Below are 51,959 nucleotides of genomic sequence, written 5' to 3'. Positions count from 1 at the left end.
AAGCGCAAGACCCCCCCACCCCCTCTCCCTCCTTACCCCCCCCCCCGGGGGAAGCGGCGGGGCCGAGCCGCCTCCCCCCCCCCCGCCCCCCCCAGCCCCGGCGGGCGCAGGCCCGGTGCCCGCCCCGCCCCGTCCCTCCCCCGGCGGCCGGGGCCGGCCGCGGCGAGGCGCTGACATCAGAGCCGGGCCGGGAGGAGGAGGAGGGAGGAGGAAGGAAGGAAGGAAGGAAGGAGGAGTCGCCGCCGAACCGGAGCGATCGCTCTTCTCGGGGCCGGCGCGCACCGGCGGGGGGCGGCGGCGGCGACGCTGCTTCACCCCCCACCCCCCCCCCCTCCCCCCCAACCCCGCCACCGCCCGCCTCCCTCCCCGCTCCCTCCCCGTTCCCCTTCTCCCCATCCGAGAGTCCCGGAGCCCGGCCCGCCCGCCCCGCCATGCTCTCCGGGGCTCCGCCACCGCCCGCCGGCTTCCCCAGCCCGCCGCCGCCTCAGCCCCCGCCGCCCCCGCCGCCCGCCGCTCCCCCCCACGGGCCGCCGCCGCCGCCGTTCCCGGGGAAGGGAGGCCTGCAGATCCGGAAGAATGCCATCACGGACGACTACAAGGTCACCACGCAAGTGCTGGGGCTGGGCATCAACGGGAAAGTTTTGGAGATCTTCAGTAAGAAGAGCGGGGAGAAGTTCGCTCTCAAGGTGAGAAGTTGGGGGAAGGAGGTTTTTGGTTTTTTGTTTTTTTTTTGAGGGGGGGTGGTGGGCTGCCCGCCGCCGTGGAGGTGGGAACCGGGGGACCGGACGGACGGGCGGGAGGCTTCGGGCTGCCCCCGCCCCGCCGCCGGGCTGCGGAAGGGGCAGGAGGAGCGGGCAGAGCCGGCGCTGCCTGACAGTGATGGAAGATGTCTGCTGCGGGGGGGGGGGAACGGGGGGGGGGGGGGCCGGGAAAACGGGCAGCGACAGCGGGAACCGGCAGCGGCGGAGCCGGGCGGGACAATGGAGCCGGCTGCTGCCCGTCCGTCTGTCCCGCCGGGCTTTAATTTTTTTTTTTTTTTTTGTCCCCCCCCCCATTAAGAGCACCGAGACGTGGCTTTCTGGCTTTCTAATGTGAAAAGAAGAGAAATGACATCTTGGTAGCGTGTTTGGGGGGTTTGGAGCGGAGAGGAGCCCTCGGCCTGGCCGCTGTCACCCCCGTGGGGTTCATATCTCAGGATGCAGGGTCCGTGTCTCAGAACGCGGGGTCCATGTCTCAGAACGTGGGGTTCACCCAGCAGGGTCCGTGTCTCAGAACGCGGGGTCCGTGTCTCAGAACGCGGGGTTCATCCAGCAGGGTCCGTGTCTCAGAACGCGGGGTCCATGTCTCAGAACGCGGGGTTCACCCAGCGGGGTCCATGTCTCAGAACGCGGGGTCCGTGTCTCAGAACGCGGGGTTCATCCAGCAGGGTCCGTGTCTCAGAATGCAGGGTCCGTGTCTCAGAACGCGGGGTTCATCCAGCAGGGTCCGTGTCTCAGAATGCAGGGTCCGTGTCTCAGAACGCGGGGTTCATCCAGCGGGGTCCGTGTCGCAGAACGCGGGGTTCACCCAGTGGGGTCTGCATCTTGGGGCGCAGGGTCCGCGTCTCAGAACGCGGGGTCTGTGTCTCAGAACGTGGGGTCCACCCCACGGGGTCCGCATCTTGGGATGCGGGGTTTGTGTCTCAGAATGCAAGGTTCACCCCATGGGGTTTGTATCTCGGAATGCGTGGTCTGCAGGGTTCATGTCTTGGAACGTGGGGTCCACCCCGCGGGGTCCACGTCTTGGGGTGCAGGGTTCGTGTCTCAGAACACAGGGTTCACCCCATGGGGTTTGTATCTCAGAACGCACGGTCTGCATCTCCGAACACGGGGTTCATGTCTCGGAACGTGGGGTCCATCCCGCAGGGTCCACGTCTTGGGACGCGATGTTCGTGTCTCAGAACGCGGGGTTCACCCCATGGGGGTTTGCATCTTAGAACGTGGGGTCCGTGTCTTGGAACGTGGGGTTTGTGTCTCAGGATGCGGGGTTCACCCCGTGGGGTCCGCGTCTTGGAACGTGGGGTTCACGTCTCAGAACGCGGGGTTCCCTGCGCGGAGCCGCTCGTGGCACTTTGCGTAAACGCAGGCAGCTGCCCGGGTGTCCCTGTTTGACGGCAGGTCTCTCCTGGCTCCAGCCGTCCGGAGCAGCGTGTAATAGCGAGCGGCTGTCATCCCCCAGCTTCAGACAGGGAATATTTCATTGTTATTGTATTTACTCATCGCCCGTAACTTGCTTCTGTTTGAAAGACGCGTAGCTAAATAGCGGCTGCAAAGGTGTATTTTAGCACACGCTAGGTGATGCGATGGCTTCCTTGTTTTCAAATGAGCTTTTTGAGCAAAGCGGGGAGCGTGTCTCCCATGCCGGGGGGACTTGGGGAAGTTTGAATGGATTCACGACACGCCGAGCGCGGCGCTGGGTGACGCGGGTACAGGCAGTCTGCTCGGTGGGAGCGCCGTGTTCTCTAGCATCGATGCAATTTGCGCCCACGCATGAGCTGTTCAAACCCACGGCGTTACCCTGAGAACTGCGAAGGCTAAAAAAAACCCACCTAAATCCGTAACCCCCACCTCTTTTGGTTTTAGTGCTGCCCATCTGTTGGTATCTGGGATTCCTAACCTTAATGAATGAATGAACGAGGGGCTTTGGAGGCACAAGTCGCGCCGCGGGGGTGGCGGGGTCAGCAAGGGACGGTGCTGAACGCTTCTGATTAAGTGGGGGGGGGTCAGTCGAGCAATAAAAGTTTGACTTTTCCTTTGGAAACGCAGGCATTTCTCGTGAGCCGCACCACGTCGTACTCCAAGACGACATGTATTGTCACCTCGTTTGGCTGGAAATTAGTGAAAACCTCTTCTGTTTTGACAGACGGGCTCCTCCTCGCTTCTGCGGTTGACTCACGTGTTTAAAGTGCAGATTCCAGCACTTCCCTTTTGCGCCCCTGAAAGGGGAAGGATGGCACGAGGAGACCGACCGCCGGCGGTTCCCCTCTGCCCCGGCACGGGTGGGATGGTGGGGGCCTGGGGTTGGTGCCGTCACCCTGCCCGTACCAGAGCGCGGGGCAGCCGCCGGGGTCAGGATTTGGTGCCGTGAGTCGTGTCGGTTCCTTAGCCGGGGTGAAAAGCATCCTGGAGCACGGGACTTTGCGTTGTAACGTAGGAGGGTGGTGCAGGGTGTCTGTGCGGCTCTTGGCGGGGGGGTGAGGTGTATTCGATGCTGAATCGCTGTTTTGGAAAAGCGTTGGTCGTTTTCCCTGTCCCCTGTCCCGGCCTCTTCACGCATCCCTGCCGAGTTCAGCTGAGTGGTTGGACGCGTCTCTGGCTCTTCGAAGAGCGGCACAGCTGCTGCTGTGATTCCTTCCAGCACCTCGAAAACTGCTACGCTGTGAGTTTGGGCTCTTAGACAAGGCGGCGCGTACCTGGCTTGCCCTGGTGAGCGTGAGCTACAGGCTCGGGTTATTTGGTTACGGTATTTGGACTGAACTGCCGAGCCCAGACGTGTTGGGGGTGATGCCTTAGACGCGATGCGTGCTGACTTCATCCCCTCCTCTGGTACGCAGCTGGGATAACGCCTCTGTTAGAGACCTGCGGAGAGGTATTTGGATCCGAATTACTCATGGACTGCATCAGTGTGGAAAGATGACCTAAAGCAGGATCCGCAGAAGTGATTGCATCGAGTTGTCATGTTTCAGATGATGCTTAAAAGAATCCTGATGGCCCATCGCCAGAAGCCACAGCTGAAATCTCTCTGTGCTGCCTGCTTTGGTTGTGCAGCAAACCTTTCCATTTGGAACATTGCTCTTTACATTCACTATTCCAAAATCTTGTTTAATAATGCAAACCTCCACTGGAGGGAAACGGTTGTGTCTCTCCCTGACGTTAACGGTGTCTTCTGGTTACATTGTGCTTCCACTTGGATCGTGAGCAACTATTATGTTGTTAAACCTCTTTCTCCCAAACTGAGAGATGCATTTAGGTTAGGGTTTTGTTGAGAGTCACTTTGCTTAAGAGAACTTTTCAGTGCTCCAGGAGAGTTTGAGCTTGGAGACAGTGTTCCAGCAGCAGTGAAAACGTTACAGCCAATTTTCTCCTCCTTCCAGTCCGATAGTCCGTGGCAGAGACGCATCATTAAATAAAATGGTGCTGCGTGCGAGTTAATGGATGGTAGTTTTGTTTGCTGTGTAGTACCTAGGTGAAAACAGGAGATATTCCTCGCCTTTTCTTATAGATCATTATTGTTTATTTTGCAGTTGCCCACCCCCAATTTTATTTTATTTTTTGGTACCAAGCAATACCTGAAGTGTGGCATCCCTGAATTATCTAGTGGGAAGCAGGCCACCGACGGTCCCACTCACCCGTGACCTGACTCCGTTTGAAGCACGGTGATTTACTGCAGCGTGGGACCATGAAGTCCGTGGAGAGGTGATGAATGGAACTGAAATGCGAGGTTTAAGTGTTTTTTCTCACCTCTTTCTTCCTTGTGCCTTGGCGTGATTTATTATTAGGCAAAATTAGGCTTGTAATTTCTGTAAAGCCTGCTGTATGTAGGTCATGGTTGACCTGACTTGGCGTTGTTCGTTGTGGTCAGGCTGTTGGCATTAGTGACGCAGGCTGCGACAGCGGGGCTGGGAGCGAGGTCTGTCTTGCCTACTGCAAATTCCACTTTTAAGACTAATCTTTAGGCAAGATACTGGGTAGATGGCTGGCTGCCTGAATTTGATGAGGAAATCGCAGGTAAGCCAGACCGGAGAGTGGGGACTAGTAATGGCAGGTGGCGAGTTTTTCTCCGTCACACGCGTCACTCGATAGAGCTCTTTGCGGAGCAGGTTTCCCTTAAAACAAATTAACAAACCTCACTCCTAACCCCAACTTCAAAGCAGGAAATCCTCACCTGGATTGGTGAGCTTTGGAAGAGCTTCCCAGGGCGGTGGAGGCTGCTTGCGAACTTGTCCCCTCTCTGGCAGCCCTGTTTCTGGAGCATCCTCGGTGCTTTGGGGCGCATTTGCGAAACACTCTCAGTCTCGCTCTCAGCCTCATCAGATAGTCTGTGAGCGATGGTTCCTCTGATGGAGAAGGAGGAAGGAGGCCCGTACTTTTGTGGTTTATTATTCTTCTAAGATACCTGGCGTGGAAATAGGGCAGGCATCTTGTAGCTGATAACTGAGCGGCTTTGTGGATGAGCGTGTTCATGTAGCTGGTGGCCTCGTGCTCTCTCAGCCGTCATGTCTAGGGTGTTTTACAGAGATGTTTAAAAGAGCAAAGCATCCTGTTTCCCATGGCTTCCTGCAGCTTCATTTGAGACCGAATGCTTTGTCCCCCAGAACATCCAGCTGGAAAAATAACTCCTAAGTGATGGAGTAGATGAAGATCCTGGGCTCACGCTCCTGGGAAACAGCTCTCTGTGTGTCTGCTGTACTTCTGCTCCTCTCTCAGTGGGGGGATTTCTTTTTTTTTTTTTTTTTTTTTTTTTGAACTCTACCATGTATTTTATATAATCAGAAATGTCTTTGCTGTGGTGTTCTGTGCAAGCCGTGGTTGAAAAGCTGTGGAAGTGTAGTGACATCAGTGGGGCTTTTCCAAGGCAGTGGTTTATTATCTCATTGACCAAAGGAGTCTACTGACTTGGGGTTTGAGTTTGTTTAAACAATTTAGGATTTGTCATGTATTTAGGAGAGATTATGGTATGTTCTGAGCAGTCAAACCTACGACTGAGATGGACTGATAACGGCCTGGGAGCAGGGACTTGGTTTTTGCTTTGGCACGTGCTCAGCAAGTGGCGGGGCTGCTCTTAATAATAATCTGATGCTATCAGCCATAGGTCTTGGAAAAGAAGATCAGTATTTCCCACATTTTCAGAGGTGGGGAACTGAGATGCAGTGATTTACTGAAGGTCTTGCAGCCCATCAGAAGTGGTACCGGGCTTAGGAGCTGAGCTACTTGCTCCGGGATGAATCCTTCACGGGCAGCAGGACAAAAATACAGCCCCCGCGTGTGTGATTTCACAGCTGAGTGCAGCCAGGTAAAACGATTATTTTATCATTCACACTGAGCTCTCGCTGGTCTTCGGCGAGGTTTCTGCCATCTGCCAGCGCACACGTCAGGAAAGCCCCACGTCTAGGACAGTGCTCGTCTGCCGGGCTGAGGGGGTGCTGGCTCTGCCTCGGGGGAGCGAGCGGTGCAGAGCAGGCGCTGAGCTTTATCAGACACGTGCTGCCTATTCCAAAGCATTTGGAGCAGAGTATAAATAATAATTTGAAGCTGTGCAGACTGAGCGCCAGGTCTTCTAGCGCATTTGCTGGGCGATGGGTAGGCACCGGTGATGAAAACTCCCAGAAAGTTCCGCCTGGGAAGCCTGAAAGAGCGGGTTGGTGACTCCTCTATTCCCAGAAACCTCCAGGATGTGGTCTGGGATCTGATGGGATGGATGAACTCCGGATGGGCGATGCCCGGATGGGCGATGCCGGGCTTGCAGGACGGTGCAGGTACATGGGAGGCATCCGGAGGAGTGGCTGGGTCGGAAGCGGCACGGAGGGCAGAGTGGCTCTGGGTTTGGCATCACCTGAGCCTTCCTGGTGGGCTCGTGTGCCCCACACCGGGGTGGTCCGAGGGTTTTGCAGCAGAAGCAGTAGCTGATGCTGTTTTAAACCCCATCCCTTCGCTGGAGTTTGCACCGTCTGCTGAGAAACGGGGAGGAAAGAGCCCTCCTTCACGAAGAACCCCTTTCCTCCTGCTACCTCCAAACGTAACCGGCTTCCCAACCTGCAGACGGCCCTCGCTCGGCCGCCCGCTGCAGAAGTCAGGCTCCTCTCCAAGCACAACTGGCCCCGCGCGTCTGGCCTCAAGTTGCAGCATTCAGGCAGCATGACCTCACCTCCTGGTTTCCAAGAATAACGTGCTGCCTCCCCTCCGCCGCGCCGGGGCTGTCTGCAGCGGGCGAGGGCGGCTGCCGCAGCCCGACACGGGCTGGTTCTTGGGACCCCGCTTTTGCCAGATGCCCCCAGGCAGCCCCATGTCTGCCCCACGCCGTTGGGCTCCTCTGCCCTTTTTGTGGGCAGGGGTGCGGGCAGCAGAGACGGGGATGGAACTGGGAGAGGGTCTTCGGGACCCGGCTGTGCGTGCCGGCTGGTTTTGGAGGAGGGAGGGTTTGAGGGAGTGGATCCGTGAGGACCAGGGCAATCCCTCCCCACCAGCTCCAGCGGCTGGTACGGGAACGCAGCTTTGCCTGATCTCTCCCCAAGAAACCTGTTTTGAGCCTGGGCAGTCACGTTGAGTCAGCGTTTCAGCGTGGTCCAGAGCTGTTGAGCAGCGTGGTCATCTCTGGTGCTGACATTGGCGTTGGGTTTTCAAAGCCCCTGAGACCTGTATCCCACTGAAAGTGGGTCTCGTCCCCTCCATGGATGCCCCTCGTCTTTCATGGCTGCAGGATGCCAAGATATATTCTTCTTTCAGCTCTGGCTGGCACAAGGACTGTGTGCGTGACCAGTGCCCGGAGGCTCATTTTTGAGAAGGTTCTCGTCTCAGCGGCCGATTCCCCTACGGAGATGGACGGGGAGCAGCGCGCGGGGGTTAGAGCAGGGCACACAAGAGCAAGTCTGAATGCAGAGAGCTCTAACAGCCTTTTAAGCTGTTGTTTCATTGTACCTCGTGGGTGAGTCATTTCAAAGATTTCAGCCTTTTAAGATCTTACCGATTTGAGGTAGGGATTATAGCGACTGGCAGGTTTAATGGTTGCATTAACTTGCTGTTTCCTTTGTGGCCTCGGGAAGGGACTAACGGCCGCGAGTCTCTGCGTGTTGGTAGATCCCCCTGACCCGAGAGGACCTGAAACACGAATTTTGCTGGGGATGCTGTGAGCCACAAAAACGTCATTTGGCTAGGGTGGTGGGACGGTACTTGCTGTCAGGAGGGGGATACAGGATGGGGTGCCAGCGTGGCTCCTCTCTGAGCGCCGCTGGGAGCACATGGAGCTCCGCTGTGTCCGTCTTTGGTCCGATGCTGCCGGGGAGGACGACGGCGTCTTCCCGTGAATTAAGGTGTTGTGTCAGCACGCTGCTTTGCTGTGACAAAGTACGCTCTCCCAGCGGAGAGGGCAGGTGAGCACGCTGGCTCAAGCGGTCTGCAGCTGGCACAGCGTTTGCCGTCATATGTAATGAGATTATTTAAGCCGTTGGCGTCAGGGCTGCATGTGATTATGTGCCTGGCTGTCCAGCGAGCTGTAGCCTAAACTAGAGATAAAGTTCAAAACGCAAACCCAGATCTGAATGTTCCTGGGGCGCCCAGCCAGGCTGGGACTTTGCAGCTCTGCCCTTGCTAGATATCCTTACCTGGTTTGGGCTATAGATTCGGGATCAGTAGAGGGATGGACTCATTTCCTTCATCATCATAATTAACTTTGCTGCCTTGCTTTGCGTGCCCCTGGCTGCAGCCACCTCCCCTGGGTGCCCCTCTTCGGTTCAACCTCTCCCTGGCCCCAGAAGAGGGGGGTAAGTCGGGCTCGGGGTCGTCATTGCCAGACGTCTCTCACGCTGGAACGGGCTAAATCTGTGTAACGGGAGGTCGGGACTCCGTGCCGTCCCTGTCCCAAGGGCTGCAGCACCTCCTGGGTTTCTGTGGGGCAGACGCGGGTGGGAGCATCTTCTGCTGAGCGTTCAGAAATGGAGCGGCCGCTCTACCCGTCTGCTGTCCTCCCGGCGTCCTCTGGCCCTGGTACGCGGCACCGAGCTAGGGCAGCCTCTCGGAAGGCTCCTTTGGACCTCCTGCCAAATGTGTGTTTTCGGGGAAATGCGGCTGGAACACAAGCTGAGGCTGCTGTGGAAATTTGGCAGCGCGTCCCGTCAGCCTGCAATTCCAGTAGCCGCAGCTCGTCGCTCCTCGCGCCCATAGGTGTGGGTGGGAGCCGGGTCCAAGTGGCACTGCCCCGGGTATGTCGGCTGGGCTGGGGGGAAAGCAGATGCAATGGATCCAAACAAACCAGAGAGTATGCGTGTTACCCTCGACCTAATTTAACAAAAATAATAAATAAAATAAAAAGCGAGGGGGAGGTGGTCTGGTAGCAGGGATATGTTTTTATTTTCAGTAGTAATGACAGCCTTATTGCATCTATCAGCTCAGCGTTGAAGAACAATTTTAACTTCTTGTCTTTCCGCTTGTTTTAGCGAAAAGTAGGGGCTGTGCTGGCTCTCAGGTGGTGCCGCTGTGGATGTCGGCAGCCTGTCATCTGCAGAGTGCTGGCTCCCGTCGCCACCGCTTTCAGATACGGCCAGGCTGCAGGAGTCATCGGCGACTGTAACAGCCTCCTCCGGCCAGCCCGGTTCCCTCCAGGCTCTGGTGTGACTCTCTCTTCCTCTTCAGCCATTTCGCAACCTCGCTGCCCATTGCACTGGGCAGATTGCTAAGAAAACCCGGGCGGCTCTTGCCTAAGTAGCTCTGCCGCGGTGCTGGGAAGGGCGGGCTTGCCAGGAAGTTTAAACCCAGGTTATCTGCTGGAAGACACGGGAGCCCGCAAATCCGGTGGTTTTGGGTGGATAGCTCCCGTGCCGTGGGCAGAGCAGCGTTGACGTGGGGGCACGGCTGTTTTGGGGAGCCTGGGGGTGTTGCAGCCCTTGGCCGGGCACCTGCCTGGGCTCCGGGAGAGGACATCTTCCTCCTTGCTGTCCCAGGAGCTTGGAAGAGGCTTGCAGAGACCTTTGCTTTTGTCCTCAGTGCTTTTCCCTGCAAGGAACAACCCCGTTGCTGGAGTGAGGGGGTCTGTGTTTGTGTTGGAGCGGGACTGCTGACATCTCCCTCTTCGTCTCCTCTCCCACCCTGCTTATTCCACTTTGGGGTTGAAACTCCCAGTATCTTTTGTTGTAAGGAAGAGTTGCTGATAAAGAACAGCTCTCTGCCGGGATGCGAGATGCTCTGCGGGTGGTGGGACTCCGCAGGGAAGCACTCCAGGTCCTTGGGGGTTTTTGGAAGTGTCCTGATGCTCCTATTCCCCAGCTCCTCGCTGCTGGAGGAGACGGCTGGCACGGCCTCGGATGTATGTCGTTAGAGATGCAAATAGTGGACTGATGAAGCCTGGGTGAGTAAGATGCTGGGGAGTTTATGAACGGATTAAAATGTGGTCTTTGCATGCTGCTGAGCAGCAGCTCCAGCGCCTGCGGGGCAGGAGGGCCGGGAGCTGGAGCTGCTCGCCGGGAGCTCCGGAGCAGGTCCATGGCTCGCGCCCTCCGCTGCCGTCTGGAAGAGTTCACAGAAGATGACGTCCTCGGTGGGCAGTGCTTTTGGCTGATGTTCCTGTTTCTGGGCTTCACCTCGAGGAACTGCAGGGCAGGGAGGGCTCCAGCCCTGTGGGGTCCAGCTAACGAGAGCAAGGAGGGTTTTCTGGCTGTTCTCGGTGTAGCCAGTTAACTCTGTTTTGCCGGGATCTGGCAGTAAGGGCAGCCTGTGCTTGGCAGGTCAAGCACCTCTGGCTTTTACCAAAACATCCTTTTCACATTTCTTTCTTCCCAAAGACCGCACTGAAACAACCAGAATGTCACTGGAAGGAGGGTTCGGCTGGGACCTGGTGGTGTTGCCTCGAGGGTTTCAGTGACTTAACTCCAAACTAGCGATGAACAGCTGGCTGTTGTACCCGCCTCGAATCCAAACCCTCCCAGCAGCCTTGGAAAGAGCCTTAAACCTCATTGCGGAAGAGGTGGGGGTAATGCAATGGGGGTGCCATCCATACAGGCTGCTGAAGACTTAATTTCTCTCTCTCCCTTAGGAAACGGAGGCTCTGGTGACTTGAGGCGTTGCTCTAGGCTTTGTGGGGCCACAGGGGCTGTGGCGATGCCAGCGCTGCTTGCTTACCAGTGTGCTCCAGTCTGCTGGAGGGATTGCACTGGGAAACGTGGGGGCTGCTGGAGCCCTCGAGTGGGCGGGCGGCCGAGCCGTACAAAGGCTGGCCTGTCTGCTCTTTGGCTCCCCCCAGTCCTAAGCCCTTTTTGTGAATAAGTGGGATTGAAAAAGCTTAAATTCATACAAAGCAGGACCCAGGAGCCCCCAGCTTCCCCCTGCCACCCTGTGCCCTGGGGCTGCCTCTGCTCCCCTGGGGGCTCTGGTTAATGCTGCCCTGGGGTGAGCTGGTGACTGTAAAGCTGTCGGGTGAGGTTTCTTTTTAAAGGCTGGGTATGGGATGCCCAAGATGAACAGCCTGGCTTGCCAGGGGAGCAGCAGTAGCTGCAGGAGTAGGGGTTTTTTTTTGTTAGTTTGTTTAAATGTCCCTGCTTTTATCCTTTTATCCACTTTCTGTTCTAATCTAACAGGCAAAATGCGTCCAAAGCGCTTGCTTTCTGCTGTACTTGGTAAGAAATCAAGGAGCCTGCTGGTGAACACTGTCTAGCAATGGGGTTCTGGGCATCCGTGGGAGGATCAGCAAACCTTTCCCAGAGCACGTGTGTGTTTGCTGTATATTGAAAAGATGCGAGAGCGTAAAAGCTCTGCTATTGACCCCTTACTCTGTGCTGTTGTCTGTTGGGCAGGACCTTTTAATGGGAGATACTGGCATTTCCCTCTTGGTAACATCAAGGGGCTGAAGGCAGATTTCTCCTCTGATGATGTTTTCGGAGACACGTGCACCCAGGCGCTTCGTGATGAGTTTTGCGCACTTGTTGGCTGAGTTGAGGTATTTTGAGGTTACGGTGCTGACCGAGACGCTGGTGGTCCGGGCTCCGTCTGGGCTTCACCAAACCTGCCGGGCTCTGGGGCTGCGCGGCTGCTGCCAACAGATGCCACAGAGGCTCTCGGGGCTGCCGAAAGCCTGGAGGGAGCTAATAATAGCCACCGTGTCCCGAGAGCTTTAACGAGGTGCCAGCAGGATGCAAAGAAGGTTGGTTTGGTTTTTTTAAAATAGAAGTGCAACTGTGTTTTCGTCCTGGTTGAAGGAGGCTCAGGATGGCTGGTGCAGAGGGAAGAGGGGCTGGTGGAAGAGGAGCACCCCGCTCGGGGTTGCGGGGTGGCAGGAGGCTCTCGGCCTTTCATTGCATTGCTTCAAGGCCCAGGATTTCCCCTAAAATACTAACTGCTGTGGTGGGTAAAGTGGGAGCGCATGACCCTAGGTCGTGTCGGGGCTCGAGTCCGGAGCGTTGCTTGGCTCTTAGCCCAGGTGGATTCATTGGAAATGGGTGGTCGCACCAGCTCCTTGGCAGGTCCCGTTACGCGCTGAGGATGCTTAACAGCCGTGTGATGGGAGGAGGAGGAGGAGGAGAGCAGCCTTTGGTGCAGGGACAGCCTCACCAGCGCAGGGCGGCTGCGGCGAGTAAGAGCCATGAGCAGCTCTGCCTGATGGCAGAGGAGAGGGTGGTGGGTGACTCGTACCCCCGAACGGCTCCTAATCACCCAACGGGGTGCAATCCTCCCCTTTCCCTCTGCCCCTTCATTAGCATCCCTTCTCGTTAATGGGTCTTGCTGTGGGTCAGCTGCAGCAGCCCCTCTCCTTGCCCCGCACGTGCCGGAGCGCCGTCTGCCCCGTGCACGCCCGGGGGTGGGCTCGTGCACCCTGCTGCATTGGAGCTGGCTGCGCTGGAGGTTTTACATCTGTTGTGCCCTGTTGGAGGTGGAGGGAGCAGCACCGGGAGGAGGGCGGTTGGTGGCTGCGGAGCCCCTGCCTTGCCAAGCACCTGCGTAGGCAAAGGCGAGTGACGAAATCCCCGTGTCGTTCCCATCCTGGCCTTCCCCTGCACGATATAAACCCCGCTGTCGACAACAGCGGTTCCAGCGGTGGCCACCCAGCGCGGGAACTGTTTTATCTCGCACAGGGAAGAGCCGCAGTCCCTGACAGCCTCCAAACGGCTTTGGATGTCGTGCCTGGTGCGGGTTCACTGTGGAGGAGCGCGATGCCAACCCCGTAGACTGGCACCGCTCGGGTGCCTCCGAGGTTTCGTGTCGTGGGTCCCGACTGCCGGGGGCTGCTCCTGTCTGCAGCCCCGCAGGGATCGCCCGGCGAAGGCAAAGCTGCTGCCTGCGGGGCACCGCGGCCGGGTTGTGCATCCCTGGCTTCATCTCAGGAAGGTATTTGCTGTGCCCTGGTGTTGACAAAGGCCGTGACGAGGGTGAAACTCTATTAAGTAAACATCTGGGGAAAGGACAGAATGACGCAAAACGTGCTGTTGTCACCGAGCTTTGAGGGCGCGTAAATGAAATCCTCCTCAGGCTTGGCGCTGGTGGACGAAATGCATCCTGAGGCCGTACAGCTTCCAGCGCCGGGGGGGGGAATGGTGCTTCCAGAGTGGTTGCCCTCGATGTGGCTTTGTGTTTTGGTTTGGGGTTTTTTTCTTATTTAAATATATATATATATATTAATAGGTACTTATTTACACGGCTCTAAGATCTGTGTTGAAAGTCAGCAGGCGGGATCGCTGGGCTGGGAGGGGGTGGCAGCCGCCGGTCTGTCCCACGGAGGGTCCTGCCCATGGCTGAGCCCTGAGAAACTTCATTTTTGTGCAGAGCATGAACCCAGGAGCTGCCAGGAAGCGGCGGGTGTTTGTGGGGCTTCTGGCAGGGCTTCACGGCTCCTCCGCTCGCAGGCGTGGGTCTGGGCGGTCTGAGCCTCTCCCCTAAATCACTTCCAGCTTAAAAGTAAGGAATGGGTGGGCATGTCTAAAAATAAAAGCAGTTCTGGGATGTAGGTGTGGAGGATCCCCTCCCGAGCTGTCCCTGGGGCCAGAGGTAATGGCGAGGCCGGGCAGGGTTGTCCCCAGGATTGCTGCGAGACTGATGGAGCAAGGGACCCAAAAAGATGCTTCGAGCGCCCAGTGCCGTCCGTGGGCTGCGTGGCGGAGGCTGAGCCGGTCCCTCTGACCTGCGAGGGAAAGCCCCCGGCCACGGTGCAGAGGGCTGGCGGACACGGCACCGTACCGTGCCTGGGAGCGAGGATTCCGGCGTGACGATAAGGGCTTTTTTCAAGCTGTGCCTGCAGGAGGGAAGTGCAAAGGACATAGGTCAGCACCGAGTTAATGGTTTACATTAGTGTTTACTCCTGTATTAATCGCGCCTGCGCATATCAACCACTTCCTATCATAAAAGCACATATGCGTGCTTTTCCGTTCACGAGCTCGCCAGCTCCGGTAGGAAATCTGGCAAGGGATGGGGTTTGGGGAGGGGTTGGGAGGAGGAGCTGACCCCGGCCCCGAAGCTTTGCGAGGAGGCAGCGATAAAGGGGTTTATGCGTGGAGCAGATCCACTGGCCGCAGCCGTGTCTCACATGAAGATACCCACTCCTCCCGGGGTTTCTTATTTTCCTTTTGCTTTGTATTGTGCGGATAAAAGGCCCCGGCGGCTGCAGCATGTCCTTGGTGGGGGCTGCAGTGGAGGTGCGGGGGGATGCGGTGGTTTATTTTGCAGAGAGGGGTCCCTGAGCATCCCCCCACCCCGGAGCAGCTGCCTCCTCTCTCCACTCAGATCTCCCAGCCCGGCATCACAGTGGCTCCCGGTGGGAAGCGACATCTCGGATGCCCGTAGGAAGGGACGGGCTGGGCTGGGGCGTTTTGGCCATGACGACCCTCTTCCTCGCTGGATTCACGAGGAGGTCCTGGCCAGGGTGATGGCTCCGTTACTCCGGCCAGGACTGCTCCTTGGGACATCCCAGGGGGTCCCCCTGTGTGACAGGACCATCACTAGTGCCTGGGCTGAGATTTTGGCTCCTCACGCCAGCCCCGGTGCCTCCTGGAGAGATGACCATCGGGTGGGTCACCAACACCCAGTGCTGCTGCTGATGTACTGGGAGAAGGATGATCCCCAAAACAAAAACCTGGGACTGAATGGGTCCCTAAATTTGCTTTTCTTGGATAAGTGAGGCTGAAACTATTTATTTCTCTTCATTAAACACCAGCTCCAGCCTGCTGCCATGAGTCAGCGGGGATGCTTCGTGCTGCCGCCTTGTTGCCATTTACCTGCTTTGACTTTTCCCATGAGTTCCGCAGCCCCCTCCCGCCCGCTGCCTCCCCGTCCCCTCCCTACGCCCTCGTCCCCGATGTCCCCACCACGCTGGTGGCCCTCGGCATCCAGGGCACCGCTCCTGGTACCTGCTTTGGAGCTTCATCTCCTTGAAATCAACGTGCCAAGAATTTTTTTTTGCTGCTGGGCAATGGGCTCTGCGAAGCGGGGCTGCCTGGGGGGCAGCGCCCCGATTGCATGGGGGGGCACGGGCCCCTGGCAGGTGGCTCTTATTTAAACCCGGGCCTCTCTTCTGCTCTTCGCCTTTGTGTGCCTGGAGAGGCTTTTGTTGCAGCCTGAAAAGGCTGAATAGCTGCAGCATCTGTCGAGGGGAAGAGCGGGGCGAAGAAAGGCTCAGCAGATGCCCTGGGGAACGGAGGGGACTGCGGGGTGGGGGGTCCCGAGCATCCCCCGGTGGGCATGGACCCCCGTGGGAGCTGCGGGCAGGGGAGCGGGCAGCACACGGGGCACGGAGGGTTGTGCAAGCTTTGGGAGGCCCCGATGCGGCGGGTCTCCTTGTGAAAGCGTGGTGCAATAGCCACCTCTTCCCTCGCCCCGTTTCCATCCTCTGCCCCATTGCAAAATCGCCCGCAGCAGCAGGGACAAGGCTGCCCGCTCCGACATCTGCCTCCGTGAGCGTGCAAGCAGCTTCTGGGGGGGGGGTTTAGCTCGCCCCTCATGCACGCAGCCTCTTCACGCCTGGCTCATTGCTTGTCTTGGGCCGCACGGTGGGAAAGCTTTCCCTCCGCCTGCCGCGGTGGCTCCGGGTCTTCCTCCAAGCGCTCCGATAATTCAGACTCGGAGAATGCGGCCAAGCAGCTCGAGCGTGTGTGTCAGTTCGTGTTTGCTCGGCCTCAGTTGCGTCTCCAGTCTTGCTCCCCGTTTGTAGCTCTGTCTCATCTCAATAATTCTCTCTCTCGCTGGGACGCTTTTTCCAGCCTCTCCATCCTCCCTGAGGCAAGTGAATGCGGAGGATGACCTTTTGTTCGCAGCGGAGGGGGACGAAGCCGCTAATGCACGGAGCCGGCTGCGCTCGTGTCCTGCCCGAACCGATGGCACCAGCCGCCATCCCTCCAGAAGGCCGGCACTGTCCTCTCGCCTTGCAAACCGTGAGGCTTGGATGAAGCCATCTCCATCAGGGATCAGCGGCCACCCTTCTAAATAAATAGTCACGCCGCTCCTCCTCCAGACGTGTCACCTCTGCTCTCCGGCTTTCCCTGGGCAAAACAAACGTGAGGATGAGGCTTTTGCCTGCTCTCTTGCGGCTTAAAGCTCTTCGAGCAGGGGCTGTCTGTGTCTCCGTGTGCACGGGCAGAGCAGAAATGATCCCCAGCTTAGGAAAGTTCCGTCGGCTCTGAGCGCTGCTGGTCGTAGTGGATGTAAGCAGCGGGGATGGGGTTAATGTAAAGGTTTATATAAGAACCACGATAACGTGGGGGAGGTTTCCTGAGCTGCACCTTTCCTTGTTACTGCATTGTGACCGAACCACCAATTTCCCTGCGTTTGGTAACATAATTCTTCTTACAGGCTTTGGGTCTCGTGATTTTATTTCGCTTCTGCAGTTCATAAGCAGTAAAAGTGGAACAAAGCTTTGCTGCTTCCATGCCCTTGTGCTGCTTGCTCCCTCCCAAGCATCTCCAGCAGAGGCTGGAGCAGCTTCGGGACTGTGGGGCGATTACCTGGGGGGTCCCCAAATGCACTGGCATTAAAGGCAGAAAAAAGACACGTGGGCGAGGATCAGCTTCATGCAGGTCCCCCGGTGCTGTGCCTCGTCGGGCGGGCGCTGGGGACCGGCAGCAGGGTGCGGGGGGCTTTGCCTTCCTGGCGCTGCGAGGTGGGAACAGCATGTGCAAAGCATCCAGCACCGGCTCGACAAATGTGTTAAGCAGCCGATGCCAGCTGGCAACCAGTTCGCATGGAAAGATTAGAAGAGGCAAATCTTTTGAAGAGATACTTTTTTTGCTTTATTAGGAAAAAATGCTCCTTGCCCTGTGCTAGCCCGGCCAGGCGAACCTGGAGCCCGGGTGTGCAACACAGGCAGGGGAACCTCTGCTTTGCTTCCCTGCTGATAACTTGGGAGGGTGATAGCCTGCCTTTCTTTACTGTAGGTTTATTTTTATTGCAACTTAAGAAGAGTTTATTTTAACCCCCGTGGTGCAGACGGGTCCCGAGGGGAGCTCCTCGGGGTGGCGTGGGGCATGGGCACGCTCCTGCGGGTCCTGTTGCAGGCGGTCGTCCGAGGGGTGGTTGCTGCACAGGCAAGGCATGCAGCGTGTGCTGCTCTGCTGGGAACCGAGGTGAATCGGGTCTGATCAAAATACACGCGGAAATAAAAATACCCTGCCTGCAAGCAGCTGGAGCGCCTGGGGTGAGCGTGGAGCCAGAGCAAAGAGGGGCAGCCCTGGAAAATGAACAGCTTGGTATGTGCCTGATCCTCAGTTTTCATGGAAATTGCCCGTGGGAGGTGAATTTTCCCTTGCAAGCTCTTGGACAGGGATATCTTGCCAATCTGAGCGATCGCGGTCCGTTCGCACGGCTCGCTGAGGGGTAGCACCCGTTTGGGGCTGCGGTGGCACCCACGGCGAGTAGCAGTGGGATGGGGTCATTTGGGGTGTCCTGCCGTGCCGGTGGAGGAGGGAGCTTCCTTTACGGACCTGCCGCGATTCATGGCGCACCATCCCGGGAGGAGGAGGCGAGACTGAATCAGTGGTGCTTGAGGGAACGTGAGCGCGGGTGGCTCCAGACCCCTTGTTTTCTCCAGCATCTTCCTGCATTTGAGCTCATTTTCGATGACCCAGTAGAGCGGCAGGGCTGGCTGGAGCCCGCTCGGTTTGCAGCCGTTTCTTGCACCACAAAGGCAGCTTTGCCGGGGTTTGGGTTAGGTGCGTGGGTGATGCCCACCTGCAGATGCCCCGATGAGCTGTTTTGTTTTCAGGAGCCGCTTCCAGGGTTTGTCTTTCAAAGGTGGTGAAAAGCTTAGAGCTGCTGCAGGAGCCCGGGAAGAGCCTTTGCTGCTCGGGGGGGTCCCGAGCACGTAGGGGCTGGGCTGTGCCGTCCACTGACGAGGCCGGTTTCGGAGCCCTCAGCTTGAGGGTTTTAGTGAAGCTAATGAATGTGTTTAGCTTTGCACGTAACTAATTTCTCTCGCAGCGTGTGATGGCTCCTGGGGGATCTGGGCTGAGCCAAGGCACAGGATGGCAGCAAGTGCCGTCTGCCAAAATCTCGGAGGTGTCAAGCTGCTGCAAGGAGAGCTGAAATACGGCTGAAACGCGGCTGAAATCTGAGTTTCCTCCCTAATTGCGATGAGGGTGGAGCGGCCCTTTCCCTGCTCTCCCTCCTTTCCTGCGTCCCAGTGGGAAGCAGAGATGGGATGGCGCAGGCCCCCGGGGTGGCACAGCATTCCTGGTTGTCCCCTATCCCACGTAGTGCCGAAGGGATACCTGGCCGCGGAATTGCTCTCTTGACAATGAGAGGAAGGTTCGGAGACCCACGCCGGCTGCAAAGCGAACACCTAAAGGACCTAACCGCCGTAAAGGGAAACGCACGCCAACTCCTCTGTGCCCGAGACCCGGTTTTGGTCGGAGGGGGTGGCTGAGCCCCCTCCGCAGCGCTGCCCTTGTCCCGGGGACACTTGTGTAACTCGGGGATCCGGTTACTGCCCGCTGCGGTGCCCGGGCTGCTGGGCTCAGCTGCTGCCTCGGTGCCGGAGCTCTCTGCTCCGGTAGTGCATCTGGAATAACGAAGACTTTGGTCTCCAAGGAGCCCTCCCTTGGAAGGGAAACGGGAGATGACAGAGAGGGAAAAGCTGAGCTGAGAGCAGCTGTGGGCTGTCAGGGGTTTCTAGCAGGTTGTCCGTCTGCTGCCGTCTCCCCTCTGCGAAGGGTTAAGTCTGGTTGTGTTCCGGATTACTGCGGTTGCAAAATCTCCTACTTCTGAAGCCGGTGGGAGGGGACAGTGTCCCCACGCTGGTACCCTCGCCTGGGGTGGGATGGGGGCATTTCACCCTTGCTGAACCTCCGGGAAACCCAGGGTGCTTTTCCCATCCCAGCCTCCTCGCTGCAAGCCAAGAAATATAAATCTTGTTGCAGCCGTAGGCTGCCCTGGATACCGGAGCTAAATTAGGGACTTGGGCAGCGTTCCCACACCCCCCCAAATACGTTCGATGTGGAGTTCCCGTGACCGGAGCGATGCCTGTCACGCCAGGACATCACCCACCGGTGGTTTCACTGCTGGCTGTGGTCGAGGAGGGAGCGGGAGGGAAAGTAGTCGGCTGAGGGAGCTGTCGGCTGCCGCCTAAAGAAGGGAAACCGGTGGAAGTGCTGCCGTGCCCGGACCAGGAGCAAACGGCGCTTTCCCACCCCGGCGCCGTGCTCCGTACATCCCCGGCTGCACGGGGTGCTGGGGGCCGGTGCTTGGTGCCGCGGGCAGGATGGAGGTTGTGTGGGTGCGACGGGTGATGCCGGGTTTGTGAGTTGCTTCTACCGTGGTTGGGGTATCGCCGTGTCCCTCCTGCATCCCCCCGCGCTGGTAATGGCCATCCCCACAGAGCCTCGTTGCATCCAGCCTTCAGGTCCCCGTCACACCGCTGTCACCTGCCACCGGGAACATTTCCTAAATAGACCAAATCGTTCTCTTAACGAGGTTTAATCTGCTCTGCTCCCAGCTGGGTGAGCAGCCCCTCCATCCCATCGCTGGCAGGGGAGCGGAGGGAGGCCGGCTGGTGGTGCGGCTGAATTGCAGCCGGCGTGTTTTGAGAGCGCTGGGGCAGTTGTTTGCTCGCCTGCGGGTGCCCAAGTACAAAAGCAAACATCAGGGCTGTGCTGGTACAGGTAATCGAGGCTGCTGCCTCCTAGTTCATTAGGTACACAATTAAGCTCCTCTAAAAGCACTCTGAGTGACCTCTTAAAAAAATTGGATGTGTATTTCTGTACATCTCCTGTTTGTCTTGTGTAGAATGATGTTAACTGTCTGCTTCCTGCTGTTCAATTTTCCCAGCGCGTAATTACAAATTGTTTTTTTTTCTCTTCAGCTTCCTGGCTCCCCACGCCAGGCTCTTCGGAGCGGAGCTGCAAATAGCCAAGCTTTAATCCAGGCCCCTTCCCTGCCTGCGCGGCTGCTGGGGGGGGCTGGCACTGCGCTTGCGTACGGCTTCGGCATTAGCGGGATCCGTTTTTTAGGGTAATTAAGCAGTAGAGGAGCGAGGAGGGGCTGCCCCACCTCCTGCCCTGTCTTCCTTTCGTGCCAAGGCTGTCGGTGCAAATGATGTTGAGCGGTTGTGCAAAGGGTGGTTTGGCCACTTTGGTCTCCACGGACCTTCCAGACGGTTTGGTGCCAGAAGCCGCCCCGTACCCCATCCACCAGCGCGGGTTTTCTCCGTGCCGGGAAGCAGGAGAGCCGAGGAGGTGGGAGAGGTGTGACCAAAACCCCCGTAACGGGGTTACGGGTGGGTGGCTGAAGCGTGCAACCCATTTATCCCTTTCCCTGTGGCAAAGGGCAAGCGCTGTTGCAGGCAGGAATGCAAATTGCCGTTATTCTGCCAGGGCTCACGCGAGCGCCGTCAGCGAGCGTTTCATTTATAAACAGGCAGTGTGCGTCTTTTGGGGCTGCAGCAAGCGTTAACCCTTGTTCTTGTGAAATCCTTCCTGGGGCAGAGGGGTCCTTGCCATGTGCTGGGCACCGTTTCGGGTCCTGCCAGGCCAGCGAAACATCCCGGGGCTGATGCTCTGCCGCTCGTCAGCTGGGCACTCGCCTTCACCCGGGAGCTCGGCCGGGAGAGGGCAGAGGGGCAAAAAGTACATTTCTGTCTCTGTCTTGGTAAAATGACCAAACCCGCTGTTTTGTGCTGATGCACACGGGGGTGGGATGCCTTTCCACGTGCCCCTGCTCGCTGCTGCACCGAGGTGCAGAGCTGCTGCGGGGAGTTTTGCTGAGCCCGGCCCCAAGAGCTGCCGGAGACAGGAAGGAAAATGAACTATGCTCAAGATAGACACGTTTGTTGCTCTATATTTAGGAGTATAATAATTAAGGCTGGTTGTTTATCCTGACAAACATGGTAATTAATAGTCTGTGGCAGACGAGCAAATCCTTCCTGCACCTGGGAACTGTGAGTTGTCTCTGGGAAGGGCAGGGGCCTCATTAAAGAGCTGCTGCCGCTTGTGAGAAAAGCTGCTATTTCGGGAACATCTGGCTCTTTGCTTTGTCCCCTCCCCAGGCACGCGTGGCTGGGCGCCGGCGGCTTCCGAAGCCGCGGTGAGGTTGCTTTTGTGCCCGACCTGTGCATAAGGGCACAGAGCAGGGGGGTCCCGCCAGCCCCCCGGAGCGGAAGGCTGGTGAATGGGAGGCGGTGGGTGGGCAGCGCTGGCAGGGGGCTGCGGAGAGGGGAGCGAGGATGCTTGGTGGCACCCCAGGGGTGCGGTGGTGTAGGTACTAGCGTGCAGAAGCTCGCTTATAAATGGGGTAGAAAGTCTTGCTGGCTGGTCACACAGGCTGGCTGGGCACCGGGGAAGCATCTCAGAGGGCAGGGAGGTGGCAGGCAGCCAGGATAAACTTTTACCAACCTTGGAAAAGGAGGGCAAGAAGTTGATGAGAACGGGCGGCTTCGTGCTGTTCCCACTAGATGGGGATGGAGGCATTGCACAGAGCGTGCAGGAGCTCGCCCGCGGAGAGCACCCGCGCTCGGCCTTCGCCCTTGCGTCTTCTCTGGGTGGGCACCGTGCCAACGGGGGGTATCACGGCCCGGCTCCTCTTGGTGGGGAGGCTGGGGGCTGATGGGGGGGTCTCGCTTCTCTCGCAGATGTTGCAGGACTGCCCGAAGGCCCGCAGGGAAGTGGAGCTGCACTGGAGGGCGTCGCAATGCGCGCACATCGTCCGCATCATGGACGTCTACGAGAACCTCTACCAGGGGAGGAAATGTCTGCTCATCGTCATGGAGTGGTGAGTTCCCATCGGCACCGCTTGCGGGTGGGCTCTCCCCGCGGGAGCTCCCGCAGCCCCGCGGGGCGGTGGGGTGATGCCAAAAGCGGGGGGCGAGCACCTTCCTGCACCCCTGCCGGGGTGCTGGGGACCCCGGGGAGACGCCGTGCCGGGGGATGCAGCCCGCGAGCCGCAGGGATGCGAGCCCTGGAAGAGACGCTGCGCTGCTGGCGTTGGAGGGATGGCGGGAGCTGTGCTGGCTCTGAGTCATTCTGAAAACTCACTTGGCTGTTGAGAGGCTTCAGGCCTGTGGTTCTCGCTGCAGATAGATCATAACCAAACTCGCTTTGGCCATTGAAAGTCGGGGTAGGCAGCGGGTTCCTGGCACCCCGGCAGCCTGCGGTGGGGTCTGCTGGGCAGCGCGCAGCCGAGCCGAGCTGATGCATCTCTTGACGCCGTTGCACCTCTTGCAGCGGCAGTTGAGCGGCTCTGATTTGGGTAGATGTTTGATATAACCTGGGGAGGAGGAGGAATGAAGGGGAAAGTATTGAAACCACATCCCAACCGCAGCTGTGATTTGATGCAGCTTCCTTGCCAAAACCTCTCCTCTGGCAAGCCGGTAGGTTGCCTGGGGGGGCAGCGGGTGTAAGGACTGCCGTGAACAGCACCGGGGCAGGCGGCACGGCAGCCGCCCGAGCGGCTCTTGTGTGGGAAGAAGCTTCTGAGAACCACGCTAGGATGCTGGGCAGCCGGGGATGGGAAAGGTTTGAGCGGCACGTCTGCTTGCGTGGGAAGAAAGCGGTAGCTGAATGGTAGGAAACGAGTCCCCAGGGCCATGACAGCTCCCTGCAGCGCGTCTCTGCGACGGATCCCTGCTGTCCGAAGGGTGCTCTGGGTGTAACGTCCTACACGAAGCAGCGTTTGACTCCCAGTATGAGCACGGTGTGTCTCCTCGCAAGCTCCGTGCGGCGGTTGGCCCCGGCGGCTGCGCGGTATCTGTATTGCAGATGTCCAGCGAATGTCAAGGGCGCTGGCTGGAGATGCTATCTGCGCTGGGAAAACCAGAAGCCGCTTCTGCTCGAGTTAGATAAGGCAGGGGCAGGAAGCACCATTATCCCTGATCCCACCCCTGATCTCTCTGGGAGCTGAGTTTTTCCTTAGGGTACCTGGGGAGCCTTTGGCTGGGGAGGGAACCACGCCAAGGTTTCCGTGGTCCTTCTCCAACACCTTGCATGAGAGCTTGCTCTGCTGCAGGGCGATTCAGGCTCTGCCTCCCCCGTCCCACCGGTGAGCCTGTCTCGGCGCCGCTGACACCTCGCCCGTGCCGCGATCTTTGCTCAGCACTTCTGCGCGGGGTTAGCGTGCCGGCGAGGTGGTTGGCTTGTGAACTAAATGAGGCCAGGGGTGCTGGGAGCGCTCTCGCCACGTTCGAGCCACGTTTGCTGTCTTTACTGTAAATGTGTTTCTGTGGGCTGGTGGGGAGACCACGTCCGCTTGCACCCGGCATCTCCGCCGCCAGCACGAAGCCTCTGCCCTGCTCATTTCTGGAAGGAGGAGGCTCTGTAACCCAGAAAGACTGACCCAAGGGCTTGGGTGAAGAAGGGGTTCGTTTCTTGCTGAGCTCGTGCAGCTCCTGGCTGAGCATCGAGGGTTTCGGTACCACTTGCGCCCGTGTGAGACTGATGCTGCAGCATCTAACGCCGCGTGCTTCTCTTCCAGCTTGGACGGCGGGGAGCTCTTCAGCCGAATTCAAGACAGGGGAGACCAGGCCTTCACAGAACGGGGTACGGAGCCCGCGGGGACCTGGCGTTTCGTCTTTGGATGATGTCTTGATGTTTATAGGAGTGCCTTTGGTCCAGCTCGTTCCCTCAATTGCTCTTTTGAATCCTCAGCAGGGCTTTGCGCTTGAGGAATGAGGAATGTGGGTGCGAGTAGCCCTGCTTTTCACACTCACTGGAGAGCAGGGTTAGGGAATGTTTTCTCAGCTGCCCCTGTGCCCCGTCCATCCCGCTCCAACACAGGCAGGAGCTTCAGTGACCTTCAGAAACACCCACCTCCCTCCCAAAAATGTAGTCATGGGGCTGTGGTTCTCATAGATCTCATTAATCTCATCCCCTCTGCTCCTGTGGCCAGGAAAAGTGTCTGTACAACCTAAATCCTGAGCCCATTGCCCTTTGGCTTCCCACCCTATGGGGAAAGCCTTCCCAGCTGGTTTCCCTGCAGATTTGGGGTCCCTAGTGGTGCTGGAGGCTGGGTCAGCCCCCCCACCCCAGAGTGAGCCCCAGCTTGGGGCTTGTGTGGTTGGGTATTGGGGTCAGAGGCTGGAGCCTGCCCCATCCTTTCTCCTGGGAGCTTCTCCCGTTTGCTGCAGGCTCCTGACCTGGAGATGGGTGCTGGGGGGGGGCCCTGCTTGGAAAGGGGATTTCAGGTAGAGGAAACCCCTTTGGCCTCAGCCAGGCTCTTTGGCCCCTGGTTTGAAGAGTAACCCAAGGAGTAGTGCTCGTTGTAACTTGCTTATAAGGGCTTCTGGTTTTTTTTCTTTTTTTTTTTTTTCCTGCTTCAGAGGCTTCAGAGATAATGAAGAGCATCGGGGAAGCCATCCAGTACCTGCACTCAATCAACATTGCACACCGGGACGTGAAGGTACCATGCTGCATGCTCGCCCAGCGGTGCTGAGCCCTGCTTGGTCCGTGGCAGTGCCAAGGCTGCTCCGGCTTTTCTGCTCACTACTTCTTCCCTGTGTTTTCACAGCCGGAAAACCTCTTGTACACCTCCAAAAGGCCCAATGCTGTGCTAAAACTCACAGACTTTGGCTTTGCTAAAGAAACCACCACGCACAACTCCTTGGCCACTCCGTGCTACACACCGTACTACGTGGGTAAGTGGCTGGGGGGGTGGGGGGGTCTGAGCAACTCCCGTCTGGGATGCTCGGGACTGGGGGCCGTTTTGGGTGCAGGTGGGTGCTGTGGTTCGCCGCTTGTTGATGCGGTGCAGGACGGGCTGCTCTGAGCGCGGTGTCGGCATGCGCAAGCCAATATGTTTCCTACCCGTGCTGCAGCCTCCTTGGTGTTGGTGTTGTGCTCGGGGCTGCGAGGCAGCACCTCCCTGCACCTCTCCTGCCTCTGCTGCCTGCACCGCCGTGCCGAAGCGCTCGCGCTGCCCTGAGCGGGGCTGCCGAGACGGCACGGAGCTGCGGGCAGCTCTTTGACCGCTCCACGGGATGGTCAGATCCCTCTCGCCTGGTGCTGCCGCTTTGACACGGGATTTTGTTTCTTTCTTTACCAGCCCCGGAGGTGCTGGGTCCGGAGAAGTACGACAAGTCCTGTGACATGTGGTCCCTCGGCGTCATCATGTACATTCTGTGAGTCTGACGGGTCCCTCTCCATCCTGCCGGGCTCAGAAGTGGGGGGGATGCAGCTCTCGAGCTTGTCTGCGGGCTAGCGGGGCTGAGTCTTTCCCAGCTGCGCTGCTCCTGCTCCTGGCTCTGCCCTGTGCCCCGTGGGCGCTGCCGGGGCCATGCCTTGACTATCCGCTCCTTCTCCCGGTGCAGGCTCTGCGGGTACCCCCCCTTCTACTCCAACCACGGCCTGGCCATCTCGCCCGGCATGAAGAAGCGAATCCGAATGGGCCAGTACGAGTTTCCCAATCCCGAATGGTCCGAAGTGTCGGAGGAAGGTAAACGTGGTCCCCGTGACAGCTTGTCCCTGGGCTGAGGTCTCCCGTTGGGGTCAGCCCTGCGTCCGGCAGTGCTGCGAAGGCTGGGGGAAGCCTGGGGACGTCATGGCTCGTCTCTCGGTGAGGCGACAGCTTCGCCTCTTTGCTCAAGAGGCTTTTGCTCTGAAGGGTTTGACCAGGGCGAGGTCTGTGGCGCACAGGGGACGGGAGGTGCGTGCAGGCTGTTTTGGGGCTGCTGGCTCAGGTTGGAGTGCGGGGAGAACCCCCCGGGACCTGCTAACGCCCAGCCCTCCGCAAATCCTTCCAGTTAAGCAGCTGATCCGCAACCTGCTGAAGACAGACCCGACCCAGCGCATGACGATAACGGAGTTCATGAACCACCCTTGGATCATGGTGAGCGCGGGGTTGATCAGGCAGCGGGATGAGGATGGGGATGGGGATGGGGATGAGGATGGGGATGGGGATGGGGATGAGGATGGGGATGGGGATGGGGATGGGATGGGGATGAGGATGAGGATGAGGATGGGGATGGGATGGGGATGAAGATGAGGATGGGATGGGGATGAGGATGGGATGCCTGCAGCTCCCAGCTCACACTCCTCCGCTCTCTCGGCAGCAATCCATGCAGGTGCCCCAGACCCCGCTGCACACCAGTCGTGTGCTGAAAGAGGAGAAGGATCTCTGGGAGGATGTGAAGGTAAAAACCTCCCTCCATTGCTGTCTGAAATGTTCTGCACCCTGGGTGCCATATGGGGACGCTTCTGCCATCTCATTGCAAACCGGGCTAATTCGGGCTCGCTGCGAGGGTGCTGGCTCCTGGGGAGATCTGTGCTCGGGAGGAGGCTGGAAAAATTGGCGGTGGGACACTCGGCCCCTGCTGCAATTTGTTCCTATGGGGGCTTGGAGGGGGACAGCTGCCCTGGGGGTCTCGGGGGGCTGGGGGCTTTGCTGACGGCGCTGCCTGTGCCTCCTGCCCACAGGAGGAGATGACGAGCGCGCTGGCCACCATGCGAGTGGACTACGAACAAATCAAGATCAAGAAAATCGAAGATTCCTCAAACCCTTTGCTGATGAAGAGGCGGAAGAAAGCAAACCCCACCGAGCCTGCCACGCTCCCCCACTGAGGGTGCCCCGCGCCCACCGGCCCTTGAGAAAGCAATAACTATATATATATATTTTTTAAGAAAAAAGACAAAAAGAGACAGACTGTTATATCAAGCGCATGGAATTCAGACATTTATACCAGACTAGTTATTTTTAGCTACTCACCTGTGTTTCTGGCCTTTCCGGAGCAGGCGGTGAAATCCCCCCGTCAGATCCACACGCTGCGGCCGGGGGTTTTGTCCTGTAGGTAAATGCCGCCGATAATTGGATTTTTTTTTTTTTTCTTTTGTGAAACAGTTTTGATTTTTATTTTTTTTTTTTCCTTCCTTCCAAAGACATGGAAATTCCTGTGGTGACCTTTTTAGGGTATATAACGTATAAATATTTTTTAAAAACTACTGTAGAGCTGAAACCCAGGCAGCGTGTTCCCTGCGTGGATGCTGGCTAGAGATGGGCTTTGGGCTGGGGAGTGGATTGGGGACGGGGACGGGGAAGGAGAGCTGCCTTCTCCCCCACCCCACTGTGCATGGCAGGGCTGGCGTGGGGGGGTGTCCCCGTCACTGCTGTGCTTTGCTGGCCAGGAAAACCACTGCTTTTAAAGCACGGTAACCAAAAAACGCACCCCCCCACCCCTCCCTGACCTGGAAGCCTCGACTTTACCCAGCGGCGCGCAGGGCTCCCCGCCAGCGCCGTCTGTGTCGCTGTCTGTCTGTACGTGGGGTGTGTGTCGTGTCCGTGGGTGCGGAGCTGCTCGTGGGTCGCGTGTGTCCCCCCCCCCCCAGCCCCGCCGTGGCCACCGCAGCCTGTACCTGTGCCTGGAATCCGGTTCTGACCTCAGGGGTGGGGAAAGGGGGGGACACACGGACGAGCAGGAGGCCACTGCCCCCCCATATCCTCCCCCATTCTGCAGGGACGTGGGGAAAAGATGCTCCCCTGCCACATCCCCCCCCCCCCCCCCCACTCCCGCAGCCCCCAGTTCTGGGGGAAATGCTGTGCTGGGGTGTCCCCGGGGAAAAGTGGGTGGCATGGGGAGGGGGTGGAGATGGTGTGGGGCCCGGGACGGCAGCATTGCCCCCTCCCTGGCTGGGGCTGGGGGTTGTGCTGCTGCCCCCCCCCCCCCCCCCCCCCCCCAACCCTGGCATGGCTCCTGCTGAGGGGGCTGCTCCTGCCGCCAGCTCCTGGGGGGGGGGTTGGGAGCGATCCTCCGCTCCCCAGGAGCAGGACGGCTGCTCTGAAGTCTTTAGTCCATGAATTATTATTATTATTATTATTTGTCACGATGTTTCACTGCGTTAAATGTGTTTGAATGGGGAAAAAAAAAATTTTTTAAGGCAATGTTTAGTTTTTAGGTGATCTTTTAGACACTGTATGGAATTTTAATTTGTTTTAAAAACCGGTTTTTATCCCCCCCCGCCCCCTTTTTTTTTTTATTTTTATTTTTGTCTGTTGGCTTATACTAATCTTCCCGGTCTGCTCTTCAGTCCTTTGGATTAAAGACACTTAATGCGTCACCCCAGTCTCTCCTCCTTGCTTGCGTGGCTGTGGAGAAACACCCCGGTGCTCCAGGCTGGGCAGCCGCTCTCCTGATGGATGTCTCGAAATCGCTCTTTTTTCCACCAAACCAGCTGAGCTCCCCCAGGTTGTTCTCTGGGGACACGGCATTTCAGTCCTTGCAAAATCCCTTGGCTTGGGGACAGTCACTCGAGATCTTGTGGCCACGTCTATCCCGGTTGCTGCAAATAGTTTTCTCCCCAGTATGTGTGCTTCCTCCTGGGCTGGGGCTCTGGAACGTGGGATGTGGGACGTGGTGGGACATTGTGATGGGATGTGGGACGTTGTGGGGTGTGGGACGTGGTGGGACGTTGTGGGGTGTGGGACGTTGTGGGATGTGGGACGTGGTGGGACGTTGTGGGATGTGGGACGTGGTGGGATGTGGTGGGACGTGGTGGGATGTGTTGGGACATCGTGGGATGTGGTGGGACGTCGTGGGATGCGGGTGCTGCGCCTGGGTGCCGGCAGGGGGAACTGCGCATCCGACATCGTGGCCCGGCTACGTGTACTGGGACACGCGTGGCCCTTGGGGACCGGGGCTGCCACCGGCCGTGCCACCGGTCCCCGCTGTCCCCTCTGCGCTGGCAGCCCCGGGGTGCACAGCGGGTGTCACGCTGGGGTTTAGGGCTGCTGGGAGGTGCTGGTGGGACCAGCGCCAGCTGCAGTGCCTGCAGGAGAGGAGGAAGTGGTGAGATCCCCAGATGCCTTCCTCATCCTCATCACCCTCCTCCTCCTGCTTCTGTCGGTGTTGACACAGTGGAGGGGCCGTCGGGGTGGGGGCGCGGGGGCCGCAGAGGGACGGGGATGGGTCCCGTTGGGTGGTTTGACTCCAAACCATCGCTTCTCCGCTTCCCGCACGTGCGGCTTTTCCCTGGGGGAATCGGGGCCGGGCTGGAGACCCCCGAGCATCCCCCCCGGGTGAGTTTGCAGCCCCTGAGCTGAGCGCTGGGCAGGTTGGGAGTACGGGAGCGCTGCCCACGGGCTTTGCCAAACCACAGAGCAGGAAGGCTCCGAGCGTGCGATACAAAGGGCTTTATCTGATTATTTGTTTCATTATTTCACGCTTGGAGCCGGGTTAGTTTTCTTTTCGCTCCGACCGATGGAGCTGTGTTTTCTGACACCGCTGGCGGAATGAGCCTTGTCAGAGCTGCTGAAACCTCTCCGCTGAGCCGGCTGCGGGTTTTTGCTTCGCCTGCAGCACCCGGGTACCTCAGAACCGCACGAGATCCCTGGGGCGAAGCGGCTGCTGGTTCTGCTCCGGCACGTCCTGGGATGGGGCAGTAAGTGCTGAGAATGGGGATGGGGGGGAGAGTAGTGGGGGGTCTCCCAGCCTTTCCTTCCCTGCTGGAAAGGGTCCTGGTGTCCCAGGTGCCTCTGGGCCTTTTGGGGATGTGGAAATGTGGGGTGGGAAGCGCGCCCCACAATGCAGGTTGGCTGCAGGCAGGCTGTGGTGCGGACGATGCAGGTTTTTGGACCAGGCGTGATGAGCCGGAGGGGGATGCCCCAATGCCCCCCCCCCCCCCAGTGACTGGGGGCTCCTTTGCTCAAACCACATCCTCAGCCCCGACTCTCACACCGCCTCTTGCTGGGTTTAATGGGATTGATGGGATGCAAGAGGCTCTCCTCGCCCCACCTGCAGGAGTGCCCAGAGGTATTTTCAATTTACATCTGGGTGAAATTCAGCCTGAATCTGCTCCAACGCTCCCTGCCGTGCCGTCGGGGCTGGAGTGCTGCACCAGACCACGGGGCTGTGCCCGGCTCTTTGTGCGGGACCCCCACCGCTAACGGCAGAGCGGGGCTGGTCCCGGGGGCTTCCCCAGCATCTCCCCAGTTCTGACCAGCTCATCAAAGCTGTCACTTCGAGCGTGTCTTGGCCTGGGAGGATCCCGCGTTGGCCCAGGTAAGACCTGCTCGCCCTGCCAGGCTGCCCGGCAAGCTGCAGGTCCGCACAGCCCCTGCCCATGGCGCAGGATAGGTCCTACTACTTTTCTGTAGGTCCTACTACTTTTTCTTTTATGCCTTTAAGTGTCTCCTCAGTGAAGTCAGCCCTGTGACCTCTTGCTGCTGCTGTTAAAATATTTCCCTCTAGCTTACGCAAGGCAAATTTGGAGGCGCGGGGACAGGAACCCGTGTGCAGGTGGTGGTGGGGAGGGGACGGCATCGGCCCCCAAAGGACCTGGAGCTTTGCGGTCCCAGCAGCTGCAGTTCCCGGGGTGGTACATGGCTCTGCTCCCTTCTTGCAAGCCGCCTGGTCCTGGGAGTCCCAACTTTCTCCCCATGCTTCAACTCCTTGTGACCTTGAAACGTTAGGTTTGCCAAGGGTTTGCTCAACTGAGTTGTTGTGGGTCTTTTTTTGGTTTGTTTTTTTTTTTTTTTTTAATTTTCTTTTTCTTTGTTCCCCCTCGCTGTCACCTATTGGGGTTTAGCTGAGCCCAGCGCAGGGTGCTGCCAGGAGGGACGGGTGCAGGAGCAGCAACTCGGAGGGAGAGTTTGGCCGCGGCGGTTCTGCAGGTCCCACATGGCAGCTTCCAGCCACGGCCATGCGCCGGCAGCACAGTAAAACTGTCGGCACATGTTGCGGTTTGGAGATGCATTGACTGAAAAGCTTTCGTCTTTTCAACAAGTTAGCAAAACGCTACCACCGTGCAGCGGCGTTTGCGCAAAGTGTAACGTGAGAGGCTGAAAGTGGAACTCGGAGCTGCCGGGGTCCCGAGCTGAGCTGCCTCCGCCTGATGCAAACCCGCCCCTTTGCACTTAAAAATGCTTAAACAAGCACTTTTTACACGCTGGTCCCTGCCAAACGGCTTGCTCTTGTATGTGTCAGGAGGAAACATTTGAGTTGTCTTAAAAAAGCCTGGTAGGCTGCGTCTCTTTATGGTGCCTTTAACGCGTTTGCAAAAACTGACGTTGCGCTGTCCCTGTGCGGGTTTAGAAAAGCTCAGCTTAGTGCAAGTTTGCCCGTGTAATCGGCAGGACACGGGGTGCACCGGTGGCCCCAGCCCAACCTTGTGGGACCCCTCAGCACCCTGTTATCGCCTCTGGTGCTCTGTCCCTGCGATTTTTATGCTGTGACCGCCACGATGGCCCCCAGTTGCCTGCAGGCAGGATGGGGCAGAGCAAACCCTGCGATGGGCTTTCTGGCAGAGCAGCTTGGTCCCATTTAGGCAGCGCCGTGTCCGGCTCTGCGGCTGATGGAGCCCGGACCTGAGTACCTCCGGATGCTCCCTCGCTGTCCAACGGGTGGGAGGAGAAATCCGGCTGGATTTGCGTCGTGTTTTTCAAGGTGTAAACGATGCTGAGCTGCGGCTGGGGGCTGTAACCGGGGCTGGGCTGTCGAGGTCTCACCTCCTCTCGCCCCTGCGGGTGTAACGGGGGCAGGAGAGGCTGGAGCTGTGGGGTCTGTGCGCTGTGCGGAGCGGCTGGCACAGCATCCCAAAACCAAAAAGTCCCAGCTTTGCTTTAACCGCAAGGCCACGACTCTTGGATGGAGGGTGCAGGATGGCACGTTGCTGCTTTTGCTTAAGAAGTTGTTTGAACGCCGGGGTGTGAGCAGTGGTGGCATCGGCCGTGTGGCAGTCAAGCAGAGAAGGCTGGGGAGCGTTCGTCCTATTCCTGGAGGGTACGTGAGCTGCTCCGAGAAGTGCGGCTGTGGGATGCTGCTGTGCAAATGGGCAGGAAGGAACGAAGTCAAATCCCACGAAGGTGCTGGGAGCTGGAGACAGATGAGAAGAGGAGCTTCGGCGACCTCCTCCGCTCCCACTTGCAAAAGCCAAGCAGGGAGGAGTCGTGTCTTCAGCTGCCAAGTTCCAAAACAGTGAGCTAATACCTAAAACCCTAACAGTAAATCACGTCTGTTTGCATGATGCCGTTCGCTCTACCAAAGTGGAAACACGGACTGTACAAATGTGCACAGCGCTGAGAGGTGTGAAGCACAGGCAGATTTTTCCAGGGGCTCAGACCACAGCTGCTGTTAGGTCTGACGGGCTTGTGGAGGTTCAATGTTTTGGAAAAAAAAAAAAAAAAAAAGATTTTCTAAACAAACATAGTCCTAGTAATAAAACCGTAAGGTTGCCTTGGGGGGTGGGGGGCTGAGGTTCAGGTTTCCTTTATTACTGAGAGGCTGTTCTGGAAATTACGGTGCTTACTGACACAAACCTCAACTCCGGTGGGAAGATTTGCGGCTTGAAATGTTTTCTGTCTGTGTCTGGGGAGGGAAGAGCAGAGCGGAGCGGGCACCGACGGCCACCCAGCCACCTGCACCACCCGCCCACGGCAGGGGATTGCTCCCAGGGCTGCACGACCCCCCTAACCCCCCATTTTGGCATTAGTATTGAAGCCAGCAGCTCTCCCAAAGGTGGCCCTGCTGCGGTCCCTGGGCTCTCCTGCGTGTCCCTGCTCCCATCTCCAGGAGAGGAAAGGGTGGGCACAGTGTCCCCCCCCCTCCACCCACTGCTTCTCCCTCCTGCCCCAGCAGAAATCTCTCTTTGGAGGGGCCGTGTGCTCGCCGCAGCACGCGCCAGACTCTTTCTTTCTGTCAGTGCTTTCATAGCGTCTGTCTAGGTGGATAAAAACAGAGGTCTGTTTTCTGTAAAGCTGTTGATACTAAAAGGAATAGCTGGGTCAGTGTGGGCGTTGGGTGAGAACAGAGACTTACTCATACAGGGTGATGTTTTGTTGCCTTAGGTTTGAAAGCAAAATTTTTAGACAGATTTGTTCACAAAGCTCTGTAAATAAATAGGCTGAAGAACAGAGGAGAGGGCAACTGCGAGCTGGGGGAATGCTCGGTGCCGTTTGCTCGCCGGTATCAGGTAAGGATGAAAAAAGCAGCGTGAAGGAATCCAGTTTTGTTTGGGGGAGATGAGACCGATGCTACACATCATGCTTGGAGAAAAACCACTCAAAGGGGAGCCAGGATATAAAATGTTTGAATCAGGCACCGATCTGGGACTTGTGAGAGATGGTGGCCACAACTCTTTGCACGCCCTGCCAGCTGCGGTGGGAGCAGGGTACGGAAACCTGGGGTCGTGGGGCAGGGGCAGCGCGGGGATGCTCTGGGCAGGGCTGGGGCCAGTGAAGCAGGTTTGGCTTTACGAGCACCCAGTGCCCCCCCCCCACCTCCTCACACCCACGACACAGGCATCCCGGGCTCTCCAGCGCTTTGGTGCAGGGTTAGGTCCTCGCGCAGGACATATCTGAGCCTTCTGCTATGGGTGGATTCCCTGTTACCTTGTGACCCAGCTAAGCACTGCCACCGCTGTCATTTCACAGCGATATTTCCAGTTTAGCAGATGGGGTTTTGCAGCCCCCGTGCCGCTCGTGCCAGCCCCGGGTTCTGAGGGTCCCGCGCTGTGAGCAGCCGTCGCTGCCGGGCTGGCAAAAAGGGTGCATCGGCGTGGGGGAAAAGCAGATAACCTGCTCTGCTTCCCCTGGGCTTTATCGCATCAGAGCTTCCTCCCCTGGGGGATCTGCGGTTTGTCTCTGCAGCCCAGAGAGCTCCCGTGGCGAGGGGGGATGCTGCCACGATGGGGTGGCTGGTGGGAGGCCCAGGGCACCGGCTGTTGCGGGTCGGAGCAGCTCTGCCAGCCTGTGTGCTGGGGAGAGGCTGGAGAGTTGAATAAGGGGTTTTTCTTTTCCCCCTTTTCGCAGTGGAGATGCTCTGAAACTAGAAGTTATTTGGAAAGAGGAGGAAGTTGACAGATCTGAATTTGTGAAGGTCTTAATCTCCTCCTCAGTAGCTCTGGCAGGTAAATAACACCACTGCAATCCCTGCACACCTGTACTGCTGTCGCCTGGTTCATCCTGACCTTTGCTTGACTTGAAATCCGCCATCTATGTCTTCTTTTAACTAGAAGCTGGAGATGAGCCACCAAGATAAAGGGCAATGAGATAAGCATATGAGAGTCTCTCTTGCTAACTCTTTTTGAAAACACTTCAAGCCTAACTGGAAACGAGGAGTGGTGATGCAGACAACGAAATCCCACACCCACCATCTGGACCCTGGTGACCACCGTCAGTGCTTTTGGGTGACGATGACGAACAGAGGCTGCTCTGGTGTGCGAGTGCCTTGGCAGCACGGGCATGTGCGCTTCCCCCAGCCTGACATGAGGGACCAGCTGGCTCATCTTCCACCAAAGTGTGCCTCAGTGTCCCTTCTTTCTGCAGCAGCAGGCTCCTTGGCCATCGCTCTTGCTCCTTGGCCAGCGCTCTTGCTCCTTGGCCATCGCTCTTCCTCCTTCCCAGAACCTGGACCCACAGCTGGACACCCTCCCCGGTGTCTGCTCATACAGTCCTCCTCCAAAGTGCTCTCCCATTGCCTTGGGTTTGTCTTCAGCTTTGGAGAAATGTCACAGAGAGATTGCGAAGGGCATCCCTGGGCTTCGAAGGCTGTATTTTGTGGCTCTAGACACAGTAGATGCCTGCATCCAAGCAAAATGACAAAAGCAGCCTGCAGCTTCCTTCCTGAGGTTTCCCAGGACTCGCTTCTGAACTTCATTTAAGGTCTTCTGGGAGTGCTGAGGACCGTTGTCCTCTTGCACGTTTGGCTTATGACCTGGATGCCTCTTTCCCTGCTATGCCCCGTGCTGTTGTGGGACCTCTGACTTTGCTCTCATTCCTGTCGTGCTGGCACGGGGCTGGCTTTGTTTTAGCCACATCCTAGAGCCTCCTGCTACGGCTCGGAACTGGGCTCGGAGAACCTTTGGGCAGGTTCATCTCCGCACCTCGTACCTAGAGCTGGTCAGGAGGGCTGACCTTCTCCTCCAGGGAGCCCCAGCCGAGCCGATGCTCACTCGCACAGCTCTCGCTTTCCCCTACGCCACCAGGCTGGGTGCCCCGAACGAAACACAGCCCTCCTGTCTGACGAGCGTACTTTCACAATTGCAAATGAAAGCTCTCAGGTATCCAACTGCATCCCGTGCTGCTGCAGATGCTGAAGGGATGTGGTTTGTGCCAATAGTTGTGTCTCATTTTGGAGCTGAAACTGCAGAATTCAACTTGAATTTAAATTTAATGTAACCTTTTAGCATCCTCGTCCACCACGTAATCCATGTACGTATGGGCTATGACGTAGCTGCCTAACGCTTCACACAAAATCAAGGGGCTGTACGTGTGACCTGCTGACTCTGAAGGAATATGTGAAAGATTCACCACAACATTTTTAATTTTTAGTAGTTAGTAGGAAAATAAACCCTCTTTCCTCACCCCACCTTCTTATTTTTAGTAGCAAACTTCCTGCTAAGGAAAAAAAAATATATTTCTCACTATCGAGGGGCTTGGTTTTGATCAAAAGCCTGGCTCTGCTCCAGGTAGATCATCAGTGCTTGTACTACCTGAGAGATGAATCACAAAGACCTCTGTTTCCTAGTCTGTCAATGTGAGAAGTCGCTGCTGCTCTTGCAAGGACAGAGGCAAGGCCCGGAGAGCTGACAGCCCCGCATCTCCCCCTCCTCGAGCCATGGCTGCAGCGGCGGTTTGCTGCACTCCCGTAGTGTTGGCCAACCCTGGACAACCCCAGAAGGACAAATTGTCCTTGGGGCCCTTGGGGATGTGTGGGACAGGAAGGCGCGTTGTGCAATTGAGACGAGAGGAGTACTAAGCGGTTGTGCATGGTTGCTATTTTGCTAGTGCCCTTAGTTTTCTAAGGACAAGGATTATGACTGAATGAGCGTAGATGTTTTCCCGTACACGGGCTATCAGTACTTGCAAGCCTGCTCTAAATCTAGTGGAAGCGAACTGTAGTCTTCTGTTGGCCAAGCAGGCTTTGACTTAGGTTGCATTTCTGTCCTAAGTTGGTTTGTACCCCAGGTACAGCTGATGGCGAGATGTACAATTTAAAAAAGCAAAACTTTCTGTGAAAAATCAGATGCTGGTTGTATTTCGAAGAATCGGGCTTAGGCACATCAGGGGGTTGTCAGGATTTCCTGCTGTGGAGCTTGGGATGAGCCGTGCTGGCACAGCTAAATTCCTTAATGTTCAAAAATGCCAGATTCGTAAAGGACCTGTTACCGTCAGGCTTGCTTGAACCTGGGGTTAGAGGGGTTCTGCTGAGGGTTTGCTGGAGCTGACTGTAAAATGGCAGGCGGAGATGGCTGACGATTTAAACCCAGCTGTACAAGTAAGGTGCCCAGGAACAAAACGTGCTTTTCACTAACAGTAATGTGCTCTCCAGAAATTGTCCTATTAGGTTACAACAGGCCCACAAGAATCCTGCTCTAGACTTTTGCAGCACCTTTTTCAACCGGGAAAGGCAAAGGTGTTCCTCGCTGCTCTGAAAATCAGAGCGACTCTGGCTGACCCAGCAGTGGGAAGCTGCGAGCAGGTTGTGGAGAGGCTGTGCAAGATGTGCCGATCACAGCAGCTGGGGTCAGCATTGCAAAAGATTCAGGAAATGAAGTTTCAGCTCAAGGAAAAAGAAATTTGGCACTACTGCCAGGAAAGGAACCTTGTAGTCCAGCTCCATTGTCTGGAGCAAAGACGACTCTTTTGTTGCTTCAGGGTGTGATGAAATGGTGGAGAGACCCTGCCAAGAGGCAAAAGGCAACAGACCACAGAAGGCAGAGGTGGAAAATGAGAACTGGCTGGGTTAAACCGCTGAATTGCTGTCCCCATCCAACTGAGGTTTTCTCCCTATGTTGTGGGCTGGAATCTCCATCTCCTCTTCCATCAGAAGGCCCAGGGAAGGGCTCGGATTTAAGCACCTGAAGAGCGTGCATGGATGGGAACCAATTCAACAAATTCCCTTCCTTTCTCTGCATCATCTAATAGCCTCAAGAGTGAGTCAGTGCATCCGTACCATGCTCTTTCCCAAATTAATAGGTTGCCAGTTGGGATAGGACCCCAAAATGTCATGGGGTTCGTGCATCTCTGCAGCATCACATTGTCAGTCTGCCGCTTTGCGCTCCGACAGGCGTCGTGTGAACCACCCTGGGGCTGAGTTTCAATATCAGGAGCTGAATCCTCCCCAAAGCCTCAGGACGTATCAGGATAAAGCGATTTAGCGCAAAGGAGAAAGCAAGCGGCTGCTGTTCCTGTTAGGTGGCCGCTTCTCCAGCCTGCCACGGGTCTCTGTATTGCTGAGGGTAACCAGTCCTTAGTCATTGCGAAACTGCCTGTGTGTGGAGGAGATGCAGGCAGAAGGTGCTGGGCTCCTTGGCGGGCGGTGGGGCGCGCCGGGGGCTCGGCTGGCGGCGGAGCCCAGCACGCCGCATGGGAAAGGAGCTTTGCCGAAACCAGGCGTCTTTCTGAGAAGCGGCCCGTTGGCTCCCAAAAGTCTCTGCAGCCCTGCACAACCCCCATTCACCAGCTGCAGGTGCAACAGGGGGAATTGCTTGGCTTTGCTTACCCCGTAGCCCCTTTTATCAATTTTGTTTGTAATTCACTTTCTGCTCTAAACAGTATCTGCGGCAGCAGCAGAAATGGTGCAATGCTTCCTCCGGTTTTGTATGTTGGGGCTGCATCCCTTCCGCCCACTTTGGATGCATCCCGCTGGGATGCCTGTCTCCACCGTGTAACCCGGGGGATTGAGCGACGGGGAGCGTGGGGTGCAGCCCTGGGGCTGCTCGGCTCCGGCTTCCCATCACGGTCCTGGTGCTGCACCTGGAGACGAAGGCGGGTGGCTCCTGAAGCTCTGCACTGGAATGTGAGACCCTTACTGGTGAAGCCGGGTGGAAACAGCCAGGTACGGGGCCTGACCAACAGTCAGTATGCTTGCTTGTTGTTAAGAGCTCTTTTTGCGGGGGGTGTTAACCTACACCTCTTTTTTTTCTATTTGCCTTGCGTTCTCCCATGCTGTCGGAGAGTAGCTGAGTTTGTGACAGGAACCTGCAGAGCTCAGAGAAGGGCTAGGACAAACTCTGCTGCGTGAAATCCTTCCTCCTGAATAATCTGCCCTCAACCTTTAAAACCTGCAGAACACTGATGGTTGGACTTTTGCAGGGGGACAAAATGACAGTTGAACAGTTGTTTGACTTCCTAAAGGAGCAAGGCCTGTTCCTATATAACCCGTAGCTTTTGCGGGGTTCCCACCCTGCAGCGTGCCGTGCTCTGGGCTCTGTCCCCAGAGAGGGGCATGGGCAGGACCTGCACTTGCTGAGCAGCCGTTGTTGGTCCTTAAAAGCAGAGCACCCGCTCATCAGCCTCGCACGTGATCCCCGCGGGAGCCCCGCTTGCCACCCTCACCCGTGCTGAGACCAAAAGGGCTCTCGCCGATGCTGAGAGCAGGGCAGGGCGGCCCCCGGCCACCCGCCGTGTGCCAGACCCCACGCGTGGGGTGGAACGCGCGCGCCCCTGCACGCCTCTCGCTATGAGACAGCCGGAGCTGCCGTTCCCCCACCTTACCAGTAAAGCCAGAGCACAGATGAATAGGTGTCGGGCTTAGATTTCGCTTGCTGAAATACCGAAAGTGGAGCCCCACGGGGAGGGGTGGGATGTGCCAGTTCCCCGGGCTCTAAGGGATGCTCGGGGCTGGTGTCTTGCCCTCCGGCCATGCCCCGGTGGGTCCATGGGATGCTCCCCTGGGAGATGGAGATGAGCCCTTTCCCAGAAACCGGGCCCCCAAGCACTGAAAATGTGGCTGCGGTGAGCGGGGTGCCGGTGGCATCACACTCCTGGCTTTAGTAATCCTGCGCCCACCCGCACCCGGTATTAGTCAGGCTCTTGCCACCCAGGCACAGCCAAGATAAGAAACTGGCAGCCTGCAAAGCCGGGGCCGTGCCCGCTTCCCCCTGCTCCCCTTGGGGAACGTGTGTGCCCAGCTGGGGCATGCCACCCTGTTTTTGCTGCTCTGCCTGACCTCTTTCATGACAAAAGCCCCAATTTCAGTCACGTGCTGCTAAAATCTAGGACGCGGAGAGTCATGAGCTGCATGGGGCTGAGTGGTACAGCCAGTTAAAATTAAATAACAAGCATTAAATATAACCACAACCGAAATCAGGAAAGTTCTGAAAGCTTTTGCCATTTGCAAACAGTTAAAATAGAGTTTACTTTTTTTGATTTTGTCCCTTTAGTGCTTAAGGTCCCTCATATCACTAAAAGCCAGGTTCCTGGTCCTCGTGGCACCCCAGGAGGCTGAAGGGTCCCGGAGAAGGTGTTTGTCTTCCTTGTGCCAAGAAACACATTGGTTTTTCCCTGTTAAAAGAGAGAGGCCAGTGAGATTTTGTTCCTCATACCCAGCCCCTGAGAGGAGATATCTGTATCTGCTTTGCTGCATTCAGGAGACACTTCCACCAGTTCAGCTGGGATCAGCTCATATGCCCTCGCTGTGTTGGCCAACAGGAGATGACCGAGAAATTTAATTGCTTTCTTGACAGCAAGTACATACTGTCCAGCACCAGGGTGCTTATGGCTTTCAGGAAAGTTTCTAAAGAGAAAAAAGAAAAAGCAGAAGAAACAGCTTCTTCAGGCAGCAGATGCTCTCATGTGTTGCCACTTTTGGCATGTTCCTTATTTGAAGTGAAACTTGCTTGTCTACCAGGGAGCAGCTGATGCTCTGGTACTTCTGGACTCCTCAGGAGTTTTCTCCATCTAAAGCGTTTGTGAAACTACTAACATTTTCCCGGTGCAAACCCAGCATCCACATTCTCTTTTCTCTGGCTGGGTGTTGCATCTTCCCACGAGCCAGGATTTTCTCCGATGGGGTGGGGGGGTGGAAGAGTGGAAGAAGTGAGTGACTTGCCTGCACTGCAGCACTTTGCAAATGCCGTGCTGCTGGCAGCGGGAAGGATCGCCAATGCGCCTGCTCCGGCACTCGCTGGCAGTGATTCATCTGCAGCAGCTCAGCCAGTTTCACCATGAAAACCCCTGCCTGCGTGACGGCACGGTTAGGCAAGCCTGGACTTTGCCAGCTGCAGTGGGTTGTCCCCGTCCGCCGGTCCGGTGCCGCAGAGCCCACTCGGGACGCGCTGCTCCGCACCGGGCTGTCGGAAACGTGCGGCTTCAACCACAGATGGAGCTTCTGTTGAGTGAGCACCGACTGGACTTTCTAAAGAGGAAAATGAAAATCGGGCGGTGGTTCTTGGTGTTACTGTCTGAAGGCAGCGGCACCAGTGCCACTGACCGATGGGGTGTGCTGGGAGGCCGAAATGGGATCTTTATGTAGTTTTGGCTGCATTCTAATGGGATGGATTGGCAATGCCATTCCCAGAGGGTTTGTTTCTGGCCTGATGGTGATGCTCTGCTCTTCAACCGCCCCTCGGGAACTGAAGGTCTGATAATCTCCCTTCTTTGTATTTAGACCAAGCGTCTGATTCTTTTCCTCTAGGGTTTTGTATTTAAACATTTATTTTAACCCAAAATGTGGCTTAACCACATGTCACCTGCACCAGACGGAAATCTTTGTGGCGTTAGCAGCCTTCGGTTGAGACTCAGCATTTGGCCCCGTGAGAAGCTCAGCCTTGCTTAGGCAGGCAGGGGCGGCCGAGGGTGGGAGAGTGACTCAGGCTCCCAGGTACCAGGGCTGCTGATCAGGCAGTGGGCTGAGCTCTCAGGAAGAAGATACCCAGCAAGGAAACCATTTACTTCTGTAGGATAAAAAACCCAGAAAACCACCACCTCTGATCTATGCGACAGTCTTGTGCTGTTACTGTAACACCAAGACTTGACACTGAGATTGGCAGGAACTACATCAGCACTAAGCGATGGGGGATAATGCACCGTGCCGGGGCATGCAGCTTCCCCTTTGCAGCAGCTTTCGGGGTTGCAGGAGAAGCAGACGGTTGCACGCAGAAGAGGTGTACTAGGGGAGCACTGTCCCGTTTCGTTTTACAGAGGGGATGCTGTGCCTGGGGTCTCATCCTGCCCAGCCCCGGCGGGATCTGGCACAGCAGAGGCAGGGCTGAGCACCGGCCCATCGCTGCTTCAGTCAGCTTTGACGGCGTGCGCAGAGCTCGCACCGTGATGGCATCATGCTGCCATAGTAAAAGACGTTTTGTTTTTGGGTTTTTTTTCCCCCAAATACTGATGTTTTTGGCACATGGGACCCAAGAGGGTGCAGCAGGCATCAGGTCTGGGCGCAGGCTGGCGAGATGCCAGGAGTAGGGAGCTGGGTGATGCTGGTGCTGTGATTCTGGTTTGAGGTAGGTGTCATGAGTCAGATGGATGATTTCTAACGGTGCCTTGGGTGCCTCAGCTCTGCAGGTTGCCCTTTGGGTTTGTGGTTTGTTTGTTGTTTTTTTTTTTTCTCCTTTTTTTAAGCAGTGCGTCCTGGTAGGGAGGGACTGTTGTGGACAGGGCTAGTCTAGCAATGGGAAAAGGCTGCTTGAGGAAATGGCCAGAGATGAATCATGGCAATTGTTCCTCCACTGGAAATGTCATTTTTCCATGGTAGATGCTGCCTTTGGTTGCCCAGATGGCTTCTGCTGGGATTTCCAGAACACCCTTCCTAAAACTTCTTAGAGATGATACATATGTTTAGTCAGAAGTGTGTTTGCGTGCTTTTGCCCACCAGATCCACGTCATGATGCAAACATCCCTGTGTTTTAGTGACAAATGGCACAGGCTTATTTGCACATGGCTTGCGTGGTGATCTAGCACTAAATGTCCCCTGGCCCTTGTTTCTCTCTCCTTCGAGCAAACCCGTGTCCCTAGCTGGGAACCCCGCAGCACCTTTCTGCAGTCCCTCCAGCTTTCCAACCCCGTTTTGGACGAGCGGAGCTGCATCTCCCCATCGTGCCAGGTCCTCTCTCACGCTGATGCCCTGGCGAGCAGCCAGCCCTCCCGTCCAGATCGCTGACTTGCTCTGCCTCCATTTTCTTCTGAATCAAATGACTCCTGTAGCATCAGGTAACTGGAAACCTTCATTCTCCGTACAGCAAGAGGCATCCCATCTGCTTCCTTCCTGTGGTTACTTTAACCAGAGTGACTGAGCTTTACTGAAAAACTCACCACAGCTGAGCTGATGCTGCCCTTTTCTCTGCGCAGGGCAGAGCCCAGGCACCGGTTTTGCTCACGAGGGTCCTTGGGCTCCTGCCTCGAGCTGGCAACGTGGGCTCCGAGAGCGGTTTCCTGTCTCCCTAGGGAAGAAAAGTTTTATAAAAGGGATGAAAATAGGTGCAGAGGGGTCAGGTGAGCACGTGGACCAGAACTGCCTGGAGTGAAACTTCAAGCAGTGCTCGTAAGTGCAGGTTTCACTGAGAACACAAATAATCTCTTGGGATAATTCAGCAATTCCACTGACCAATGCCAGACTGAAGTCTGGGCAGAAACAGACTTTGAAATCACCATATTAACTGAAAAAACCTTTTGTTCCTAATGCGGTGAGGAAAGAAACCTGGAGTCTGCTGGACTTGCAACTAAAGGGCTAAGAGCGGTGAAAACAAAAAGGGCTCGAAAGTGAAACAGGGACGTGGCCGGGCAGGTACCTGCCAGCAGCCGCCCAGGCCTGTCGGTGTGAGCTGGAGTTTGGAAATGGTTACAGCGGTTCAACTCTGGGTTTGTTAGTAACAGAGCTGTAAATTCTCGCCTGCACGCCTGCTCGGTTTTGTCTGGGATTCAGCTGCCATGCATATGGATCCATGTGCATAGCTACATAATCCTCAGCCTGAGGAAAAGCAAGCGGTTCTGTTGTTAATTTATATCAGTCTAGCTTTTAGCTAGTATCTACGATCTGATCTAGGACCAAGGCCTCATCCTGACTGAGAACAAACGAGAAGTTAAAAACTTCTCAGTAGATAAACAGAGGCAGCAGTGCTATCTCCTGTAAATCGGGGGCAGGGAGGCTCAGGGATGTGAAAGCGCGGGTGATTATCGATGACGTTCAGGCACACGACCAGTTATTTAACTGTAAAGGCTGCTCTGAAAAGGGCAATGGCTGAAACACTTGCTAGAGCTAGAGGCTGAAGAGGCTGGAGTGACCCACGGAGTACCTTGGGGCCAGTGTTCCTCTAGTGTAAGACATCATTGGCAGGTATTTTGCTCCAGCAAATTTTGTCAGAAATCTGCATTTAAATGCGAGGACCTCAGTCTTCTCGCTTCCCTGGTCATTAATGCATCCGAGGCATCCTCAGTGGTCCTCCTCAGCCGGATCCGTGCCCACTGGGCTCTTCCCCGGCACGGTGACAGTGGGCACAGCACCTACGCGCTGGTGCTGATTTACAGCCCTGTTAACAACTTGCAAGAACAGAACAGAGGCTTTACTCATTATGAGGTCTTTATTAGCAAAAATAGAAGATTTCTTTTCATACAGATAAACATGCAAACGTTCACACAGTGACAGAAGCCGTGTCCCCCGCCAACGCGACTCCCCCCAGGAATTGGAGACCCTGATGCTCTTGGCTCCCGCCACGGCTCCGGAGCCATCCTTGCTTCTCCTACAACACTGAAGTCAAGATGTTTGGTGGAAAAATGAGTACAGACTTGGCTCAACAGGAGCTTAATGTGTCCTAGTAAGAAGCTTAATTAAAGTTTTACAGTGTTTGGCTCCCATACTGCAATTGAGCCGATGCCACCCGATTGCTTTCAGCAGAAGGAGCGACCCATGGAGCAGCATTCCTGCTTTGGGGCTGCCCTCGCTGTGGGATAACCAGCTCCTGTGCGGGCAGGCTGCCAGCAGGAATGCCCTTCTGTCACCATTAACTTAAAAATAGAATAAACCAAGTATAAATAACCTCTCTTCAGTGGGAACTTAAAAAGCAAACAACAAACCGACAGTGTTTCATCACGTTGGTGCCCTAATACTCCTAAATATTAGAAGCATATGCCTCTGGTTTATGGCATTTTCCTGCCATGGGGGCACGCAGGAGGCTGAGGCGAGGAGGAAGGGGAGCCCGAAACTCAGGAGCTCTCAGGGGCACCGATGCTGCTCTCGCTGCAGCCTCCCCTCCGTAGAACTCGGCCGCTGCGGCTCCTCATGTGCAGGATTAGAAATAACACAAACCTGAATACTGTCAGTGCTGCGTGCAGCTTTATAAATTTGAATGCAAATTACCCAAGCCACCTTAAAATGGTGGTTAATTAAATATCCTCTAACTTCTAAAAGAGAAAAAAGAACCCAACAAAACAGCAAGTAAAACCCAATCAAAGACTGGAAAATAATAAGATTAACTTTCGAAAGTGCAGGGTGGCCAACCCAGCAGCTCTGGAAGTCTGTCGTTAGCAACATTGAAGTCAAGTTCTATTAGAACCAAACATTTCATTCCTACTACTATTTTTTTCTTTAATCTGGACTAATATATAGGCTGAAGTATAGAGGTGGGGGTTAACTGATCTGTTGCTGTGGCATGATCGCATGTTGTTCACAGGAGCGCAGGTACTCCTCCACATTGCTTTGCATGCACAGGAAAAAAAAAAAGACCTTGGTTACATTTATGGTTATTTTTCTCAGTGCAAGGCCATGGCATAATTTTGAATATTTCAGTGATTTTTCTCAGCGCAAGGCCATGGCATAATTTTGAATATTTCAGCGCCTAATTCCAACTGCAGAAACAGAGTCAGTGACGTTGTTATGCATAAAAATATTTGACTGCATAAATAAATAGAGGGATAGGATGTGAGGAGACCGCTCATTTGCTTAAAATTAAACTTTGCTGAACTCAGAGCTGAATTGCTCCTGATCAGGCCACTGTGCACAGTGAAACTGCACTCAGGATAAGCGCTGCTTATTATCTGCTCCCCAGAAGAATGCTTCTTTGGGTGTTTTGAAGCTATGAATAAAACAGCTCTATCATAAACAGTGTACAAATTTTGGACAATAAATAGTATTTCATAAGCTCATCACCCTTTTCTTCAAAACATACTGTAAACGTAAACACTGAGGTATTAGAAGTAATAAATATTAAATTCAGTTCTTAAAAAAATAACTTTTAAATACAATACCAAGCTGGAAGTTATTGACCTGTAATTCTTGACTTGAACCCTAAGATAACTTAATCTCTCGTGAGCTCTTGCAACCTAAAGTGATTTCTGAAAAAATAGAAGGATTTTGTGTGAAAGATGCAGACCCCGGGACGTTTTCACTTCCTTCTCTTCATCAGCAAGTACTCTTCGATGTAGTTGATGAAAATGTCGAACTCTCCCATGGCCTTGTAGATTCCGTGCTCGTTCATCTGCAGGTGAAAGCCAGCTCTGTTTAAGTCTGAACGTGACGATGTACGCCACGTACAATCGCTAGACGTATTCTCCTCCCACCGACACCACCGACATCTCCAGCTTCTCTGCCCAACCCCTCAGCGGAACCCGCTGGCTGCTCCTTCGAGCATCGCTCTCTGGATTTCTCTGCCTTAAGTATTTATACAACTAAAGACCTTTTTTGGCTTCTGTTCTCTGTCCTAAGTTGAAGCCGGCAGTAAAACCTACTGCCTCGCCCGAGACGGTGGGTTCCTCCCAACCTCAGCGCAGCCATGCGAGCGGGGACCTTACCTTATCAAACGTCTCCTTTATCTGCTTTATGGTTTTGCTCCTCTTCTCGCACGTAAAGAATCTGTGCTGCAAAGAGACAAAAGCAACGGCTTCAACCACACGGGTTTCCTTCCCGGGGCGCGCGGCAGCCGCTCTCCCCTCCTCCTGCCCCTCGTCACTGCCGCCCCACCGCTCTCCACCTTCCCCTGCCCCACGTGCGGCCGTGGGGCTCTCCGGGGCACCAACTGCAGCCGCCTTTGCACCGACAAAAGGAACCCAACGCGACCCGAGCCCGGACCCCGAGCCCTTTGCCGCCGGCCCCGGGTGAGGGCAGCCCTGCGGTTCTCCCTGCCCGGGGCAGGGTTCGCCCTGTCTGACTCAGCCTGCGGCGGGTGATGGGGTCACGGCCGTATCAGTCGCCGTTTCGGGAGGTTTCGTCGCAGAGCCACGCTGCTCCGGCGCCCAGGTAAGGGACAGACCCTCCGCCCTCCCTCCCCTCATCTCTTTGGCCAGACTCTGTTGGATGGGGCTGGCTGCAAATAAGCGGTGCTCCTGACCGGAGCCTCCGAGTCATCCTGATATAACTGATGGAAGCCTGGGGGTTAGAGCGGGGGTTAGGAGAAACCCCATCCCTACGGGCTCTGCCAGCCCCTGCCTGCCAGGAGCCCTGCTCCTCCGCACCATCCCGACACCCACGCTCCTGCCCCTTGCTCCTGGGAAGACCCACCACCCGCTCCCCACCCTGCTACTGGTCTGGGACTGGCCCTGCCTCACCGGACCATTGGTTTCATCCCCCCCACCCCGTGATGCTGAGCCCCACTCACACAGCGCCTCATCGTTGCCTTCAGGCTCAGCAGCAGGTTGCCCAGGTCGCCCATGCTCTGCCGGTGGTGCGTGGTGGTCTTCATGGCGCTGGGCAGGACCTCCTCCGTGTAGAACTGCATCATCTCCGACACCGACTGGCAGCCGAAGCTTCCCTGGGGCGAGAGGAGGTAACTGCGTTGGGGCCGGCCACCGGCACCGAGGTGCGTGGGTGTTTTTAAAAAAGTCAAAATCGCGGTGGCGATCGGAGCGCTTGCAGCATGTCAGCACCGCTGGCTGCAGCTGCCGGGGAGAGGGGAACCGTGCGTCAGCCCTGCTGCAGACACACGTGTTACTGCTTGGCTGCAGAACTGTCCTTGTGTGACATTAGGAAATGCCCCAATTTCCAATCTGCTTCCTTTCTTACAAAACACTGGCCGAAGGATGAAGAAGGGTAAGGGACTTCATTAGATGGGAATTATAATTCTTACCTTAAATTCATCCAGCAGTTCGGAGCCGAGCAACTGGATGCTAAGTTCATCATCTTTTGATTGCTGCAAAAGGATGCAATGGAAACATGAGCTTTACTTAGGCAGTCAACACTGTTTTTCACTTTGCCTTACCAAACGATCGTTTTGCTTGTTTGCGTTTACGGTCTCCCTGAAGCGAAGGCTCAGAGCGCCCAGCGCTCTTGTGTGCATAGCACAGTAACACCGGACACAGGACTCCCCAATTCTTTGGTCCGTAACCTTGCAGTGCAACGACCATCAGGTCAAGACAGCAAGATAATGAAATCTCAAACCTCAGTACCGTCGATTTTGTTAGTGTGAAACTCCTCCCGCCGGCTGCCAGCGCTGCGCGCTCGCTTCAGCTGCAGAGGGTGTTTTTGCGAGAGTGCTGATGCAACCCCCCCCCGCTCTTCAGATAGGCGTCAAAGTTACGGCAGCCCCTGGAAGCCAGGTAATCCAGCCCAGCCTGGCTGCCTGCCGCCAGGAGGGGTTAATCCCCCTGGTTTTGTTACCTAAGTCTCCAGTCAACGGGGGGAAAAGGGATCGATCTGCAGAGGGTGTTTGTCCTTGTGGTGCCTCTGTTGCACCATCAGCTCTGGAACTGCGGTGGGGTGAGCTGGCACCACCCAAAGCATCACCCCATGGCACCAAGGTACTTAAAAACTTTCCTCAGAGGTTAAAAATATCCCTTCCCATTGTTAACTGGGAGATCTACAGCAAGCTTTAAATGGCCATCACATTAGCTCGAGATTTAATCTGGAGAACTATCTTGTTTTCTTGCTAAAACACACTGACAACAATTAAAATAGTAACAAAGATGTGACCAACCATCTCTATCGGTACTGATGCAATGACAAATGCTCTGGCCACATCTTGTGCTGCTTTCTCAGCAACCCTGAGGCTCCCGTTAGCTGCGATGCGAAGCAGTGACCTTTTTTAGGCACCAAAGCAAGTGCTAGTTACTGTAGCGTTTCACCAGTCATAAAATACCGTTTTCGGGCTTTTGTGGTTCTTTCAAAGAAAAAGTCTGTAGCAAAAGATTTCCCTTTCCACCTAGCACTGACTTCAGCGAGGCCGGACCTCGTTGCCCTGAAGAAAGGACTATTTCCTTCCGATTAATTCAGTGAATAATTTGGTCTGCAACATTTAGGAGGAAGTCTGGCTAGTAAGGTGCACAAAGATTCATTATGAAATCTCTTGAGTTCATTGTAACTAAAACTAGGAAGAAAAGCCTCGCATGTTGTCTCTCAGCGTGCAGTGAAACTGAATGTCTCTTGCTCCCCCCCATCGGCCGGTTACACAATGCACGACCAAATCGTTTCTGCCAGGAGGAAGCTGTCTTCCCCCTCATCCAAATCACTGAACTTTGCAAAAAAAAAAAAAAAAAAAAAAAAAGAGCAAAACGAGAAGAAGAGACTAGCAGGCTTATACTTACAAAATAATCCTTAATTTCCTCAAACTTGATCCTCAGCTCTTTGAGCTTTGCAGGCAGGAGCTCCGAGAAGTGGAGGCAGCTGGGGTGGGCAGGCGAGCACCTGGCAGGCAGGGTGCTGGCAGCCAGGAGCAGCAAGAGCAGGGCTGAGCACGTTTGCATGCTGCGAAAGGGAGCTGCTCGCCTCTCGGTCCAGCCCTCGGCTGAATTTCACAGGAGGGGAAAAAGCAGATCTGCAGCCTTCACCTTGATGGAGCCCCTAATTTATACTCTCAAAACATCGCTCCATTTCCTCTCCCCATTTCCTGGCGAGCAATATTGGGGTTTTAAGTCATTCATTAAACCCAAATGTCACTTGGGTTTCCCGTCAACTTGGTTTCCTGTTCTCTTGACCCCCCTCCTCTCCTCACACCCCATCAAATCTTTTGTGCTTAGACTCTGCATTTTTTTTTCATTGCTTGCTTCTTGTAAATTTAAATGTGGCTAAAGAGGAAAGCTTCAGATACAATGCGAAGAAGAAAAGGTGCTGTGTGAGGTTACTTCTGTATTCTCACAGTTGCTTTTTATTTTTAGATGAATGCCTATTGTTAGGGGAAAAAAAGTGTTTCTATTTTTAAACCTCCATATCAAACCTGCACTTAGGATCCCCAGCACCATGCAAAATGCAGCAGCGTTGCTTTTAATGAACCTGCACAAATACATCGTCACCTTCTTTGGCATTCTAATGCTCTACTGCAAATACAGATAATAATCTTAAATCTTAATTTTAAATTTTTTTTTCAGTTAACGCAGAAGTCTGTTGAAGTCAATGTGAATTTTCACTGCCTTCGGCAAACTCAAAGGCTGTGCTCCCAAACTTCGGCCGGTGTTGTGCCTGACCGCCGACAGGATTAGTGCTGTGATGTGCCGGGATGCGGTGGAGGAGCCCAGCCCGGCTGGGCTGTGCTGCTGCTCGGGTCCCTCCGGGCTCGTGCCCGGCTGCCTGGCCGCTTCCCCACAGCTGCTGGGTGGGAGCAGGGTTTGTGCCATGGGGACCACTGGTTTAACATCGGTGTGTGGTGTTAAAGTGTACAAGCAGGTCATGAACTCACGTTTCTGGCTTTTTAATCTGATTTCGTTTCCTAGAAATGGATGAGAGTCCCATCCAAGCAACCCAGTGCTGGCTCTATGAACTGGGTGTACTGTCTTAACCGAGACTTATTGACCCAGCTCTGATAAAATTACCATTTCAGAGCTGAAGATAATTCCTCTGACGTGTATCGTTTTCCGCTTTCCTCCCTTTCATGCTCTCTTTGTATATATATCAGTACACACCCCCTTGCTTCCTTGTGATAAAGATTGCACTGAGGAATTTGAGAATCTGTTGTCTGAGAAAGAGAAAGTGGAGATGAAGTTGGCCTTTCAGAAATCAGAGGGATTTCTTTGAAAGCTCCCATGTTATTTTGAAATAGTGCATTCTTCCCAGCCTGCCTCCAATACATTGCTTTGGACAAATCACTTCAATTCTTATTTCCTTCACCGCATTGAACTTCTTTTAAGCAGAATTTGCAAACCTCTGTGAAGGACCTTGTTGCAAAAAAAAAAAGCTGGAAAAATGCAAAGTATTGTTGTTACCCTATGTTTAGATTTTTTTTTTTCTAGGAGCAAAAGAGAGGAATGTTTGGTATACGTACGTATGAGTCAGAGTAAAGGGGATGAAACATTCGTAATTGAAGGGTTTGAGGTGGGGACAATGTGGGATTTTGTGTTCTGATTTGTTTTCCTTTTGTTGTTGATGTTGCCTCTTCCAGAGGAGATGAGGAAGCCTGCTCCTGGTGAATCACTGCAGGCACACTAGTTTCTCTGAATGACAGTGTGTGTTGTATTTGGTGACCCATTTTCCTTCCCCTGCTCTAACACAGCCGCCAGCAGAAGCTATCAGAAAGGAGAAGAGCGAGCAGCAGCAGATGGCTCAGGCAAAACCGAGTAATTTTAAACCCAACTCATTTCCACTGGTAGCATCCCACCTTTCCCCGCTTCCCCCTTGGCTCCCACCCTGGGAGATTTTTTTGCTTGTTTTGGATTAGCTCAAATCTGCCATGAGTCGATAAAGCTTCACTGCCAAGACCTGGACGGCTGCTTAAGTTTCATCGGGGCATCAAACCCGATGTGGTATGGTCAGTGGGCGCGATGTTGTCAGGAGGCAGTGCCCTGGGGAGGGTCCGTGGGCAGCCTGGTCCTCGACCAAAGCCCCCCGCTCCCTTTGGTGAAGGATGCGGCCCCGGGCACTCCTCTGCACATCGGGTCCCCTGCAGCAGAGGGGTCACTCTCAGCCTCAGCTGTAGGTTTGGATGCTGGTGTTTTTGTGGGATGCTAACAAAGGCTTTTTGGGCACGAGGGAATCTCCTCCGCTGTCAGCAGGAGCCGGTGCGGCAGCGGCATGGCACCGCGGAGCCTCCTTTCTTGCTGCCGAGGAGCTGAGCGCTCGTTTCCAAACTTCTCTTATTTTGAGCAACCTGTGGGTCTCCATTAAGTCATTTCGGCTTGACACCAGAGTGTGCAGAGTGGTTCTCAGTCTTGTGCAATTCCCTCCTCTCTGTTTTGGAAACTGGTTCGTATTTTTTTTTGATACGAGCGTAAGCCAGATGTGTCCATTCCACAAAGGAAACTCTGGCCTGCGCACGGATGATACTCTGCTGTGTTTACCTGTATTTCCTTTGCCGTGTCAGAGATCTTGACAGTGCAGTTTCGCTCTGACTCACTCTTGCTTACTGCTGTGGAAATGCATTGACTCTGCAGTACTACGAAGCGGTTGCATGAATGAATAAAGCACCTTTTCCTAAAGAGTGTCCGGGGGACGTGGGTGTATTTCTAAACCTTTAGGAAGCAGCTTTCACGTTTGCCAAGAAGATCGTTTCAGGAAGGAAAGAGTGTTACTCAAAAGCCATTCTTACACTTTTACCCCACCTCCCACAAACTTCTAAGAGCTGCATGTTCACAAGAAGTACTCGGCAGGACAGCAGAATTGCGTTTCTGCGGTAAAACAGAGGCATTTAGGCAAATGCTTTTTCCCCCACAGCGTGGCATGTGGAAAGGTTTGTCCTGGGCGTGATCCTGGGCAACCTGCGCTGGCTGGCCCTGCACAGGCAGGGCTTGGGCTCGGTGGTCTCCAGAGGTCCCGTCCTCTGGAGCAGGGTGGCATCTCACGCCTCTTATTAAAGGGGCTGCCTATGTGTGTAGCTTTTCTTATGTTGGCAAGCTTTCGTGTGGGTGGTTTTTACATTTTTTTGCCTTCTTGGTCTCTGTCGTTGCTTTCGGACAAAGGAACGCTGTGTATTTTATGCACTATCTATTCTAGATATAGCTTGAAGGATCCCCTAGAGTTCCAGGCTATCATAATAGTGTGTTTCTTTCTTCCCTTTTCAAAAATTCCCCATTTCTCATCCCTTCATGCTCTGGGGGAAGCAGTGACTTGGTGGCCTTTTGCTCACCTTGTGTGAAGAGCAGTTTTGAAGCAACGGTCTTTGTTCCCTCAGCAGCCTCATCGCTGATGACTAACAGTTCCTGATGGGTGAAGCACAAAGTGGACTGCCTTTTTTTTTTTCAATAATTTTTTTTGCTGGCAAGGCATGACATCGGATTTTTCACTTCCGGAAGCCTGCTTCCTAGCACCCTTGCAGC

General features: G+C 55.6%; 2 protein-coding genes across 4 annotated transcripts; one reads left to right on the top strand and one right to left on the bottom strand.

The window, feature by feature from the left end:
* Nucleotides 1–215: 215 nt before the first annotated feature.
* Nucleotides 216–28,207, top strand: MAPKAPK2 (MAPK activated protein kinase 2). 3 transcript variants are annotated; one of them, XM_049832757.1, is made up of 10 exons: nt 216–686; nt 21,781–21,920; nt 23,619–23,683; nt 24,463–24,542; nt 24,651–24,777; nt 25,185–25,260; nt 25,450–25,574; nt 25,882–25,967; nt 26,191–26,271; nt 26,555–28,207. In XM_049832757.1, exons 1-10 carry the CDS (start codon nt 432–434, stop codon nt 26,696–26,698), a joined length of 1,179 nt encoding a protein of 392 aa, XP_049688714.1. In that variant the 5' UTR covers nt 216–431; the 3' UTR covers nt 26,699–28,207. The 3 variants fall into 3 exon arrangements, with proteins under 3 accessions (XP_049688714.1, XP_049688716.1, XP_049688715.1); XM_049832759.1 differs by lacking the exon at nt 216–686 and adding an exon at nt 17,395–17,451; XM_049832758.1 differs by lacking the exon at nt 216–686 and adding an exon at nt 21,022–21,090.
* Nucleotides 28,208–43,362: 15,155 nt separating this feature from the next.
* IL10 (interleukin 10) lies at nt 43,363–48,461 on the bottom strand. The gene is made up of 5 exons (XM_049833142.1): nt 48,303–48,461; nt 46,850–46,912; nt 46,382–46,534; nt 45,579–45,644; nt 43,363–45,265 (listed from the first exon to the last, which is right to left on the bottom strand). The coding sequence occupies exons 1-5, from the start codon at nt 48,459–48,461 to the stop codon at nt 45,173–45,175; spliced, it is 534 nt and encodes a 177-aa protein (XP_049689099.1). The 3' UTR covers nt 43,363–45,172.
* Nucleotides 48,462–51,959: the final 3,498 nt, after the last annotated feature.

Source organism: Accipiter gentilis, chromosome 29, assembly GCF_929443795.1.
Source record: "Accipiter gentilis chromosome 29, bAccGen1.1, whole genome shotgun sequence".
Lineage (NCBI taxonomy): Eukaryota > Metazoa > Chordata > Aves > Accipitriformes > Accipitridae > Astur > Astur gentilis.
The sequence above is the reverse complement of the archived record's forward strand: the minus strand, read 5'-3'. Positions and strand labels throughout refer to the sequence as shown.

What these genes read in the sequence shown, in the direction of transcription:
- IL10 (XM_049833142.1), bottom strand. Translation starts at nt 48,461, where the DNA reads ATGCAAACGTGCTCAGCCCTGCTCTTGCTGCTCCTGGCTGCCAGCACC. An exon ending in AGGCAACGATGAGGCGCTGT is followed by an intron (nt 45,645 to 46,381) that starts GTGAGTGGGGCT and finishes GTCTCTTTGCAG; the next exon opens with CACAGATTCTTTACGTGCGA. An exon ending in TAAAGGAGACGTTTGATAAG is followed by an intron (nt 45,266 to 45,578) that starts GTAAGGTCCCCG and finishes TTTCACCTGCAG; the next exon opens with ATGAACGAGCACGGAATCTA.
- MAPKAPK2 (XM_049832757.1), top strand. Translation starts at nt 432, where the DNA reads ATGCTCTCCGGGGCTCCGCCACCGCCCGCCGGCTTCCCCAGCCCGCCG. An exon ending in CTACACACCGTACTACGTGG is followed by an intron (nt 24,778 to 25,184) that starts GTAAGTGGCTGG and finishes TTTCTTTACCAG; the next exon opens with CCCCGGAGGTGCTGGGTCCG. An exon ending in GTCCGAAGTGTCGGAGGAAG is followed by an intron (nt 25,575 to 25,881) that starts GTAAACGTGGTC and finishes AAATCCTTCCAG; the next exon opens with TTAAGCAGCTGATCCGCAAC.